This window comes from Rattus norvegicus, chromosome 1 (assembly GCF_021556685.1).
Source record: "Rattus norvegicus strain SHRSP/BbbUtx chromosome 1, alternate assembly SHRSP_T2T, whole genome shotgun sequence".
In the NCBI taxonomy this organism is placed as follows: domain Eukaryota; kingdom Metazoa; phylum Chordata; class Mammalia; order Rodentia; family Muridae; genus Rattus; species Rattus norvegicus.
This window is the reverse complement of record NC_141534.1, coordinates 77702233-77774321: the sequence shown is the minus strand read 5'-3', so window position 1 is coordinate 77774321 and position 72089 is coordinate 77702233. Positions and strand designations below refer to the sequence as shown.

At 38.7% G+C, this 72089-nt stretch overlaps 4 pseudogenes; 1 reads left to right on the top strand and 3 right to left on the bottom strand.

Annotated features, from left to right (window-relative positions):
- Window positions 1–26444: 26444 nt before the first annotated feature.
- On the top strand, window positions 26445–27921 carry Dcun1d3-ps1 (defective in cullin neddylation 1 domain containing 3, pseudogene 1; annotated as a pseudogene).
- Window positions 32815–60286, bottom strand: Vom2r-ps45 (vomeronasal 2 receptor, pseudogene 45; annotated as a pseudogene).
- Window positions 54501–55246, bottom strand: Psme3-ps1 (proteasome activator subunit 3, pseudogene 1; annotated as a pseudogene).
- Vom2r-ps44 (vomeronasal 2 receptor, pseudogene 44) lies at window positions 64328–64471 on the bottom strand (annotated as a pseudogene).

Genomic DNA, 72089 nt, shown 5'->3' with positions numbered 1-72089 from the left:
TGTATAATTACTAAGTATAAAAAATAAAAGAATAAACAGAAACCCTTTGAAGGTATGTAAGCTGAAAAATTGTTATGTGGACTGAAGCAAGACAAAAATAAACAGATATTAAATACTTCCTATAATTCTTTGAAAATAATGTAAAACATACCCAAATGTATGGGGCAAAATGAAAGCTGGGACCAGAGGAATCTTCATTACACTAAGTGCCTACAACAAGTTAACACCACAATTAAAATCTTTAGAACAAAAAGATCTCAGGAAACATAAGAGGAGTAAATTATAAGAAATAATCAACATTGAGAGGGATGAAAAATAAAATAGAAACAAAGGAAGGAACCCAAAGAATCAAAGACAATGAAGTGTTTCTTCTTTAAAAAAAAAGACTTAAGACAGACACAACATTAGCAAAGCTAAATAAAAGTCCATGAGAAAATCTAAATTAATAAAATCAGAACTGAAGGGGGGCATCACAAGAAACACCAAATAACCAAGGTTAGTAAAGGCATTCATTAAAATTCTGCATTCAATTAAATTGGAAAATCGAAGAGAAATATTTAATATTCTTAGTAGTTATTACTTAGAAAATTTTGTTCAAAAACAAAGTGACATTTCAAATAAACCTGTAATCCTGGTGGAAACAGAAACATTCATTGAGACCTCACAATCTGATTTCAACTGTCTACAGAGATTGAATGATAAAAATGTATAGCATTGGTATAGGAGCAGACAGGCTGATCAGTGGATTTATATTATGATCCCAAAATAGTACTCCATAGTTGCAGGCTATTGATTTTAACAAAGAATCCAAAATAATTCCAGAAACAAAGCTGTGTGTCTTCTCGAACTGGTGCTGGTTTAACTGGATGTCTATATGTGGAAGAATTCAAGTAGACCCACATGTTTCACTCTGCGGAAAACTCGTCTAAGTTGATTAAACTAAATCTTACATTTAAAATACCTCAAGTCTCATGCCCCTAAAGGATTACAAAACCATGTCACAGGGTGACTGCTGATGGGAATGAATCACTTCTTGGAAATACTTGTTCACATCATTAAGCCAGAAAAATGCTTTACCAGAGCAGTGAGCATCTCAGAGTGAAAGGTTAGAAGTGGGTAGTGACCCTTCACTCTAGTGGTGTTAGGAACTGAGCAAGTGCTGGGCAGGAAATCAGACAAAGCTTGTACTGTAGAGAACATATACTGAGGGACAATTATTAGGCTACAACTAGATTTTTCCCTCCTACAGTCAGGTTTTACAAATATTTACAGCAATTGTTTTATAGATGGCTTGAAAATGCATTTGTGGGGTTGAATGTTCTGTCAATGGATGAAGGTTTGTTATATTATCAGAAGGACATGGGTTGTGACACCAGGTCTATATGACCTGCCATCATTACACATTCCTGGAAATGTCAGTACTGGAACACAGTCTTTAGAAAAGACTGGTCTTGGGCACATAATCTTCCTCCTTGCCTTCTTAGTCCAGGATTAATGACGTGTGCCACTGCTTTAGAATGGAAACTGTTTTCTGTATGACTAGATTTTATTGCTTAATACAATTTTCTCTTGCTATCTCTTTTTGCTTCAAGTAACATCCCTTTTTCCTAGGTCGTATTTGTAAAATAAAATCCTAGCATACAGGTATGTATCAAATTTTGTTGGATACTTGTCTTGTTTTGATTTTATATTAGAATTGGTTGAACAAATTAATTTACGAATGTTTTGTGCTTTGTGGAGTAAATGAAAGCTTTGTTGGAAGCCTAGACAACTCTCCAGAACATGGGAAATCATAGAGCTTAGAAGAGAATCTGTTTCAGCTTCTTTACTAAAGCAACATGGTTCCTCACTACCTTGTAAATATTTATCCTTATACACATAGAAACTACATCTCTCACACCTGAGAGAAGTATGGGCTGAGGCAGGTGGGTGCTGTTACTAAGAATCAAACTGAACAAACTTCAGAGAATAAAAGACCTTGTGATGCATATCCCTATCTGATTCCTCTACAACACACGGCATCTTAGGCTTAGGGATGAAAGTGGAAGAAAGCTTGTAAATGTTGCAAGAGCCAGAGGTACAGAAAGTGTGCTCTGAAAATACTCTCCAAAACATGGTAGAGAGATGGCATCCATGAGGTCTCATACATTTGGCTTCCTAAACGAAGATAGAAAAAGCGTGATATTGATAGGCATACTAGCCTGGGTGTGTTGTATTTCATGAGGACTCAACCATATGCATAGAACTACAGACAGCCAAGGCATGCAGGAATTGGGAGAAATAATCTATTTGAGGCAAGAGATTTCTAGTAGGTAATCTAACACCAAAAGTTAAACTGTAAAATATTGTATGTATAAGTTTTGCTGTATGGACAATGAAGATTCTATTCATATATTTACAACATTCATAAATGAACATTATGAATATGAGAGTTTTGAGGAGTAAACATGGGAAGGATTGAAGTATTGAATGAAAAGGGAAAATGATGTAATTATATTAAAAATTCTAAAGAATACTTCCTAACATTTAAAAAGTTACAAAAGTTCAATTTTCCAGAATATCTTCATGCATTCATTATATGAATTTATTAGTTTATACTAAGAGTTCAAATGATCTCCATTGTTTCACATCACAGCAAGATTGTCATTGAGTAGAGCATTGTTCAACGTCCATGTATATGTGGGCGTTCTTCCCTTATTGTTTTGAAGACAAACTTTAGACCGAGGTGGTAAGAGAGGATGCATGGGATAATTTCTATCTTTCTGCATCTGTTGAGGCCTGTTTTTTGCCCAATTATATGGTCAGTTTTGGAGAAAGTCCCATGAAGTGGGAGAAGGTATATCCTTTTGTTTTAGGATAGAACGTTCTATAAATATCTGTTAAGTACATTTGATTCATAACTTCTGTTAGTCTGTCTACATCTCTGTTCAATTTCTGTTTCCATTATCTGTCCATTGATGAGAGTGGGGTGTTGAAATCTCCTATTATTATTGTGTGAGGTGCAATGTGTGCTTTGAGCTTTAGTAAGGTTTCTTTTATGTTCGTAGGTGCCCTTTTATTTGGAGCATAGATATTTAGGATTGAGAGTTCATCTTGGTGGATTTTTTCCTTTGATGAATATGAAGTGTCCTTCCTTATCTTTGTTGATGACTTTTGGTTGAGAATCGATTTTATTCGCTATTAGAATGGCTACTTCAGTTTGCTGCTTCAGACCATTTGCTTGGAAATTGTTTTCCATCCTTTTACTCTGAGGTAGTGTCTGTCTTTGTCTCTGAGGTGTTTCCTGTAGCAAAATACTGGATCCTCATTACATTTACAGTTTGTTAATCTGTGTCTTTTTATTGGGGAATTGAGTCCATTGATGTTGAGAGATTTTAAGGAATAGTGATTGTTGCTTTCTATTATCTTCATATTTGGAAGTTAGATTATGTTTGTGTACTTGTCTTCTCTTTGTTTTGTTGCAAAACGATTAGTTTCTTGCTTTTTCTAGGGTGTAGCTTGCCTCATTATGTTGGGCTTTACCATTTATTATCCTTTGTAGGGCTGAATTTGTAGAAAGATATTGTGTAAATTTTGTCATGGAATATCTTGGTTTCTCCATCTATGTTAATTGAGAGTTTTGCTGGATACAGTAACCTGGGCTGGCATTTGTGTTCTCTTAGGGTCTGTATGACATCTGTCCAGGATCTTCTGGCTTTCGTAGTCTCTGGCGAAAAGTCTGGTGTGATTCTGGTAGGTCTGCCTTTGTATGTTACTTGACCTTTTTCCCTTACTGCTTTTAATATTCTTTCTTTCTTTTGTGCATTTGGTGTTTTGACTATTATGTGACGGAAGGAGTTTCTTTTCTATTTGGAGTTTCCAATCTATTTGGAGATCTGTAGGCTTCTTGTATGCTTATGGGTATCTCTTTCTTTAGGTTAGGGAAGTTTTCTTCTATGATTTTGTTGAAGATATTTACTGGTCCTTTGACCTGGGAGTCTTCACTCTCTTCTATACCTATTATTATTCTTAGGTTTGATCTTCTCATTGAGTCCTGGATTTCCTGTATGTTTTGGACCAGTAGCTTTTTCCGTTTTACATTATCTTTGACAGTTTTGTCGATGATTTCAATGGAATCTTCTCCTTCTGAGATTCTCTCTTCTATCTCTTGTATTCTGTTGGTGATGCTTGTATCTATGGCTTCTTGTCTCTTCCTTTGGTTTTCTATATCCAGGGTTGTTTCCCTGTGTTCTTTCTTCATTGCTTCTATTTCCATTTTTTAATTCCTTCAACTGTTTGATTGTGTTTTCCTGGAATTATTTCAGGGATTTTTGTGATTCCTCTCTACAGGCTTCTACTTGTTTATGTTTTCCTTCATTTCTCTAATGGAGTTCTTCATGTCTTTCTTGAAGTCCTCCAGCATTATGATCAAATATGATTTTAAATCTAGATCTTGATTTTCTGGTGTGTTTGGATATTCAGTGTTTGCTTTGGTGGGAGAATTGGGCTCCGATGATGCCATGTAGTCTTGGTTTCTGTTGCTTGGGTTCCTGCACTTGCCTCTCGCCATCAGATTGTCTCTGGTGTTACTTTGTTCTGCTATTTCTGACAGTGGCTAGACTGTCCCATAGGCCTGTGTGTCAGGAGTGCTGTAGACCTCTTTTCCTGTTTTCTTTCAGCCAGTTATGGGAACAGAGTGTTCTGCTTTGGGGCGTGTAGTTTTTCCTGCCTACTGGTCTTCAGCTGTTCCTGTGGGCCTGTGTCCTGAGTTCACCAGGCAGGTCGCTTGTAGTAGAAAAGCTGTGGTCCCACGGCTCAAGTTTGCTTGTGGGGTGTTGATTTTGAGCTCTCCATGAGGGCGGCCACCAGGAGGGCCTGCGCCACCTTTTTTGGAGCCCCCGTGCACCGGGGTCCCAGATGGTGTTAGGTGTTTTCCTCTGGAGTCAGAAATGTGGGCAGAATGTAGTCTCTTCTGGCTTCCCTGGCGTGTCTGCCTCTCTGAACGTTTAGCTCTCCCTCCCATGGGGTTTGGGTGCAGAGGTCTGTTGATCCGGTCCCTTCAGGTCCCGGAGGTGTCTGGAGCCATAATACCTGTTTTGTAATATATTCTCCTTGAGTATTATAAGGTATCTCAATAATATGGGTAACATGTACTTGTCAAATATTAGTAGGCTGTAACCTTCTTGGGTTAAATCTAAAATTGGGAAAGCAAAAAAAATGGGGCAGACTGGGCACATTGACTGACTATTTGGGCTGTTTGTTCTTTAGTTACTCTATTGTGAAAACCTTTATCATATACAGTACTGATATATAACCATCAGTATATATAACTATGGGTACTTCTGCCTGAAAAGCTTTAGGGCAGAGGCTATGTACACCTGACATAATAGGACTATTGGCCATCCCCTGAGGGAACACAACCCAATGATAGTGAGGAGAAGGCTCCTGAAAATTTATGGAAGGAATGTTAAAAGCAAGTCTCTCACAATCTTTAGGTTCTAGTGGAATAGTAAAGAAACAATCTTTTATGTCAATAACTCATATGTCAATTTTTTTGTTATAGATACAGGAGAAGGGAGACCAGGCTGAGTAGGTCTCTTGGTATCATAGGTTTGTTAATTTCTCTTAAATCTTGTAATAATCTCCACTTTCTAGACTCTTTTAATCACAAAAATGGGTGTATTTCAAGGGGAAGTGTAAGGAACCATACGACCAGCTTGTAATTGTTCCTCTGATATTTGATGAGCTGTCTCCAATTTTTCCTTGGACAGAGGCCACTGTGGAATCCATACCTGATCATTTAACTTCAAGATGATGGGCAAATGTTAACGTAAGTAGGGTTATTAACAGTGATGCTTAGGATAAATTTCTCAAGCCTGTTTTATCATGAGGATATTTATTTATTTTTAACTCTTTACTTACACTATGAGGTTTGTCTTGTAAATTTTTGTCGAATCTTCTCCCTGAGATGAAGCCTTGTTTCTTCATCATGTTTTGTATAGGCTAAGTTGTGAGGGAAAGGGTCCAGACCCAGGTCCCCCAAATCAAGTCAGTTTTGTTCCAGCAAGCTCCAATAATCCATTGCAAAACTTAGTAGATCAACCCCAGCAATTTCTTGACTGAACTTCTGTTTCACCTCCCACACAATATTGACCCCGGATATGGGGGCTCAGATTCTTAATACTGGAATCTATGGTCCTCTGCCGTCTAAATATTTGGGTTAATTATAGGAAGAAGTTGCATGACCATGAAAGGGCTGCAGATTTATCCTGGAGTACAGGACAAAGAAAAGTTATGGCCAAAGCTATAGGCAATGTTACAACCATTCCCCAGCATAAGAGGAGAGCACAATCAATATTGCTTCCCTTAATTAAAACTGATAATAAAATTTAACATTCCAAAAGAGGAGATAGGGGTTTTATATCATCAAACACTTGTTGGGTACAGGAGATTACTGCTCAGAAAACTTCCCTCAATCTTTGGCTAGATCGAAAGTTATTTACAGGATTAATTGATACAGGAGCTGATGTGACAATTATTAAACATGAAGGTTGGCTCTCCAGTTGGCCTACTGTAGGCACATTAACTAATTTGAGGGGGGTTGTTCAGAGTAGCAACCCAAGACAAAGTTCAAAATACCTTACTGGGAGCGACAAGGAAAATAATTCATGCCTTATTAAGCCTTTTGTAATTTCTCATTTGCCTGTGAATTTATATGGGAGGAAATTGCTTTCCCAAATGAAAGTTATAGTATGTACCCCTAGTGAGGTGATTGCCACACAGAAGTTGGCCAGGGATATGGCCCCGGTAAAGGTGGGAAAGCAAGAAAATGGTGTGCTACAACCTATCTCAGCCAGAGTTCAGAAGGATAAAAAAGGATTGGGACATATTTTATTTTGACCATTGACATGCCTGCACCCCAAGGATATGCTGATCCAATTGTCTGGACGTCTGATGAGCTCCTATGGGTCTATCAATCTCTGAAAAATTAGCAGTAGCACAATTGTTAGTACAGGAACAATTGGAAGCAGGACATTTTCAAGAGAGTAACTCTCTGTGGAATACTCCTAACTTTGTTATTAAGAAAAAATCGGAGAAATGGATGCTGTTACAAGATTTAAGAACTGTAATGCAACCATAGTACTCATGGGTGCCCTCCAACCTGGAATGCCTTCTCCCAAGGCTATAACTCTGGGTTATTTTAAGGTAATAATTGATTTAAAACATTGCTTTATTACAATTCTTTATATCCTGATGATCAGAAAAGGTTTGGCTTTAATCTACCATCTATAAATTTAAAAGAACCTATGAGGTGCTATCAGTGGTGAGGCTTACCTCAAGGAATGATAAATAGTCCTGCCCTATGCCAAAAATATGTCGCTATGGCCCAAAACAAACAATCAGAAATACTTGGAAAACCATGTATATTGTCCATTACATGGGTGGTATTTTAATAGCATGATAATGAGGTGGACAAATGTTACAATGCCGTTCACAGCCAAAACAAGCACTAACAGCTTCAGGACTTCAGATAGCTCCAGAAAACTTTTAGTTACAAGAACCCTATACTTATTTTTTATTCCAAATGAATAGTCCAAAGATAATTGCTCAAAAATCTACCATTCTCAAGGATCAATTCTACACTCTTAATGATTTCCAAAAATTGTTGGGTGATATTAATTGGCTTTGACCTTATTTAAAACTTGCCACCAGAGAATTAACATCCTTGTTTGATGTATTAAAAGGCGATCCTAACCCTAAATCACCCAAAACAATTTCTCAATCAGCACTTTTGGTGATATAAAAGGTTGAGGATGCCATTGCCAAACAATTTGTTAGTCATATTAATTATAAGCAACCTTTAGTGCTTATCATATTTAATACTACCATGACACCCACTGGCCTTTTTAGGCAGAGTAAGCCTATTATGTGGATTCATTTACCTTCCTCCCTGAAAAAGATTTTATTAACTTATTATGAAGCTATAGCAGGTTTAATTATTTTAGGAAGAGAAAATGCTAAAAAATATTTTGGAATTGAGCCAGCAAAAATTATTCAGCCTTACAACTGACCTCAGGTTAATTGGCTTTTACAAAACACAGATACTTGGCCAATTGCCTGTGCCTCATTTACAGGGGATTTAGATAATCATTATCAACCTGATAGGCTAACTCAATTCTGGAAGTTACATGTTACTATATTTCCCCAAATTATTAGTAAACAACCTTTAAATCCAGCTTTACTGGATGGATCCTCTAACAGACTTGCAACCTATACTTTTAAAGATAAAATAGTTAAATTTCAGACTCAAAATTCCTCTGCCCAATTGGTTGAATTAGAAGCCATTATTGCAGTCCTTTCCTCATTTCCTGGTGTGTCCTTGAATGTTTATACTCATAGTACTTATTTAGCCCATTCTATACCTGTGCTAGAAACTGTGGGACAGATTTGATATGTCTCATAAACAGCCACCTGGTTTTTTTTTTTTTTTGGTTCTTTTTTCGTAGCTGGGGACCGAACCCAGGGCCTTGCGCTTCTTAGGCAAGCGCTCTACCACTGAGCTAAATCCCCAACCCCCAGCCACCTGGTTTTTATGTTGTCAAAAACTTGTTCAAAAATAGGCCAAGAAGTTTTTCTTGGCCCATATTTGGGCCCATTCTGGTCTGCCAGTACCTTTGACATGAGGCAATGAAGTGGCAGATGGGGCCACCAAGTTAATAGCCACTGTTTCCCCCCCACACCTGAAAATAGTCAAAGGGCACAGACTGCTCATTCCTTACATCATTTAAACGCTGGATCATTAGAATACCCTTGGCAGGGAATAGGGAGGCAAAGATTAAAACAGAGTCAGGACCACCAACACTGCTCACCCCTGCCCACATCCCTGGCCCAAGAGGAAACTGTATAAGGCCTCTGGGCTCCCGTGGGAGAGGGCCCAGGAGCGGCAGGACCCCTGCCTGAGACACGCCAGAACCTGAAGGAAACAGACCGGATAAACAGTTCTCTGCACCCAAATCCCGTGGGAGGGAGAGCTAAACCTTCAGAGAGGCAGACAAGCCTGGGAAACCAGAAGAGACTGCTCTCTGCACACACATCTCGGACGCCAGAGGAAAAAGCCAAAGACCATCTGGAACCCTGGTGCACTGAAGCTCCCGGAAGGGGCGGCACAGGTCTTCCTGGTTGCTGCCGCTGCAGAGAGCCGTGGGCAGCACCCCACGAGCGAACTTGAGCCTTGGGACCACAGGTAAGACCAACTTTTCTGCTGCAAGAAAGCTGCCTGGTGAGCTTGGGACACACGGAAGCAGAATTCCTCTAGGACCGGGCACGTTCTGTGTTTACCGGAAGTCCCACACCCGTGGATCCCGGCCCGCAGCAGCTCTCTGCTCCCAGACCCTGTGAGAGAGAGACCCAACCGCCTGGTCAGGTGGGCACTCCTGAGGCTGCAGAGCGGAAGAGACCACCAACACTGCTCACCCCTGCCCACATCCCTGGCCCAAGAGGAAACTGTATAAGGCCTCTGGGCTCCCGTGGGGCAGGGCCCAGGAGCGGCAGGACCCCTGCCTGAGACACCACCGGAACCTAAAGGAAACAGACCGGATAAACAGTTCTCTGCACCCAAATCCCGTGGGAGGGAGAGCTAAACATTCAGAGAGGCAGACAAGCCTGGGAAACCAGAAGAGACTGCTCTCTGTACATACATCTCGGACGCCAGAGGAAAACACCAAAGACCATCTGGAACCCTGGTGCACTGAAGCTCCCGGAAGGGGCAGCACAGGTATTCCTGGTTGCTGCTGCCGCAGAGAGCCCGTGGGCAGCACCCCACGAGCGAACTTGAGCCTCAGGACCACAGGTAAGACCAACTTTTCTGCTGCAAGAAAGCTGCCTGGTGAACTCAAGACACAGGCCCACAGGAACAGCTGAAGACCTGTAGAGAGGAAAAACTACACGCCCGAAAGCAGAACACTCTGTCCCCATAACTGACTGAAAGAGAGGAAAACAGGTCTACAGTACTCCTGACACACAGGCTTATAGGACAGTCTAGCCACTGTCAGAAATAGCAGAAAAAAGTAACACTAGAGATAATCTGATGGCGAGAGGCAAGTGCAAGAACCCAAGCAACAGAAACCAAGACTACTTGGCATCATCGGAGCCCAATTCTCCCACCAAAACAAACATGGAATATCCAAACACACCAGAAAAGCAAGATCTAGTTTCAAAATCATATTTGATCATGATGCTGGAGGACTTCAAGAAAGACGTGAAGAACTCCCTTAGGGAAACACAGGAAAACATTAATAAACAAGTAGAAGCCTACAGAGAGGAATCGCAAAAATCCCTGAAAGAATTCCAGGAAAACACAATCAAACAGATGAAGGAATTAAAAATGGAAATAGAAGCAATCAAGAAAGAACACATGGAAACAACCCTGGATATAGAAAACCAAAAGAAGAGACAAGGAGCTGTAGATACAAGCTTCACCAACAGAATACAAGAGATGGAAGAGAGAATCTCAGGAGCAGAAGATTCCATAGAAATCATTGACTCAACTGTCAAAGATAATGAAAAGCGGAAAAAGCTACTGGTCCAAAACATACAGGAAATCCAGGACTCAATGAGAAGATCAAACCTAAGGATAATAGGTATAGAAGAGAGTGAAGACTCCCAGCTCAAAGGACCAGTAAATATCTTCAACAAAATCATAGAAGAAAACTTCCCTAATCTAAAAAAAGAGATACCCATAGGCACACAAGAAACCTACAGAACTCCAAATAGATTAGGCCAGAAAAGAAACACCTCCCGTCACATAATAGTCAAAACACCAAACGCACAAAATAAAGAAAGAATATTAAAAGCAGTAAGGGAAAAAGGTCAAGTAACATATAAAGGCAGACCTATCAGAATCACACCAGAATTCTCGCCAGAAACTATGAAGGCCAGAAGATCCTGGACTGATGTCATACAGACCGTAAGAGAACACAAATGCCAGCCCAGGTTACTGTATCCTGCAAAACTCTAAATTAACATAGATGGAGAAACCAAGATATTCCATGACAAAACCAAATTTACACAATATCTTTCTACAAATCCAGCACTACAAAGGATAATAAATGGTAAAGCCCAACATAGGGAGGCAAGCTATAACCTAAAAGAAGCAAGAAACTAATCGTCTTGGCAACAAAACAAAGAGAATGAAAGCTCACAAACATAACCTCACATCCAAATATGAATATAACGGGAAGCAATAATCACTATTCCTTAATATCTCTCAACATCAATGGCCTCAACTCCCCAATAAAAAGACATAGATTAATAAACTGGATACGCAACGAGGACCCTGCATTCTGCTGCCTACAGGAAACACACCTCAGAGACAAAGACAGACACTACCTCAGAGTGAAAGGCTGGAAAACAATTTTCCAAGCAAATGGTCAGAAGAAGCAAGCGGAGTAGCCATTCTAATATCAAATAAAATCAATTTTCAATTAAAGGTCATCAAAAAAGATAAGGAAGGACACTTCATATTCATCAAAGGAAAAATCCACCAAGATGAACTCTCAATCCTAAATATCTATGCCCCAAACACAAGGGCACCTACATACGTAAAAGAAACCTTACTAAAGCTCAAAACACACATTGCACCTCACACAATAATAGTGGGAGATTTCAACACCCCACTCTCATCAATGGACAGATCATGGAAACAGAAATTGAACAGAGATGTAGACAGACTAAGAGAAGTCATGAGCCAAATGGACTTAACGGATATTTATAGAACATTCTATCCTAAAACAAAAGGATATACCTTCTTCTCAGCTCCTCATGGTACTTTCTCCAAAATTGACCATATAATTGGTCAAAAAACGGGCCTCAACAGGTACAGAAAGATAGAAATAATCCCATGTGTGCTATCGGACCACCACGGCCTAAAACTGGTCTTCAATAACAATCAAGGAAGAATGCCCACATATACTTGGAAATTGAACAATGCTCTACTCAATGATAACCTGGTCAAGGAAGAAATAAAGAAAGAAATTAAAAACTTTTTAGAATTTAATGAAAATGAAGGTACAACATATCCAAACTTATGGGACACAATGAAAGCTGTGCTAAGAGGAAAACTCATAGCGCTGAGTGCCTGCAGAAAGAAACAGGAAAGAGCATATGTCAGCAGCTTGACAGCACACCTAAAAGCTCTAGAACAAAAAGAAGCACATACACCCAGGAGGAGTAGAAGACAGGAAATAATCAAACTCAGAGCTGAAATCAACCAAGTAGAAACAAAAAGGACCATAGAAAGAATCAACAGAACCAAAAGTTGGTTCTTTGAGAAAATCAACAAGATAGATAAACCCTTACCAGACCAACGAGAGGACACAGAGAGTGCGTACAAATTAACAAAATCAGAAATGAAAAGGGAGACATAACAACAGATTCAGAGGAAATTCAAAAAATCATCAGATCTTAGTATAAAAGCCTATATTCAACAAAACTTGAAAATCTGCAGGAAATGGACAATTTCCTAGACAGATACCAGGTACCGAAGTTAAATCAGGAACAGATACACCAGTTAAACAACCCCATAACTCCTAAGGAAATAGAAGCAGTCATTAAGGTCTCCCAAACAAAAAGAGCCCAGGTCCAGACGGGTTTAGTGCAGAATTCTACCAAACCTTCAGAGAAGACCTCATACCAATATTATCCAAACTATTCCACAAAATTGAAGTAGATGGATCACTACCGAATACCTTCTACGAAGCCACAATTACTCTTATACCTAAACCACAGAAAGACACAGCAAAGAAAGAGAACTTCAGACCAATTTCCCTTATGAATATCGACGCAAAAATACTCAACAAAATTCTGGCAAACCGATTCCAAGAGCACATCAAAACAATCATCCACCATGACCAAGTAGGCTTCATCCCAGGCATGCAGGGATGGTTTAATATACGGAAAACCATCAACGTGATCCATTATATAAACAAACTGAAAGAACAAAACCACATGATCATTTCATTAGACGCTGAGAAAGCATTTGACAAAATTCAACACCCCTTCATGATAAAAGTCCTGGAAAGAATAGGAATTCAAGGCCCATACCTGAACATAGTAAAAGCCATATACAGCAAACCAGTTGCTAACATTAAACTAAATGGAGAGAAACTCGAAGCAATCCCACTAAAATCAGGGACTAGACAAGGCTGCCCACTCTCTCCCCACTTATTCAATATAGTTCTTGAAGTTCTAGCCAGAGCAATCAGACAACAAAAGGAGGTCAAGAGATACAGATCGGAAAAGAAGAAGTCAAAACATCACTGTTTGCAGATGATATGATAGTATATTTAAGTGATCCCAAAAGTTCCACCAGAGAACTACTAAAGCTGATAAACAACTTCAGCAAAGTGGCTGGGTATAAAATTAACTCAAATAAATCAGTAGCCTTCCTCTACACAAAAGAGAAACAAGCTGAGAAAGAAATTAGGGAAACGACACCCTTCATAATAGACCCAAATAATATAAAGTACCTCGGTGTGACTTTAACCAAGCAAGTAAAAGATCTGTACAATAAGAACTTCAAGACACTGAAGAAGGAAATTGAAGAAGACCTCAGAAGATGGAAAGATCTCCCATGCTCATGGATTGGCAGGATTAATATAGTAAAAATGGCCATTTTACCAAAAGCAATCTACAGATTCAATGCAATCCCCATCAAAATAACAATCCAATTCTTCAAAGAGTTAGACAGAACAATTTGCAAACTCATCTGGAATAACAAAAAACCCAGGATAGCTAAAGCTATCCTCAACAATAAAAGGACTTCGGGGGGAATCACTCTCCCTGAACTCAAGCAGTATTACAGAGCAATAGTGATAAAAACTGCATGGTATTGGTACAGAGACAGACAGATTGACCAATGGAATAGAATTGAAGACCCAGAAATGAACCCACACACCTATGGTCACTTGATTTTTGACAAAGGAGCCAAAACCATCCAATGGAAAAAAGATAGCATTTTCAGCAAATGGTGCTGGTTCAACTGGAGGTCAACATGTAGAAGAATGCAGATCGATCCATGCTTATCACCCTGTACAAAGCTTAAGTACAAGTGGATCAAGGACTTCCACATCAAACCAGACACACTCAAACTAATAGAAGAAAAACTAGGGAAGCATCTGGAACACATAGGCACTGGAAAAAATTTCCTGAACAAAACACCAATGGCTTATGCTCTAAGATCAAGAATCGACAAATGGGATCTCATAAAACTGCAAAGCTTCTGTAAGGCAAAGGACACTGTGGTTAGGACAAAACGGCAACCAACAGATTGGGAAAAGATCTTTACCAATCCTACAACAGATAGAGGCCTTATATCCAAAATATACAAAGAACTCAAGAAGTTAGACCGCAGGGAAACAAATAACCCTATTAAAAAATGGGGTTCAGAGCTAAACAAAGAATTCACAGCTGAGGAATGCCGAATGGCTGCGAAACACCTAAAGAAATGTTCAACATCTTTAGTCATAAGGGAAATGCAAATCAAAACAACCCTGAGATTTCACCTCACACCAGTGAGAATGGCTAAGATCAAAAACTCAGGTGACAGCAGATGCTGGCGAGGATGTGGAGAAAGAGGAACACTCCTCCATTGTTGGTGGGATTGCAGACTGGTAAAACCATTCTGGAAATCAGTCTGGAGATTCCTCAGAAAATTGGACATTGAACTGCCTGAGGATCCAGCTATACCCCTCTTGGGCATATACCCAAAAGATGCTTCAACATATAAAAGAGACACGTGCTCCACTATGTTCATCACAGCCTTATTTATAATAGCCAGAAGCTGGAAAGAACCCAGATGCCCTTCAACAGAGGAATGGATACAGAAAATGTGGTACATCTACACAATGGAATATTACTCTGCTATCAAAAACAATGAGTTTATGAAATTCGTAGGCAAATGGTTGGAACTGGAAAATATCATCCTGAGTGAGCTAACCCAATCACAGAAAGACATACATGGTATGCACTCATTGATAAGTGGCTATTAGCCCAAATGCTTGAATTACCCTAGATCCCTAGAACAAACGAAACTCGAGTCGGATGATCAAAATGTGAATGCTTCACTCCTTCCTTAAATGAGGAAAAAGAATACCCTTGGCAGGGAAGGGAGAGGCAAAGATTAAAACAGAGACTGAAGGAACACCCATTCAGAGCCTGCCCCACATGTGGCCCATACATATACAGCCACCCAATTAGACAAGATGGATGAAGCAAAGAAGTGCAGACCGACAGGAGCCGGATGTAGATAGCTCCTGAGAGACACAGCCAGAATACAGCAAATACAGAGGCAAATGCCAGCAACAAACCACTGAACTGAGAATAGGTCCCCCGTTGAAGGAATCAGAGAAAGAACTGGAAGAGCTTGAAGGGGCTCGAGACCCCAAAAGTACAACAATGTCAAGCAACCAGAGCTTCCAGGGACTAAGCCACTACCTAAAGACTATACATGGACTGACCCTGGACTCTGACCGCATAGGTAGCAATGAATATCCTAGTAAGAGCACCAGTGGAAGGGGAAGCCCTGGGTCCTGCTAAGACTGAACCCCCAGTGAACTAGACTATGGGGGGAGGGCGGCAATGCGGGGAGGGTTGGGAGGGGAACACCCATAAGGAAGGGGAGGGGGGAGGGGGATGTTTGCCCGGAAACCGGGAAAGGGAATAACACTTGAAATGTATATAAGAAATACTCAAGTTAATAAAAAAAAAACAAACAAACAACCAGAGTCAGAAGGAACACCCATTCAGGACCTGTCCCACATGTGGCCCATACATATACAGCCATCCAATTAGACAAGATGGATGAAGCAAAGAAGTGCAGGCCAACAGGAACCAGATGTAGATCTCTCCTGAGAGACACAGCAAGAATACAGCAAATACATAGGCGAATGCCAGCAGCAAACCACTGAACTGAGAACAGGACCCCCGTTGAAGGAATCAGAGAAAGGACTGAAAGAGCTTGAACGGTTTCGAGACCCCATATGAACAACAATGCCAACCAACCAGAGCTTCCAGGGACTAAGCCACTACCTAAAGACTATACATGGAGTGATCCTGGAATCTGACCTCATAGGTAGCAATGAATAGCCCAGTAAGAGCACCAGTGGAAGGGGAAGCCCTTGGTCCTGCCGAGACTGAACCCTGAGTGAACGTAATTGTTGGGGGGAGGGCAGTAATGGGGGGAGGATGGGGAGGGGAACACCAATATAGAGGGGGAGGGGTTAGGGGGATGTTTGCCCTGAAACCGGGAAAGGGAATAACATTCGAAATGTAAATAAGAAACACTCAAGTTAATAAAAAAAAGAAAAAAAAGATTGATGTTTAATATTACCAGAGAACAAGCCAGACAGATAATCAAACAATGTCCTTCCTGTGTGAATCACCTCCCAACTCCACACTTGGGAGTCAATCTCAAAGGCTTGGTACCATATATGATCTGGCCAACGGATGCCACACAGTAATCAGAATTTGGTAATTTACAATGTATTCATGTTTGTATAGATACCTATAGTGACTTCATTGTTGCTACCCTATAAACTGGTGAAGCCACCAAACATGTTATTTCCCACCTACTACATTGCTTTTTCGAATACAAATACAAATACAAATATAATACTAATACGAACCACACTTCATGCAGAAATCCAAAAACAAGAAAAACTTAAATGCACAACTTGCATCCCTGTCTTCACAACATCCTTTTTCCTGGCTCTTTCTTCTCAGAGAAGGCCTCATGATTGTCAACGTTACAGGTCTCGCCAATGTTTCTGCATGCTTCCTTTTTGCTGAGCTAGGACATTCTCCTTTGACAGCAATCCCATATCCCACCTCATTTAAAGGCTCTAGTAATAATGTAAAGGCTTTCTTTCCATCTCCGCTATATCATTATTTTTGGCTCTTGATTGGGAACACTTTAGCTTTTGTTATTCTAATGCTAGCACTAGGTTGTGTAATTTGACTATTGTCCCAAATACAGATCTTTTTGCCCCTGAGGGGATCTTTTCCTGGTGTAATGGTACTCTTTCCAAAAATCTTTCAGCTCCTGTAAACAAGAAGTTGCTGTGCCTTCCTGTTACCTTAGTACAGCAGTTAACCTTTTGAGCACCCCCTCTTCCAGCCACCGAATATCTAGGTTGGGCTGTCCTGCCATCCTGAAGGATGAAACTGTTGGTCTTCTTACCTGGTGGCTGGCTTCTCCCTTTCTATGTCCATTGTGGCCGCTGGCTTGGCAGGAGGAGCTTTAGGACATTCCCTTCTCACAATGGTGAAGCATTCTGGACAGTTTCAATTACCAATACAGGCCTCAGCAGAATCTCTGGCTTCCCTACAAGGACAGATGAATTCCTTTGCTCAGGCCGCCTTACAGAACTGATGAGGCTTAGATCTCTTGACTGTAGAAAAGGGGAGAACAGGCCTGTTCCTGGGAGAAGAATGCTATTTCTATATCAACAAATCTGTCTTGGTGGAAACGCAAGGTAATAAATTACATAAGCTCAGTGTTGAATTGCAGAGACAGAATATTTCCTCTGCCACCAATAATTCTTAGAGATCATCTGTTTTCTCTTTTGATGCCCTTTGTGGGACCCCTGGTTAGTATTTTGCTTTTGGTTACACTGGGACCCGTGATTTTCACAAGTTCATGGCTTTTATTAAACAACAAATCGAATCCATTCAGGCTAGGCCTATACAGGTCCATTATCATCGCCTTGAGATGAATGATCTAGGTTTGTCTACTGCTACAACCATCTCCCCTGTGAGCTGAACTGGGCAGTCAATGATGGATAAAAGAGCAACATTCTGTGACCATTTGTGGACTAAGACAGGAGGGCTCCCGTAAGCTGCTGCCTTATCCAAAGACGGGCCTAGAGAAGAATGTCTTGCTCCAACCTAAGACGGGCCCAGTTCCTGAGGGGCTGTCACCTGGCTTGATATAATAAAAAGGGGGGACCTGTTTGGGGCCACCCAGCCTGCTTATGCCTTTCTTTGCCTGAGATAGGTGTTTTCCACTTCATGGGCCCTTCTTTCTAAGTAACATATGTGGGGTTTACCACCAGCCAATAATATTCATAATTCCCTGGTAGTTTCCTTCTAAACTAGAATGAGTTTAGTCTATTGTTATTTAGAAGCTTCAGGAAATTGAAACTTATTGTAGGTTGGAAGTTTGGGGGAAACTGGAACTTATGCCATTGGTTTCTGATGTGACGTGTGTTATTGTTTCCCTGACTACCAGTTTGTGTGGTGGGATTTTTCTGCTTATTAGCAAGTGCTTTTTGCTTTATTAAATGAGATTTGGTCAGAATACTGTCTTGTCTCCATTTATCATGCTTCTTGTCACATACATTTCCACTCCCCTCTCCATGGTCTCCTTTGATGTTCCTGAGGGCGGGGACCAATAAGGACACATGCTCCACTATGTTTGGAGCAGCCTTTTTCATAATAGCCAGAAGCTGAAAGAACCCAGATATCCTTTAACAGAGGAATGGATACAGAAAATGTGGTACATTTATACAATGGAGGGCTACTCAGCTATTTAAAAACAATGACTTCATGATTTAGGGAAATGGATGGAACTAGAAAACCACCAACCAAAGACTACACAAGGCAATGCAAGTCTCCAGCCACATATGTAGCAGATGATGACCTTGTCTGGCATCAATTTGTGGAGTGGCCCTTGGTCCTGGGAAGGATTGATGCCCCAGTATAGGGGGGTGCCAGGGCCAGGAGGCAGGTGGGAGTGGGTTGGTGAGTGGGTGCAGAAGCACCTTCATGGACTCAGGAGGTTGGGTGGGGGGGTATGGGGTTTCCAGAGGGGAAACTAGGAAAGAGGATAATACTAGAAATGTAGATTAAATATCAAAAGAAAATTTTAAAAATGAAAATATCATCCTGAGTGAGGTAACCCAAACACAAATGAAAACTCATGGTATGTACCCACAGATGAGTGGGTATTAGGTTTAAAGATCAGAATGCCAGAGATACAATTCACAGCCCACATTAAGCTTAGGAAGAAGACCAAAATGTGGATGCTTCAGTCCTTAGAAGGGTAACAAAATTACTCATGGGAGGAAATATTGAGACAAAATGTGAAGCAGAGACTGAAGGAAAGGACTTTCAGAGACTGCCCACCTCGGGATCCATCCCATATACATCCATCAAACCCAGACAATATTGTGGATTCCAAGATGTGCATGCTGACAGATACTTGATATAGTGGGTATATCATCGGTATCCATGTTTTGAATGACCACTTTTTATCCTCTGTTTTGTACTCAGTCTTATGTTTAAATCACAGTATCTCTTATTCACAGGATAGTCTCAAACTCACCACATGTATTATTAACTACTCCTCTTCCTGTTTTCTTGTGTTTTCCTTGTGTTTGTTTTTGTTTCTGTTTTTTATAAAACAAGGTCTCCTACTGAAGTGTTGGAAGAACTGAACCCTCTGTTTTGACCAGGCTGGATTAAAACTCACTGATATCAGCCTCCTTCTACCAACTAAATGCTAGGATTAAACGTGTGTGCTGTGATTGGCTCCCTTTATTTTGGAAGTTCATATTTATAACTCCTTTTTTCTTTTGATTTGCTAAGATTTTTAATGACCATTTTTTAAAAGTATGGAAGATCTCTATCCTTTTCTAATTTTTGCTAATTTCTTTTGAGGTCTGGTATCAGCAAGCCTTCTTTGCTTGGAGTCAATATGTAGGCTAGGCTGGCCACAACCAAACTTGTTTTAGCCTTACTCTGTGTCTGAAAGTTTTTTAAAGATAGGCACCACCCAACATGCATGCCCTCATTTCTGAATTTAATGGAAGTCCTTTGTGTATTCTTTCATGTTCCACAATAGAAAATTTTATTATGTCAAGACATGATTCTTGAGTTTCATCAGTTTTTGTTTGTTTTGTTCTTTTTTGAGTCTGGATGGATTATAAGCTTTTTAAAGATATCTTTCTGCAAAACTTTTTGACAAAAAATACAATTCTATCTTTGAGTTTATTCATGTGATGTACCACATTGGACTGATCTTCATATGTTGAAACATGCTTTTCTCAGATGAATGAAGTCACTTTGTACATAGGATAAAAATCTCCACTAAATTCATCTGGTCCTGAGCTATTTTTTTTAGTTGGGAGATTTTAATGAGTGCTTCTATTTCTTTAGGGGGTATGGGACTGTTTAGATGATTTATGTGATCCTCATTTAATTTCGGTACCTGTATCTGCTGGAAAAATGACCATTTCCTCAACATTTTCCAGTTCTGTTGAGTATATGCTTTTGTAGTAGGATCAGATGATTTTTGGAATTTCCTCAGTTTCTGTTCTGTCTCTCTTTTGTTTCTGATTTTCTTAATTTGTATACTTTCCCTGTGCCCTCTAGTTAGTCTGGCTAAGGGTTTATTTACCATATTGATTTATTCAAAGATCCTAGGTCCTCGTTTTGTTGATTCTTTGTATAGTTCTTTTTGTTTCTACTTGGTTGAATTCAACCTTGAGTTTGATTATTGCCTGACTTCTATCCCTCTTGGGTGTCTTTGCTTTTTTTTTAAATAGAGGTTTCAGTTGTGTTGTAAAGTTGCCAGTGCTTGCTTTCTTTAGTGTCTTCTTGGAGGCACTCAAGCTACCAGTTTTCCTCTTAGCACTGTTTTCATTGTGCCCCATAACTTTGGGTATATTGTTCCTTCATTTTCATTGAATTCTAAAAAAGTCTTTAATTTATTCATTTCTCCTTTGATCAAGTTATCAGTAAGTAGATAATTGTTCAGTAGTTTTCATATGTATGTGGGTTCTCTGTTTTGTTTTGTTTTGTTTTGTTTTGTTTTGTTGTTATTGAAGCCAGCCTGAGTCTGTGGTGATCTGATAGGATGCATGGGATTATTTCGGTCTCTTTTATCTGTTTTGTGACCAATTATATGTTCAATTTTCAAGAAGGTACTGTAAGCTCCTGAGGAGAAGGTATATTCTTTTGTTTACAAATATATGTTCTATAGATAACTGTGAATTCATTTTGTTTCATAACCTGTTATTTTCACTGTGTCTCTGTTCAGTTTTTGTTTACATGATCTTTCCATTGCTTTGATAGGGTGTTTAAATCTCACACTAATATTGTGTGTGGTGCAATATATGCTTTGAGCTTTAGAAAGGTTTCTTTTATGAATGTAGATGTCCATTCGTTTGCAGCATAGTTATTTAGAATTGGGAGTTCATCTTGGGGGATTTTTCCTTTGATGTGTATGAAGTTCCCTTCCTTATCCTTTTTGATAACTTTTGGTAGAAAGTCAATTTTATTCAAATTATAATGGCTACTTATAATTCTTTCTTGGAACCATTTGCATGGAAATTTTTTTTCTAGCCTTTTACTCTGAGTTAGTGTCTGTCTTTGTCAAGGAGGTGCATTTCCTGTAAGCAGCAACATGCTGGGTCCTGTTTACATATAGTCTGGTAGTCTAGGTCTTTTTATTGTGGATTTCAGTCCATTGATGTTAAGAGATGTTAATAAGTAGTGTTTTTGTTCCCTGTTATTTTAGTTGTTAAAGGTAGAATTATGTTTCTGTGCCTATCTTCCTTTGGGTATGTTACAAGATTACTTTATTTTCTTACTGTGTAGTTTCTCTCATTATGTTGGAGATTTCCTTCTATTATCACTTGTAATGCTGGATTTGTGGAAAGATATTGTCTATATTTGCTTTTGTTATGGAATATTTTGCTTTCTCCACCTAAGGAAATTGAGAGTTTTGCTGGGTACAGGAGCCTGGGCTCGCCATTGCCTTCTCTTAGGGTCTGAATGACATCTGTCCAGCTTTTATGGTCTCTGTTGAAAAGTCTGGTGTAATTCTGATAGGTGTGCCTTTATATGTTATTTGATCTTTGTCTGTTACTGCTTTTAATATTCTTTCTTTGTTTTGTCCATTTGGTATTTTGACTATTACGTGACAAGAGACATTTCTATTTGGAATTCTCTAGGCTTCTATATATTCATGGGCAACTCTTTCTTTAGGTTAGGGATATTTTCCTTTATACTTTTTTGAAAATATTTACTGACCCTTTAATTTGGGAATCTTTGCTCTCTTCTATAGCTATTATTCTTAGTTTTGTTCTTCTCATTGTGTCTTGGATCTCCTGGATGTTTTGGGTTTAGAGCTTTTTGCATTTTCCATTTTCTTTGACTGTTGTGTCAATGATTTCTATGTTATCTTCTGCACCTGAGATTCTCTTTTCTATCTGTTTTATTCTGATGGTGACCCTTGCATCTGTGATTCTTGATATATTTTCTAGGTTTTCTATCTCCAGTGTTTTCTCCCTTTTTTGTATCTTCATTGTTTCTATTTCCATTTTTAGATCCTGCATGGTTTTTCTTTTTTAGTTTGGACTTGTTCTCCTGTATTTTTATAAGTGAGTTAATCATCTCCTTCTTAAAGTCCTCTATAATTATCATGAGATATGATTTTAACTCCAAATCTTGCTTTTAAGTTGTGATGGGGAATCCAGAACTTGCTGTAGTGGGAGAACTGGGTTCTGATGATGCCAAGATGCCTTGGTTTCTGCTGTTTATGTTCCTGAGCTTGCCTCTTGTGATCTGGTAATCTCTACTGCCTGCCCTAGCTGTCTCTGATTAGAGGATCTCCTTTTGTGATACTGGTTGCCCCAGAACTCCTCAGAGTCCAGGTGTCTTTGTTATCCTATGATTATGGTATCCTGGGATCCTGGGATCCTGAATGTGTCAAAGTTCCTGGGAGTCAAACTGACCTTGAGATATTGAAATCCTTGTGTGACCAAGCTCCTGAGGTCTTGTTGTGTCAGAACTTCTGGGAGTAAAACTGTCTTTTGGTGTCACAGGAGTGGGTGGGCAGAGGCCAGAGCCTTGAGTTTGATCTGGGAACAGATACAAGCTGGAATGAACTGTTTCTGGGTGGGTAGGTGCTTGTTTCCCCTGGTTCCTATGTATGTTCCAGTTATGCTAGGTGTTGGGGAAGACATTATGATCTCAACTATGACCTTGAGTATGACAGAGCTCAGTGCTCCTGGGTGTGTGCAATCTCCTAAGAGGAAAGATTCCTCAGTGATCCTATGATCCTGTGTTTCTTTGATCCTGTGTTCCTGGGTGTGTTAGAACATCTGAGTGATGAGCTTCCTCTGTTTATTTTGGGGATTTGTGTGGAAAAAAGTGCCCAAGGACTGCACGGGGCAAAAGTTCAGACTAGAATTGACCCATACCACTTGCTGGGTTGGGGTCCCTGCATTCCTTGATCCTGGGGGACATAGTTACTCTGGGTGTTGGGGCAGATGTTGTGCCCTCCTCACCTGTGTTCCTGGGTGAGCTTAGACACCTGGGAAATGGGTTTCCTCTGGGTGTTGTCATATTCATAATATTTTCCTTGCAATTTATTTTTATATTGAGAATTAATCTATGCCTCAATTCTCTTCAGGTGATTTAAATTTCACAATATACTGTGATTATCTTATAGGCCCACAATCATTCAAAATGGTGAGAGTCATAAACATTGGTCCCTCCAGCTAAAACTCAATATCTGTATCATACTTTTCATCCCAGGACTCCAGAATCATCCTGGAAGAAGAGTCAGAAGGTGGGTAAAACCATAGGTTGTATATGACTCTACAGAAGCAGACTTTTTCCAGACATAATAATGAATTGCTCCTCATAAATTCATTAGTTTTAACAATATGCATAAAATATTCCGAAAATCAACCGAGAAAAATCTTAGTGGAATGGAGAATTTCAGGAAATTACACAACTATCATAACATCTAGAGTCTACCACAGCTACCCATGCTTCAATTTATGCCTCCACACTAGTAATAATACATTTCAGTTCATTAAGGAGAATAAGTGGGGGTTTTTTGCTTGGTTTTTGTTTATTTGTTTGGTTTTCTTCTTTGAACTTATGAAACTTGGAGGGAATTTTGGTAGTGGACAATCATTTGGAAAAGCAATAATAGAAGTCAAACTTCAGTAAAACACATTTGGAAATATAAGATATTCTAAGAAATATTAAGTATTAATCATTTTAACTAGTTTTAATTAAAAGAAGGTACTTTGGTTTTGTTGGAAATAATCGTTAAAACTTTATTCCCATGAGATGTTGAGACTTCTCCCACTTTCATACTCACATTTCTCAAAGCTTTTAGCCTCTTCACAGGTCACCTTGTCAGCTCTCAGAGATAATGAAAACTTATGCCCACTCAAAACACAGTATCTTTGTAAAATTTACAGCAATGTTTTATCTATTCTTATTTATCACCTGGTAGATATCCACAAATATTTTGGAACCCCAAATATGTCATTGGCAGTGTAGATAACATTGAAATTGGAATCAAGTAGGAACACAAATTTGACATCTCTTTGACTACAACTGAGAAATTAGTACTCAGATATGTACTTACTGTTTTGTGCCTAATATACATATGAAAAGATAAAAAACTATTGCAAAACACTTCTAAAATATTTCCTTAACTGTGGACTTTGGAATGCTCTAGATTCTGTTCATCCCAATGTGCATTAAAGAAATTCAGTCACCACAGATCTGCTATAGAAAGACAGCACACTCATGTATATTTGTGTTCCTCTGTTGTCATAAGAAATGTTTAGTGTGTGTGTGTGTGCAGTTTATACATGTGTAATATCACTAAGTTTTCAAGAGTTAAAGTATAGGACACAGAATAAATGACTTTACATGAAGGAAATAATGCAGAGAATTGAACACAAATGGAAAATGGTGTGGGATACAAATTATGAAATGATGATGAATAAAGACTACTGGCTAGGATAGGAATTTGAAATTTTCAGGTTTTTATTAAACCTATTTCCAAACACAAACCTGGAGACTAGAAATTGGGAACTAGACTCATTCTGCTATAATTCATTGCAGACATTGACAGGATAGGGGACTTAGAATTTCTGCTCATTGTGGGAATCTCTGTAGATCAAGAAGTTGTGAGTGATCAGTGCCATGGACATCATAAAAGTGCTGTAACCTACTCACTTAGTACAAATATTGTTTTAAATAATGTCTATTTTTATGAAAAAATCCAGAAACACTTCACTGAAACAGAAGCAGATAGTTGTATTCAATAAATGGACTGAAGTTAGGGACCCACGAGGTTGAATTATGAAAAGGGTGAAAGATATCGAAGATGAGGGTGACCACATAGGAAGACCAACAGTTTCACCAAACTTGGATCCTTGATATCCCACAGACCCCATGCCATCAACCAGGTAACATACACTTGCTGGTATGTGACTCCAGACATTTAAACATTAGAGGACTGCCTGGTCTAGTCATAGAGAGAGAAGATGCACTTAACGCTCAAGAGCCTTGAGGTGTCAGGAAGTGGAGAGCTCTGGTAGGGTGCATAGTAGGAGCAGGGAATATCCTCAATGATAAGGGGAGGGGGAGATATGTGATATGGAACATCAGAGAGAGGTTGGACCACATGGAGGGAAATGAAATCTGGACTTTAAAAAAAGGATAAATAAATTTAAAAAATTTTTGAAAATAAAGAAAAAAGAGAAACATTATTGCAACATCTTGGAATATTTGGAGATAGTGATGATGTGCTTCCAGTGTTTTACTTATTTTTATATAAAAATGCATTTATGAGAAACTGCCACTCAGTTTTACAGAGTGGTTGTACTAACTTATATGTTCTACAACAGTGAAGGAGTGCTCCTTTTTCTCTGTGTCCTTGCAAGCATCTGCTGTCACCTGAGGCTTTGATTCTAACCATTTACTTGGTGTGAAATGGAATCTAAAGATTGCTTGATTTTCATTTCTCTGATGTCTAAGGATGTTGTCGATCATTACTTTAGGTGCATCTTGGCCATTCAATATTCCTCAGTTGAGAATTCTTTGTTTAGATCTATACCTCATTTTTAATAGAATTATTTCATGCTCTGGAACACAACTCTTGAGTTCTTTGTATTTATTAGTTATTAATCCACTATGGGATATAGGATTTGTAAAGATCCTGCCCCAATGTGTATGTTGCTGGTTTGTCCTTTGCTTACAGAAGTCTTGTAATTTTATGAAGTCCCATTTGTCTATTTTTTATCTTAGAGCATAAGCCATTGGTGTTATGCTCAGGGAATTTTCCTCTGTGCCTATGTGTTGCAGGCTCTTAAGCAACATCATACCTGGGTACATACCCAATAGATGCTCCAAAGTATATCAACTACACATTTTCCACTATTTTCATAGCAGCCTTATCTATAATAGCCAGAAGCTGAAAAGAGCTCATATTGTCCTTCAACAGAGGAATAGATACAGAAAATATGGTACATTTACACAATGTACTAAGCTTTTGAAATCAATGGTTTCATGAAATTCTTAAGCAAATGGATGGAACTAGAAAATATCATCTTGGCGGGGCTTCGGGGCGGCCGCCGCCGGTGGGCTGCAGATGAGGAGGAGGCGGCGGCCGCGGTGGCAGAAAAGGCGGCGGCGGCGGGGGTAGGGAGCCTGGAAACGCAAGCGGGGATGGTAGGTAGTTTGGACCCGCCGGGCCGCTGTCGTTTCCAGAAAGGGTTTGACTGGAGGAACCTCTGGAGCAGCTGTTGGCTGGCTCCTCTAACTGATGGCATGTTGAAGTACATGGACCAGTGGCAGCGAAGGAATCTGATCCAGAGTGGGCCACTCTAGAAGGCCAGGCTACAATCACCATGGGCCAGTGTGTCACCAAATGCAAGAATCCTTCATCAACCTTGGGCAGCAAGAATGGAGACCGGGACCCCAGCAGCAAGTCACACAGCAGGGGGGGGGGGGTAGCCACCGTGAGGAACAGGTGCCACCTTGTGGCAAACCAGCTGGGGATATTCTTGTCAATGGGACCAAGAAAGCAGAGGCTGCCACCTAGGCCTGCCAGCTGCCAACTTCTTCTGGAGATGCAGGGAGGGAGTCCAAGACCAATGCTGAGGAGTCTTCCTTGCAGAGGTTGGAAGAACTGTTCAGGCGCTATAAGGATGAGCGGGAGGATGCAATTTTGGAGGAAGGCATGGAGCGCTTTTGCAATGACCTATGTGTTGATCCTACGGAGTTTCGAGTGCTGCTCTTGGCCTGGAAGTTCCAGGCTGCTACCATGTGCAAATTCACCAGGAAGGAGTTTTTGGACGGCTGTAAAGCAATAAGTGCAGACAGCATTGATGGGATCTGTGCACGTTTCCCTAGCCTCTTAACAGAAGCCAAACAAGAAGATAAATTCAAGGATCTCTACCGGTTTACATTTCAGTTTGGCCTGGACTCTGAAGAAGGGCAGCGCTCACTGCATCGTGAAATAGCCATTGCCCTGTGGAAATTAGTATTTACACAGAACAATCCTCCAGTATTGGACCAGTGGCTAAATTTCCTAACAGAGAACCCTTCGGGAATCAAGGGCATCTCCCGGGACACTTGGAACATGTTTCTTAACTTCACTCAGGTGATTGGCCCCGACCTCAGCAACTACAGTGAAGATGAGGCCTGGCCGAGTCTCTTTGATACCTTTGTGGAGTGGGAAATGGAGAGAAGGAAAAGAGAAGTGGAAGGGAGAGGTGCACTCAGCTCAGGGCCCGAGGGCTTGTGTCCAGAAGAGCAGACTTAGCTGCTCTGTTCCAGGAGCAGCACTGAGGATCTGCCTGCTGCCCTGCAGCCAAGTGAGGAATTGGACCTTTCTGGAAATTACCGAAGATCCGGATATTTTCTACTTTCACCTTTCTCTGCCTTGTATTTGAAAGGGCTCTAAAATGCTGTATCATGTTTTAGGCACTTTCTTCATTTTTTTTTTGGGTTATTTTGGTTATTTCTTTTTGGGGGTGGGAAATCCCCCCAAAATATTTGAACCTGGCTACATGTTGTGTACCTTTTTTTGAAGCCTTCAGATAGAATAAGCCTGCCATTTCTTGCACAACTTTATTAGATTTGTTTTGTTTTTGTGGGGGAGGGTGTAGACCCGGGTTGGGGAGTGGGACTGTTAGGTTGAATTAACATTACAAAATGATACAGTGCCAGATCTCAGTTTTGCATATTATTTTTCAGGGCAGGTCTGTACTGTGTGTAGTGCTGTTTACATGGTTGAATTTAGGTTGTAATAATTATTTTAAAAGATTTACACAGATATGAATATAGCAGTGTTTACTGTTAGCCACATTGCATTAATTTCCAGACAGTTTGGAGCTCTTGGAGAGCCAAGGCCAAGGCCCGTCAAGAGCATTTGCAGTCTGACACCCCACCCCATCCCTTTACGCTAATTTATCCAAAGCCCTATCTCCCTCACTTCCTGCTCATTCCTTCTCTAACCTATATTGCATTTCATGTTTAACTTATCCATCAACATGCTGTACCTGTCAGTCAAGTGAGCAGTTTTGTTTTGTTCGAACACATTGTACTGAAAACCACTTAAGCATTGAATGCAGAGAAAGCAGTGCTACCTCAGTTTTGCTGGAAGTAGACTTCTTTGATATTTTCTTTGATGTTTTTGTATTTTCATGTCATAAGTGGAAATACTTCTTTTTCCCCCTTTTCATTTGCCTTGGAGCCAAAGTTTCCGTTGTTGTGGGTGGTGAGAAAAGTGTGCCTGCCTGCCTGCCTGCCAGCTGACCAGACAGAAAGCTGTGGCATGGGGCTCTGCTCCAGACTGCTTTTCTTTAGTTTTTGTTGAGTATCACTAGCTTACTTGTCTGGCAAGTGCAGAAGCCTGAGGCTGGCCTGAACTCTGCCAAACAAATTATCCACGTGTATTGAATCATTAAATGTGTGCCCTCTCCCTCTTTGCTGCGCCCATGTTGTCACTTAACCCCAGGAGTTATTTATTGTCTTTTGTTAGTGTCAGGCTCACCTGGGGTGACGTGATGGCTGTTTAGGTTTACACGGCCCTCTGCTTTTTCCCTACTCCCAGACATGTATATATACATATATAAGATATGTATATATTTTACCTTATAAAATATATATATATAGACATATATGTATCTATATCCCTGCGTTTGTCTGCTAAAACTGGCCATGAAAGAGGGAGCTGCCTTCAATCTGTAGTTTAAGAAGATGCCAGGGAGCATCATAAATGGAGGCTGTTGTATATTAATTTAGATTTTTTTCACTAAAAAGAACATGAATGAATTTGCTCGCAGGAAGGAGGAACCAGTTTTCTAGACCCCATGCTCACTCTACAAGGCCAGCTTTGGTCAAGCTGCCCCTGGGGCCTGAAGAGCTGACTATCTCCTGCCTGTTCCATTAGAGGACCATCTTGATAATTTCCCCTTAAAAATATCCTCAAAAATGTACTGGAAGGTGGGTGGCAGGAGCTTGTACAGTTCAGCTTCCAACATTTCGGAACAGATTTAAAAGGGAATCTTTTAATAAATAAAAGCTACAAAAATATTTATACTCTTGATACAATGAAAAAGTGTCTATTAAATATTTGGAATTTTCTTCCTTGATTAGTCTGCCCCAAATCCTGGGTATGTTTCTCAACCTGGGTAAGAATTGCATGCTTTGAGTTCTTCATGAGTCTTATAGCTCTGGGCACTTATCTCTATAAAGATGATTATTTTAGGAGATGACAGTCATATTTCCTGAAGTTGGTATTGACACAGGGAACATTTTTGTAAGCCTCACAATTGTCCTTTCTTGAGGGATGAGATGATGAAAATCAGCCACAGACTTAAGATAGTGCTGGAAGGCACAAGTGGCTATTGGGCCAGATGTACCCCTTTCTTCTAGCTGAAATAAGAGGACATCCTTGAGTTAGAATCTAGGAGCCCAGCAGTTTCTGAGGGCACAGCTACATGCCTTTGGATAAAAGCTCACCAAACCAGGTAGTTGTTCCTAATTCAGGATTAGAAGAAGTCCAATGAGGGAAAAAGCGGAGTTAGGTAAGTAAGACTTTCTGTCCTAGATAAGAAAGGGTGGGTGTATGGCGGGGAAGTGCCAAGAGAGGGAGTCTGCCAAGGGCCCCATGGACTCAAGGAACTAGATTCCTTCCCAACTGGGTAGATTTTTTTTAACTGCCCAGTTTCTCCAACCCCAATGCCTGCACCCCAACCCCCAGCCATTTAGAAATTGTGATTATATTTTTAATCATCTGTTGCTGAGAAAGCAGAGAAAGGAACAGTCAGGGAGGGACTCTGGGTTCTCTGTGCAGTAGTTTTGTTTTACTGAGAGACTCTCAGTGAGGTGTACAGTTTGTAGTTAACACTTCTGGGATACAGAAAAGCCTCTGTTCACTCAACCTCAGACAGGCTTGCTGAGAACTGGGTGGATGAGCAGTGGCTGGGAGCCAAATTGCCCCTCAGGTAAGCTAGCTTTGTGACTTGGGTGATGGGTGATGTGGGGAGGTGCGATATGTGGGTGCCATTTTGAAATTCTGCAATGTTTAAGCATTACTACACAGAATATGTTGAAAATTGCTTACTTTGGGCAAGTGACTTTTTGAGTTTCTATGGTATTTCTTTAGTAACTTATTAGCAAGCTGGTATGAGATAAAAAGTTACTTTACTGAAAAAAAAAAGAAAATATCATCTTGAGTGAGGTAACCCTGGCACAAGAGAACATACGAGGGATGCACTCGCTTATAAGTGGATTTAAGCCCAAATGCCTGGAATTCCCAAGGTAAAATTCCTAGACCATTTGAAAATCAAGAAAAAGGAAGACCAAAATGTGGATGCATCAGTCTTTCTTAGTAGGTAGAACAAAACACTCAAGGGGGGAATAGAAGGACAAGTGTGGCACAGACACTATAGGAAAGTGCAACCAGAGACTGCCCCACGAAGGGATCCATTCTATATGCAGCCACCAAACCCAGTCACTATTGCTGATGCCAAGAAATGCCTGCTGATAGGAGCATGATATTGATGTCTCCTGAGAGGTTCTGCCAGAGTCTTACTCTTACAGATAAATAGGATGCTTGCACTTAACCATCAAACTGAGCAGAGGAACTACAGTGAAGGAGTTTGAGAAAGGGATGAAAGAGCTGAAGAGCTTTGCAACCTGCAGGAAGAACAACAATATCAGCCATCCAGATACCTCAGAGTTCCCAGGGAATAAAGCACCAGCCAAAGAGTACACATGGAGGGACTCATTGGATCCAGCTGCATATGTAGCAGAGGAAGACAATGGCTTGCATCAGTTGGAGGAGAAGTCCTTGGTCCTGTCTTTTCCCCAGTATAGGGAAATGACAGGTTGTTGAGGAGGGAATAGGTGAGTGGGAGGAGGCTCATCCTCCTAGAAGCAGTGTGAGGGGAATGGGTGAGGGGATGACCTGGAAAGGGCATAACATTTGTAATGTAAATATGTAAAATATCCAAAAAAGATGCATTTATGTAACATGATTATTAGTTAATATTTTTATGGGCCTGGAAATTTGGGTCAACTGTGCCGAGAATGTAGTACCCATGCTGAATATCTGAGTTCTGTTCCTCTACTGATGTCAGGTTTTTTGCAACTATCTCTGTGTCTAATGCCAGGGTCACTGGATGCCTCTCAAATGTAACTGCACTTGTATATACCTCCAAGCACTTGTGTGCCTACTGAACCAACATACACATATGTAAAATAATAAAAACTCTTTGGTTAAAATTTTTGTTGTATTTATTGTTTTAAAAAGTGTTTACTCTTATTTGTTTTATTAGAAATAATTTTATAACTATTTGTATAACAATTTCAGTATCTAATATTTAAAATGTAAGAATTTCAGAAGACACCTTCATGTGTCAGGCTGTGTCATGTTATTATATAGACCTGGTGATGGCCTCAGTTCATCACATTTAGTGTTAATAGATTTAAATGCTTAGCGATGATACTGGCCACACATGTCTTATAAAAACATTAATTTAGTTATAAATGTTTGCAGGCTAAAACTACCAGTTTTCCATTTATATGTAGCCAACACTAAACAAATAATACTCTTTTGAGTAATATTGGTTTTTTAGTTGACAACACAATCTGCATAATTGTGCCTAAGTGTGTAATAACATTTTAACCCATTATATTGCAGCACAATAAGTGTGTATGTATAAAAATATGAAATACAGGATTCCTCACATTCTATACATCATGTATCAAAAATTATCCAAAAATTCTTACATATCAAGTCCTATGAATTTTGAAAGTGGGGGTTTCTAGTTCATGATTAAAGTGTTCTGTATCTTCTTTAGCAGTTTTTTTATGTGACAAGTGATCATTTATCCTCTTCATTAATCTAACAGAGGGCTTGAATCTTAAATCACAGCATCCAACAAGTATTGTCCAGTTGAGCTTTTGACATTAGCTTTTCACCACTGGATCCTGAACTGACATGCTGACCAGAAAATATAGGGTTACATAAATAAATGTAAAAAATAAGTAAATATTAAAATTCTGATTGTAATATAATACACGTAATTTTGTAGATCAGCTATTATAAAAATTTGTTAGGAATTCCCATAAATCAATGTTTGAATAATAAATCTTTCTTTGCCAAGGTGGCATTTTCCATGATTTTTCAATGAGTAAAATATGGATGCTAATGTAGAATTTATTCCTTAAAGGGACATTATTAATGAACATATTTCTAGGAAGACTAACTTAGGCAAATGATAATTTTGTCAATGCTGATGTATTTTAGACCCATTCAACATCTGATTGAGGGAGAAGAATTCACAATTGTGAATGATTTAGTGCAGCTGCAAACACAAAATTTTCTTTTCTGAATTTATATTTTCAAGGAAGCAGCATAATTAAATCATATGTCTCCCAACTCAATATTACAGAATTTTCTGAGTACAGAACCTCAATCAGAAATGTACACTAAAAGGCAGTTTCTGAGAAAAATTAGGTAAATTCCAATATCAGTAGTTTTACCTATCATTTCTATAATTACAACTAATATCAGGTTGATATTATCTACAAACATATTTTATTTTAAGTTATTTTATTTATTTTTGGTTGTTAGTCTTTTATTTACAGTCCAGTCATTATACTCCAACCAGCACCTGCCTCCTGACTCTTCTTCATCCCATACCCCTCCCCAACTCCAAGATAATATCCCCAACTTTCAAAACCCCCAACCTCCCCTTAGCCTGGGGCCTCAAGTCTCTAGGGGGTTAGGTTGTCTTCTCCCACTGAGGCCAGCCAATGTAGTCCTATGCTTGATATGTGTCAGGGGCCTCAAATCAACTGCCTAGCAAGTGATTCAGTGTCAGCAAGATCTTGGTTGTCCTTGTTAGGTGAGACTGCTGGTCTTCCTATGGGTCACCCTTCTACTCAGCCAGCTTCTTCCAACTATTCCCTAATTCATCCATAGGGGTCCCTGACTTCTGTGTATTATATGATATAATATTTTTGTGTTTCAGAAAGAAAAAGAACATTTCCACCTTAGTCTATTGGCCAATAGCTTAAAGAATAGCTGAAAATCAGTATTCTGTCATGTATGTGTTGTTACTGGAAATTAGAAAATGAGTTCTGATTTGCCATGAGAGCAAAATTATGAATAAAATTGTAATAATAATTTGAGAATTTTAGTTCTCCCACAGGAAACTAAGCTAGTGAATATGTACAAGATTTTATGGACAATGTATTCAAGATTGGTAGATATGATATTTCTAGACATCACTAGGGGTACCAGTGAGAGTGATTCTAAAACTAGATACATGCACTGTAACACAATATTTGATGGGTATATACCATGTTTACATTTGATAGAAATTCTGAAATAATTTGTTCAGAAATATGATTTCTCCCTGATCTTTTGGATAGCATTTCTCTCTGGTCTCATTAAAATGATGTAAATCTTGGGTGCAAAGATGCATCCAAGCATCCCTGCACTGGATGCCAAAATGGAGAATATCTCCACAGCAACCATGATCTTGCCCTTGGTGCTGTGGTAGACAGGGAGGAAGGTGACCCAGACACTGCAGAACACCAGCATGCTGAAGGTCAAGAACTTGGCTTCATTGAATGTGTCTGGCAGATTCTTTGCCAAGAAAGCCACAGTGAAGCTTGCAAGTGCCAAGCAGGCCAAGTATCCCAGGACACAGTAGAATGCAGTTACTGAGCCTTTGTTGCACACAATGATGATGTGGCCATACTCAGTGTGTTCATCAGTATCAACAAAGGGAGGAGAAACTGCTAGCCAGATTGCACACAGAATACATTGAAACAGGGAACATATGGGGATAATGTAGTTGAGTGTACCCAATACTAGGAAGTTTCTCAACCTTCTTCCTGGGTTTGTGACTTTGAAAGCCAGAACCACAGTGATTGTTTTTGCCAAAATTGTAGAAATAGCCACAGTGAATACAATTCCAAATGTGATTTGCTGTAAGATGCAGGTTGCTCTGTTAGGATGGCCAATGAAGAAAAATGAGCAGAGAAAACAGAACAAGAGAGACGTGATTAATAGGTAGCTGAGGATTCTGTTATTGGCCTTCACAATAGGAGTGTCATGGTGCTTCACAAAGACCCTAAGTACAACAGCTGTTAATGCAGAGAAAAAGAAGGCTATGAAGGCAAGAGTCATCCCCAAGGGGGTCTTTGTAGCTTAGAAACATCACATTTTTCTGAATGCATTTGTCCCGCTTTGTATTGGCATATTGGTATTCTGGACAATTCACACACTGATCCATATCTGATGTCCAAAGGAAAGTTTAGTTAGTGCTGCATTTGAAATTTTCTTGACAATGTATTTGAAGTAAGGGTCTTGAAACAATCTTTGTATTGCTGCCTTTGATGCTGAGAATTTAAGTTTAAGGACACTGCTGCCCAGAATTGCTTTTAATTCATAATGTTAATAAGATTTAAGAGAAAAGAAAAATCTTTTCTTTGTCTATTTAACTTTGTTGAATATATCAGTTGTTATCAGAAACAATGATTACCTAAACTACTTTTTGTTTCTTTGTTAATACCAAGTATAATTATTGAATTCAGAGAAGATAAATTTAGAAACCACACTGAGGTTGGGTATATTTTATAAATACAGAACCCTACACACACTCTTCTTTGAGAATTGACTGTTTTATGAATATGTTCCCTATGAAACCTTGAGACTCTGACATCTACTGGAACAAGGCCTGTAACAGGTACTGGAGAATTACACTAGCTTGAAATTTTTAACAGAGAAACAACACTAAATTGAACAGTTAGGATGTGTATGATGTCTATATATTTATATGCATGTGTTCATGTAAAAGTAAGAATTGCATTTTTGAATTTAAGTGCTTTCTGTCCTAAGTCATAAGAATTTGTAGAATGAAAGGAAGTATAAAATGTTTGAAGAGTAGAAAATATTAAAGAAATAAGCCCTCAGATTTATCTCATCTGGCAATAAGTAAACAAAAGGTCTGATTATTGTTCATGGGGGGCAGTAATATTAACAATGATGGAAAAACTGTAGATACTTTGTAGAAAGAAGTCTTTCACTTTGGTTCCTTCTATTTTGGAATGCTGACCAAATTTCATTCTTGACTCATCTCCCTTCCTATGGGACTTTGTGTCTGTGAATGTACTCAAGGATGGCATCAGTATTGACAAATCGAATGAGCAATATAAAGGAGGAATCCTTGAGCAAGTACAAGACAGTATGTATTAACCAATAGTACCCTATTTCTATGTTTTAACTTCCATCATGAACTGTGTTTGTAATTGCACTTAGTTTTTAATGTCATTTCAAAGAATGTTGATGTGCTTCCTTGGTTTTTCTGAATTCATTTTGTGAAAGCAGTGCTAAGAGGAAAAATCATAGCTCTGAGTGCTTCCAAATAGAAATAGGAAAGAGCATATATTAGCAGCTTGATACCAAACGTAAAAGCTATAGAACAAAAAGAAGCAAATATACCAAAGAAGAGAAAAAGGCAAGAAATAATCAAACTAAGGGCTCAAAAATGAAAAGTGAGACATAACAACAGGATCTGAGGAAATTCAAAAAATCATCAGATCCTACTACAAAGCCTATATTCAACAAAACTGGAAAATCTGGAGGAAATGGACAAATTTCTAGACAAATACCAGATCCCAAATTTAAATCAGGAGCTAATAAACCATCTCAATAACCCCATAACTCATGAGCAGATATTAAAAGTCTCCCAACAAAAGAGAGCCCAGGATCAGATGTGTTTAGTGCAAAATTGTATCAGACCTTCATAGAAGACCTCCTACAAATACTGTCCAAAGTATTCCACAAAATAGAAACAGACAGAGCACTACCCAATTCCTTTTATGAAGCCACGATTATGCTTATACTTAATCCACACAGGCCCAAAAACAAAAGAGAACTTCAGACCAATTTCTCTTGTACATATGGATGCAAAAATACTCAATTAAATTATTGGAAACCGAATCCAAGAACACAGCAAAATGCTCATCCATCAAGATCAAGTAGGTTTCATCCCAGGAATGCAGGGATGGTTCAATATATGGAAATCCATCAATGTAATCCACTATATAAATGAACTCAAAGAAAAAAAATATGATCATTTCATTAGATGTTGAGAAAGCATTTGACAAAATTTGACACACCTTCAACATAAAAGTCCTGGAAAAATCAAGATTTCAAGGCCCAAACCTAAACATAGTGAAAGCAATATACAGTAAACCAGTAGCTAACATTAAACTAAATAGAGAGAAACTTGAAACAATCCCACTAAAATCAGAAACTAGACAAGGCTGCCCACTCTCTCCCTACTCATTCAATATAGTAGGCAAAATCCTAGCCAGAACAATCAGACAACCAAAAGTCAAAAGGATACAAATTGGAAAGGAAGAAGTCAAAATAACAGTATTTGCAGGTGATATGATAGTATACTTAAGTGATCCCAAAAGTTCAGCAAGGAAACTACTAAATCTGATAAACAACTTCAGCAAAGTGGCTGGGTATAAAATTAACTCAAACAAATCAGTAGCCTTCCTCTACTCAAAGGATAGACAGGCTGAGAAAGAAATTAGGGAAATTACACCCTTCACGATAATTCCATATAATATAAAATGCCTTCATGTGACTATAGCCAAGCAAGTAAAAGATCTGTATGGCAAGAACTTCAAGTCTCTGAAGAAAGGAATTAAAGAAGATCTCAGATGATAGAAAGATCTCCCATGCTCATGAATTGGCAGGATTAATATAGTAAAAAATGGGCATTTTGCCAAGAGCAATTTACACATTCAATGCAATACCCATCAAAATTCCAATTCCATTCTTCATAGAGTTAGAAAGAGGAATTTGCAAATTCATCCAGAATAACAAAAAAAAAAACAGGAAAGGGAAAACTACACTCAACAACAAAAGAACTTCTGGGGGAATCAGCATCCCTGACCTCAAGCAGTATTACAGAGCAATAGTAATAAAAGTGTATGGTATTGATACAGAGACAGGCCAATACATCAGTGAAATGGAATTGAAGACCCAGAAATGAGCCCACATAGCTATGGTCATTTGATCTTTGACAAAGGAGCTACAACCATCCAGTGGAAAAGAGAAAGCATTTTCTTTTTTTTTTTTCCCAAAATACTATGTTCTTTATTCTGTAATCAGAAAAGTTTGTATCTTGCACTTTCTCCCAGAGAAATAATATAACCACAAGACTCAAAATCACACCCATTATGAAAATTAAAACAATTTTTAAACATTTATTTATTTCACATATATGAGTACACACACTGTAGCTGTGTTCAAATACATCAGAAGAGGGCATCAGATCTCATTACAGATGGTTGTGAGCCACCATGTGGTTGGTGGGAATTGAACTCAGGACCTCTGGAAGAGCAGTCAGTGCTCTAAACTGCTGAGCCATCTCTCTAGCCCCCTAAAACATTTTTTTAAAAAGATGTAAGCTAAACAATAGTGTACAAGCCTGTTTAGGCTTTTCTAATCTGTCATATAAGGAAAAGATTGAAATCAAGTGGGAAGGACAAAAATAAGAATCACTTGATTTTGGCTGGTGCTGGCACACACCTTTGAGCCCAGCACTAAGGAGGCAGAGGCAAGTGAGTCTGTGTGAGTTAGAGGTCAGACTGGTCTGCAGAGCAAGTCCCAGAACAGCCAAGGCTATACAGAAAGCCTGTCTAACCTTCCCCAAATCATTCAATACCCCTAGACTATAAATTCATACTCTGAAGCTTATGAGATTTATGTGGAAATCTGAGGTTATTTCTATAGAGTCAAGACAAGAAGAAAAGGCACACTTGCAGTTGGTGCCATCTTGGTTTGCTGCTGTACGTTAACACGGTTGTCATTTTGTAGGTCTTGTTTATGGAACTGTATTGTTGAGATTCCATTGTCAGAGGAGAAAGCATTTTCAATGAATGGTGCTGGTTCAACTGGAGGTCAGCAGGTAGAATAATGCAAATTGATCCATTCTTATTGCTCTGTGCAAAGCTTAAGTCCAAGTGGATCAAGGACACCCACATCAAATCAGATACACTCAAACTAATAGAAGAAAATGTAGTGAAGAGTCTAGATCACCTGTGCATTGGGGAAATTTTCCTGAACAAAACACCAGTGGCTTATGCTCTAAGATCAAGAATCAACAAATGAGGCCTCATAAAACTGCAAAATTTCTGTAAGGCATAGGACATTATCATTAGGACAAATTGGCAACCAACAGATTGGGAAAAGATCTTTACAAATCCTACATCTGATAGAGGCCTAATATCCAACATATACACAGAACTCCAGATGTAAGACTCCAGGTAGCCAAATAACAGTATTAAAAATGGGGTACAGAGCTAAGCAAAGAATTCTCAGCAGAAGAATATCGAGTGGCTGAGAATTACCTAAAGAAATGCTCAACATCCTTAGTCTTCAGGGAAATGCAAAAACAACCCTGAGAGTCTACCTCACACTAGTCAAAAAAGCTGAGATCAAACAATCAAGTGACAACAGATGCTGGTGAAGATGGAGGAAAAAAGGAACACTCCTCCAATATTGGTGGGATGGATAACTGTCACAACCACTCTATGCCTTATTTATAATAGCCAGAAGCTGGAAAGATCCAACATGGCCTTCAACAGAGGAATGGATACAGAAAATGTGGTACATCTACACAGTGAAATGCTACTCTATCAAAACCAATGACTTCATAAAATTCATAGGGTAATGGATTGAACTAGAAATTATCATCCTGAATGAGAGAACCCAATCACAGAACAACATACACAGTATGCACTCAGTGATAAGTGAGTATTAGCCCAAAATGTCTGATTACTCAAGATACAGACCACAGACCACATGAAGCTGAAGAAGGATGACCAAAGCGCAGATGCTTCACTCCTTCTTCAAAGGGTTACAAAAATATTTATAGGAGTGGAAGTGGAAGCAAAGATTGGAACAGAGACTGAGGGAATGGCCATTCACAACCTGCCCTACATGGGGATAAAGCCACCAAAACTAGATACGATTTATGAAGCTAAGAATTGCACTCTGACAGGAACCTGATGTGGATGTCTTCTGAGAGACACAGCCAGCGCATGTCAAGTACAGAGACGAATGAGAGCAGTAAACTATTGAACTGAGAATGGGATCCCCGTTGGAGGAATTTGAGAAAGGATTCAAAGAGCTGAAGGGGCTTGCAACCCCATAAGAAAAATAATGCCAAACAACCAGAGCTCCCGAGCACTAAACCACTATCCAAAAGAAATGGATGTAACCATGGCTCCAGCTGTATATGGCTTTTTGGGCACCAAAGGAAGGAGAAGCCCTTGATCTTGCCAAGGTTTTATATGCAGTGTATGGGAATGTCGGGGGAGGGGTTGGCATGAAGTGGGGGATGGGGAGGGGAACACCCTTATAGAAGAAGGGGGAGGAGATATGAGGCTTATGGACAGGAAACCTGGAAAGTGAACAACACTTAAAATGTAAATAAAATATATCCAATAAAAAAACCCTTGCACAATATGTTCTGTGATAGTAATTGCACTTAATTTTTATGTCATTTCAAAGAATGTTGATGTGCTTCCTTGGTTTTCAGAATTCTTGTCTAGAATAAGGCATGTGTGGAGAGGTATGTTTTGATAAGTTGCCTAAAAGCCTAAGAATTTGAATAAGCTATAAATAGTATATTTTCCTCTCCCATGGAACCTGAGTTCACTTCCCAGCACCCATGTCAGATATTTCACAAGAGCATGTGAATGTAACTATAGGGGTATTATTTCCTTGTATGTACCTTAACCTATGTTACACATCCTACACAGATGAGCTACTAATGTAATAAAAATATTTTATGGAATTTTTGTGGAACACATTGATGTAAATATTAATACTTATTTTTTACGTCGAAAGGAATTTCAGTACACTTATAAAAATCTTTTCTAGCACAGTGCATAGTGGGTCGCATGCCTTCAAAAGACATCTTCCGAGTACGTTGCTTGGTTGTACTACATGCATCACGGGAATAAACTCAGATTGTTCTTCTTAGCAACAAATGATTTAAATGATTTAAATTAGCATCCAATCTTATCGCTTACTTCTTAGATTCATATCCATCTTGCTTTGACCATGGCCATCAGAATATTATACTACTTATCAGTTTCTCATGAATTTGCAACTACATTCATATTATATATTAATTTTTGAGAGAGCATGGATTTTGTGCCTACCAGTCTCATGAACTAGTCCAATAGATTTGATATTATATTCAGTTCTTCATGTTCTATATCTATATGGTGTGCATAATCATATGTATGTCAGAAGTATTAATGGAATATGACAAGATTAAATTTTTTAAAAAGTGACTAAAGTCCCACACCCGCGGATCCCGGCCCGCAGCAGCTCTCTGCTCCCAGACCCGGTGAGAGAGACACCCAACCACCTGGTCAGGTGGGCACTCCTGAGGCTGCAGAGTGGAAGAGACCACCAACACTGCTCACCACTGCCCACATCCCTGGCCCAAGAGGAAACTGTATAAGGCCTCTGGGCTCCCGTGGGGGAGGGCCCAGGAGCGGCAGGACCCCTGCCTGAGACACCGCCGGAACCTGATAGAAACAGAGCGGATAAACAGTTCTCTGCACCCAAATCCTGTGGGAGGGAGAGCTAAACCTTCAGAGAGGCAGACAAGCCTGGGAAACCAGAAGAGACTGCTCCCTGCACACACATCTCAGACACCAGAGGAAAAAGCCAAAGACCATCTGGAACCCTGGTGCACTGAAGCTCCCGGAAGGGGCGGCACAGGTCTTCCTGGTGCTGACGCTGCAGAGAGCCCCTGGGCAGCACGCCACGAGCGAACTTGAGCCTCGGGACCACAGGTAAGACCAAATTTTCTGCTGCAAGAAAGCTGCCTGGTGAACTCAAGACACAGGCCCACAGGAACAGCTGAAGACCTGTAGAGAGGAAAAACTACACGCCCGAAAGCAGAACACTCTGTCCCCATAACTGACTGAAAGAGAGGAAAACAGGTCTACAGCACTCCTGACACACAGGCTTATAGGACAGTCTAGCCACTGTCAGAAATAGCAGAACAAAGTAACACTAGAGATAATCTGATGGCGAGAGGCAAGCGCAGGAACCCAAGCAACAGAAACCAAGACTACATGGCACCATCGGAGCCCAATTCTCCCATCAAAACAAACATGGAATATCCAAACACACCAGAAAAGCAAGATCTAGTTCCAAAATCATTTTTGATCATGATGCTGGAGGACTTCAAGAAAGACGTGAAGAACTCCCTTAGAGAACAAGTAGAAGCCTACAGAGAGGAATCCCAAAAATGCCTGAAAGAATCGCAAAAATCCCTGAAACATAAATAAACAAGTAGAAGCCCATAGAGAGGAGACACAAAAATCCCTGAAAGAATTCCAGGAAAACACAATCAAACAGTTGAAGGAATTAAAAATGGAAATAGAAGCAATCAAGAAAGAACACATGGAAACAACCCTGGATATAGAAAACCAAAAGAAGAGAAAAGGAGCTGTAGATACGAGCTTCACCAACAGAATACAAGAGATGGAAGAGAAAATCTCGGGAGCAGAAGATTCCATAGAAATCATTGACTCAACTGTCAAAGATAATGTAAAGCGGAAAAAGCTACTGGTCCAAAACATACAGGAAATCCAGGACTCAATGAGAAGATCAAACCTAAGGATAATAGGCATAGAAGAGAGTGAAGACTCCCAGCTCAAAGGACCAGTAAATATCTTCAACAAAATCATAGAAGAAAACTTCCCTAACCTAAAAAAAGAGATACCCATAGGCATACAAGAAGCCTACAGAACTCCAAATAGATTGGACCAGAAAAGAAACACCTCCCGTCACATAATTGTCAAAACACCAAACGCACAAAATAAAGAAAGAATATTAAAAGCAGTAAGGGAAAAAGGTCAAGTAACATATAAAGGGAGACCTATCAGAATCACACCAGACTTCTCGCCAGAAACTATGAAGGCCAGAAGATCCTGGACTGATGTCATACAGACCCTAAGAGAACACAAATGCCAGCCCAGGTTACTGTATCCAGCAAAACTCTCAATGAACATTGATGGAGAAACCAAGATATTCCATGACAAAACCAAATTTACACAATATCTTTCTACAAATCCAGCACTACAAAGGATAATAAATGGTAAAGCCCAACATAAGGAGGCAAGCTATATCCTAGAAGAAGCAAGAAACTAATCGTCTTGGCAACAAAACAAAGAGAATGAAAGCACACAAACATAACCTCACATCCAAATATGAATATAACGGGAAGCAATAATCACTATTCCTTAATATCTCTCAATATCAATGGCCTCAACTCCCCAATAAAAAGACATAGATTAACAAACTGGATACGCAACGAGGACCCTGCATTCTGCTGCCTACAGGAAACACACCTCAGAGACAAAGACAGACACTACCTCAGAGTGAAAGGCTGGAAAACAACTTTCCAAGCAAATGGTCAGAAGAAGCAAGCTGGAGTAGCCATTCTAATATCAAATAAAATCAATTTCCAACTAAAAGTCATCAAAAAAGATAAGGAAGGACACTTCATATTCATCAAAGGAAAAATCCACCAAGATGAACTCTCAATCCTAAATATCTATGCCCCAAATACAAGGGCACCTACATACGTAAAAGAAACCTTACTAAAGCTCAAAACACACATTGCACCTCACACAATAATAGTGGGAGATTTCAACACCCCACTCGCATCAATGGACAGATCATGGAAACAGAAATTAAACAGTGATGTCGACAAACTAAGAGAAGTCATGAGCCAAATGGACTTAATGGATATTTATAGAACATTCTATCCTAAAGCAAAAGGATATACCTTCTTCTCAGCTCCTCATGGTACTTTCTCCAAAATTGACCATATAATTGGTCAAAAAACAGGCCTCAACAGGTACAGAAAGATAGAAATAATCCCATGCGTGCTATCGGACCACCACGGCCTAAAACTGGTCTTCAATAACAGTAAGGGAAGAATGCCCACATAGACGTGGAAATTGAACAATGCTCTACTCAATGATAACCTGGTCAAGGAAGAAATACAGAAAGAAATTAAAAACTTTTTAGAATTTAATGAAAATGAAGATACAACATACCCAAATTTATGGGACACAATGAAAGCTGTGCTAAGAGGAAAACTCATAGCGCTGAGTGCCTGCAGAAAGAAACAGGAAAGAGCATATGTCAGCAGCTTGACAGCACACCTAAAAGCTCTAGAACAAAAAGAAGCAAATACACCCAGGAGGAGTAGAAGGCAGGAAATAATCAAACTCAGAGCTGAAATCAACCAAGTAGAAACAAAAAGGACCATAGAAAGAATCAACAGAACCAAAAGTTGGTTCTTTGAGAAAATCAACAAGATAGATAAACCCTTAGCCAGACTAACGAGAGGACACAGAGAGTGCGTCCAAATTAACAAAATCAGAAATGAAAAGGGAGACATAACTACAGATTCAGAGGAAATTCAAAAAATCATCAGATCTCACTATAAAAACCTATATTCAACAAAATTTGAAAATCTTCAGGAAATGGACAATTTCCTAGACAGATACCAGGTATCGAAGTTAAATCAGGAACAGATAAACCAGTTAAACAACCCCATAACTCCTAAGGAAATAGAAGCAGTCATTAAAGGTCTCCCAACCAAAAAGAGCCCAGGTCCAGACGGGTTTAGTGCAGAATTCTATCAAACCTTCATAGAAGACCTCATACCAATATTATCCAAACTATTCCACAAAATTGAAACAGATGGAGCCCTACTGAATTCCTTCTACGAAGCCACAATTACTCTTATACCTAAACCACACAAAGACACAACAAAGAAAGAGAACTTCAGACCAATTTCCCTTATGAATATCGACGCAAAAATACTCAATAAAATTCTGGCAAACCGAATTCAAGAGCACATCAAAACAATCATCCACCATGATCAAGTAGGCTTCATCCCAGGCATGCAGGGATGGTTTAATATATGGAAAACCATCAACGTGATCCATTATATAAACAAACTGAAAGAACAGAACCACATGATCATTTCATTAGATGCTGAGAAAGCATTTGACAAAATTCAACACCCCTTCATGATAAAAGTCCTGGAAAGAATAGGAATTCAAGGCCCATACCTAAACATAGTAAAAGCCATATACAGCAAACCAGTTGCTAACATTAAACTAAATGGAGAGAAACTTGAAGCAATCCCACTAAAATCAGGGACTAGACAAGGCTGCCCACTCTCTCCCTACTTATTCAATATAGTTCTTGAAGTTCTAGCCAGAGCAATCAGACAACAAAAGGAGGTCAAGGGGATACAGATCGGAAAAGAAGAGGTCAAAATATCACTATTTGCAGATGACATGATAGTATATTTAAGTGATCCCAAAAGTTCCACCAGAGAATTACTAAAGCTGATAAACAACTTCAGCAAAGTGGCTGGGTATAAAATTAACTCAAATAAATCAGTTGCCTTCCTCTATACAAAAGAGAAACAAGCCGAGAAAGAAATTAGGGAAACGCCACCCTTCATAATAGACCCAAATAATATAATGTACCTCGGTGTGACTTTAACCAAGCAAGTAAAAGATCTGTACAATAAGAATTTCAAGACACTGAGGAAAGAAATTGAAGAAGACCTCAGAAGATGGAAAGATCTCCCATGCTCATGGATTGGCAGGATTAATATAGTAAAAATGGCCATTTTACCAAAAGCAATCTACAGATTCAATGCAATCCCCATCAAAATACCAATCCAATTCTTCAAAGAGTTAGACAGAACAATTTGCAAATTCATCTGGAATAACAAAAAACCCAGGATAGCTAAAGCTATCCTCAACAATAAAAGGACTTCAGGGGGACTCACTATCCCTGAATTCAAGCAGTATTACAGAGCAATAGTGATAAAAACTGCATGGTATTGGTACAGAGACAGACAGATAGACCAGTGGAATAGAATTGAAGACCCAGAAATGAACCCACACACCTATGGTCACTTGATTTTTGACAAAGGAGCCAAAACCATCCAATGGAAAAAAGAAAGCATTTTCAGCAAATGGTGCTGGTTCAACTGGAGGGCAACATGTAGAAGAATGCAGATCGATCCATGCTTATCACCCTGTACAAAGCTTAAGTCCAAGTGGTTCAAGGACCTCCACATCAAACCAGACACACTAAAACTAATAGAAGAAAAACTAGGGAAGCATCTGGAACACATAGGCACTGGAAAAAATTTCCTGAACAAAACACCAATGGCTTATGCTCTAAGATCAAGAATAGACAAATGGGATCTCATAAAACTGCAAAGCTTCTGTAAGGCAAAGGACACTGTGGTTAGGACAAAACGGCAACCAACAGATTGGGAAAAGATCTTTACCAATCCTACAACAGATAGAGGCCTTATATCCAAAATATACAAAGAACTCAAGAAGTTAGACCGCAGGGAAACAAATAACCCTATTAAAAATGGGGTTCAGAGCTAAACAAAGAATTCACAGCTGAGGAATGCCGGATGGCTGAGAAACACCTAAAGAAATGTTCAACATCTTTAGTCATAAGGGAAATGCAAATCAAAACAACCCTGAGATTTCACCTCACACCAGTGAGAATGGCTAAGATCAAAAACTCAGGTGACAGCAGATGCTGGCGAGGATGTGGAGAAAGAGGAACACTCCTCCATTGTTGGTGGGATTGCAGACTGGTAAAACCATTCTGGAAATCAGTCTGGAGGTTCCTCAGAAAATTGGACATTGAACTGCCTGAGGATCCAGCTATACCTCTCTTGGGCATATACCCAAAAGATGCCTCAACATATAAAAGAGACACGTGCTCCACTATGTTCATCACAGCCTTATTTATAATAGCCAGAAAATGGAAAGAACCCAGATGCCCTTCAACAGAGAAATGGATACAGAAAATGTGGTACATCTACACAATGGAATATTACTCAGCTATCAAAAACAACGAGTTTATGAAATTCGTAGGCAAATGGTTGGAACTGGAAAATATCATCCTGAGTGAGCTAACCCACTCACAGAAAGACATACATGGTATGCACTCATTGATAAGTGGCTATTAGCCCAAATGCTTGAATTACCCTAGATCCCTAGAACAAACGAAACTCAAGACGGATGATCAAACTGTGAATGCTTCACTCCTTCTTTAAATGAGCAAAAAGAATACCCTTGGCAGGGAAGGGAGAGGCAAAGATTAAAACAGAGACTGAAGGAACACCCATTCAGAGCCTGCCCCACATGTGGCCCATACATATACAGCCACCCAATTAAGCAAGATGGATGAAGCAAAGAAGTGCAGACCGACAGGAGCCGGATGTAGATCACTCCTGAGAGACACAGCCAGAATACAGCAAATACAGAGGCGAATGCCAGCAGCAAACCACTGAACTGAGAATAGGTCCCCTGTTGAAGGAATCAGAGAAAGAACTGGAAGAGCTTGAAGGGGCTCGAGATCCCAAAAGTACAACAATGCCAAGCAACCAGAGCTTCCAGGGACTAAGCCACTACCTAAAGACTATACATGGACTGACCCTGGACTCTGACCCCATAGGTAGCAATGAATATCCTAGTAAGAGCACCAGTGGAAGGGGAAGCTCTGGGTCCTGCTAAGACTGAACCCCCAGTGAACTAGTCTATGGGGGGAGGGCGGCAATGGGGGGAGGGTTGGGAGGGGAACACCCATAAGGAAGGGGAGGGGGGATCGGGATGTTTGCCCGGAAACCGGGAAAGGGAATAACATTCGAAATGTATATAAGAAATACTCAAGTTAATAAAAAAAAAAGTGACTAAAGTCTAATGTACATGTGGTTTTACAACAGATGAATTTTTCGAAAAATCTTGTGGGGAATTTCCTCAAATTGCATTTTTATTTTCTAAAGTATTTCTTTGTCAAATTGCAACCTGACATGAATTTGCAATGAATCAATATGTGGTCCTTGGCACAAGGAATATGCATGTGTGTGTGTGTGTGTGTGTGTGTGTGTGTGTGTGTGTGTGTGTGTGTTCATTTGTTTTTGTCAGGATTTTGTTAATTTTTTATATCTAACTAGCAAATTATAAAAGTGATATGTTTTATATTTTCAATTGCCATTTAGTTGAATTTATCATGCCAGTGTGGCAGACAAAGAATATATATTCTCAGGATTTATCAGAGCAGGAAACACTCACTTGTCTCATTAGAAATTGCATTTTCAGGGCAGGGACTGCAAACAAAACAGCAGGCTGCCATTCCCTCCTTCCAGAATCTTCTGTATCCAGGACTACAATCTTCAGTGCACACAGAGGATGGCATCTGAGAAAAATTTAGATACATTCTCACATGAGATTTTACTATTTCTTTTATGTTTTATGTTAGCACATAAAGATTTCAACCATCTTATTTATCTACACCAACTGATTGGCATTCCAATTTTTCTATTGTGACCAGCTATGAATATTGGAAATACATTGAAGAAATGTTGGATTGTTTCTGAAAGTCTAGTAATACAAGGGAAATAAAAGATAGCGCTGTGCAAAAACTACAGAGATTGCAACCTGATGTTTTTAGGTAATTATTTTCAATTTGGCTCTAAGTACTATGAAAAAACAGAGGAAACTTGAATTGAGATATGTTCTCAGCCCACACTAGACTGTCCTCATATGTTTGAAGCATTTTCTTAATTGTTAATTGATATAGGAGTGCCTATATCACTGTGGGCATTAGAGCCAGTAAGTATGATTCTTTTAAGATCCATGCTTCAGTTCCAGGCTCCATCATCCCACACTTGTCTTTCTATGACTAAATGCCCTAAGTCCAATCACCCCTTGTCCCTCACTTTGCTTATGATCAAAGTTTAATTCAAGCAACAGAGAAGCAAATTAGTATTGAATACACTTGAAACAGGAAATATATGTCCTAAAAACATATATAGAAAATATGATCTCTAATAAATTAGTATTACAATGCATGAAATATTGTATATAAAAATAGTGGAATAAGCTGACACTGGTTTAATGTGGTTGGGAGTAAAAAATTAATGTGTCATGACCTTGAATATGGAGTGTTCATAGGGTCAAAATGCTCTACAGTGGCTGCGAATTCTGGAAAATGCTGGGTAAATTAGGTGGTTTAAAATTAATTCAAGTTTTGGAGAATTCTTTCGATGTTTTTGATATTAATGAAACAGGGCTTTACCATAAAGTATTGGTAGATTAATACTCCAAATGAAGGTCAGCACATATTTTCCTTTTTTCCCCATCACTTTATTCAAATTTATGTTAATATTTTGCAATATTTTAAGGATTATTTTGAATTTAAATAAGGAAAATGGGCTTATGTTTGTCCTTTATGTTAATTTATTTTAAGGTAGTGTCTCCATATCACATTTGGCTCATTTGGACACACAATATCTGGCAGAGAGGCAAGACATTCTCAGACCTCCACCTTTAAAGTGTGTGGATAAAAACATGAAGCAACAATCCTTGGCATTATTTCTGACTTTCATGGATAATAATTTTCCATATAATGATAAAACATGTCACATAGACATGTTTTCTTCCTCTTCTATCACTTGTTTAGTTTCTTTAACTCTACATGAGTGTTGGGCTTGGTTAAGAGGCAATTCTGAATATTTTTGAAGAATAATTCTTTGAACCATGGATTAAATCTTTGAGGAAATTCTGTCTGATATCAGAGAATGATCTTCCTCTTTTGTGTTGTGTTGTTTTTGGTAGTGTTATAGTCAAGAATGATTCCAGACATATCCATCCAAGTGTTATTCTCTAATTTCCTTTTTCCCTCTTATTGCCTAGTATAATGTTTTCCTCTATTTATTTTATAAAAATGTTCTCTTCTTGTATGTGATTGAGTCTCCCATATTATGCAGTCAAACAAGGCATGTCTTAAAAATAAATGAGCCTTGTTGTCTTTGATATCATTTAGAGAATGTAAACAAAAATATTCAATTATAACTGAAAATTACTTGTTACTTTTGTCAGCTTTCTGTTATTGCTCTATTTGAAGTGTATTAAAAGTCATTTTTTTTGTCTGCTTTTCTAGTGCTGTCTATATGTTCCTTTCATTTTTTGTTCATCTTACTTAAAGAGTCAAAGAGTTTTTCAAGTTTATTTAAAAGTGATTTTTCTATGAATATGAATTTCTGTAATTGTGTTCATTAATGAACCTGATAAGTGACTTTCTATTATACCAATTTTGGGTATAATAACAGGTGTTAGCAATTATGACTCTTAGTGTTTCATATCTGTAATATTAATCTCACTCTTATTTATATCTCTTCCACAGGTTTAAGGGAAGGGAGGAGATTACTGTGAAATAACAACAATAATATGAAGAAAATATTGTACAAGTTAAAGAAAAGAATATCAAACTTTGGTAAAGAACAGTTTATATTTATTAAATTTCAGAAATGTTTCTGATATGACAAAGGTATATTTTATGCAGGTGTGAAAAATTACCAACCAACCAGAGCTCCTTGGGACTAAATCACTACCCAAAGGCTATATATGGAGAGACCTGGGGCTCCAACTGCATGTGTAGCAGAGGCTAGCCTTGTTGGTCACCAGTGGAAGTGGAACTTGGTCCTGACAAGGTTGGGCCCCCAGTACAAGGGACTGTCAGGAGGGCAGTGGTAAGGGGGCAGGTGGATGGGAGGGACACACTTATGTCAGGGAGGAGGGAATAGTGGGCTTATGGACAGGAAATGAGGAAAGGGAATAACATTTGAAATGTAAATAAAGAAATATATCCAATAAAAACATGAAAAAAGAAACATTATATAGAAGAATAAAAATTGGTTCCTGATGTGGCAAAATATTTCACTATAATATGCTGCAGTGAATCCACCTGACAGTGTATTAAAAAACAGTAAGTTAGTACACACCCACCTTTCTACTTCCTGTAGCCAACTCAATCATGTCTACATATAGGTGAAAGTGCCTGCCATGTGGAAAATATGGGCTGAACTTTCCTATCTTCACCTTAAAACCAATGTGCTGAGAAAAATTCCAAGTGTGAAAAATGTTATAGTCTTCTTGCAGTATTTCTCTCTCTTTCATAATCACTCTGTCCCCAAGAGGATTAGTGAAGTGGGTCTTTCTGAGAAAGGAGTTTATCTAAAATGAAAGCAGTGCACTATAATGTATAAACAATTCCTTCAAGGCATAAAAGGAATTCCAATTTCATGGTAAAGGCAACATTGTTGCTCACTTCTATACTCAGAGAGATAAATGTGCATGTACAAAGCAGCACAAATATGAACACTGATACACAGAAAGGGTAAAACTTATACATGTACACAGGGAGAAAGATACATTCACACATATAAACAAATTTCTATAGATGGAACTGAATATAAACACTTTTTTGTGTTTGATTTCTCTCAGTAATCCAAGTAAGTTACCCACAGCCTACACTGGGAGCAGGATTACAGGAGAACACTAATGAAAACCTTTCCTGAAAATGATTTCCATATAACTGACATATATATATATATATATATATATATATATATATATATATATATTCATCTACTCATGGAGAATATTCATGAGGAAGTACTGTTTATATCCATCCAATATCAGAAGGATATGCTGATGGGTATTCAGACACTCTGTATGGAACCACAAATTTTCATTGATAAGGTTTGCCTTCTTTTTACACTGTCTTTTATAACAGTCACTAGATTTCCTTTTCTTTAGGAAAAATGTTCAGAAGCCTATTTATTTTGGAAAATACTTCCTGTTGTATTAATTGTGGGCATATGAGAGTCTCTAAATGGCTGTGCAATTGACGACACCAAACATCATCCAATAAAAGAAACTCTACCTTAAAGCAGTGAGAACTGGCTCCTTTCCCATTGTCTATTGCCTGATTATCAACCAGGTGCAGATTCATCTCATGGAGTGCATGGGCCATGGCATTTACAGCATTATATATATCCCGACTTCCATCACTAAAGACCATGTCAAATGTCTGCTCCATTAACCATTCCAATGAGGCACTGGATGAATAGTTCTTCAATATTTTACAGTTAGATGCTGAGGCTTCATAGTTAAAATATTTCCACTCTGGCATTACTAGATGCAAATCAGTGATTCTAAGATGGTACCATGTCTGTACAAAATTTTTAAAGCCTGAAATCTCCCCATGGCTGTGTAGAAAAGTAAGAGTCCCATAGAATGTGTCATGAGTTAAATCTCTCTTACTGGTAGGGAAATTCATTTCTTTTGTGGTGACCCATATTCTCTGGATAACTGGAGATTCCCACATTCTGAAGCTCAACTCAATAATACTCTCTGTTTTCCCATAAATGATAATAACGTTTGTGGATGACATCACAATTTGGTTGTAGTACATTTCAGTTTTATGATAAAATGAAATCTCATCGATTGCCAGCATGCTCACAAATGCAAAGCAAATTTCCTTGATTTTGCTCTCTTTTTTCAACTCAGAGAGAAATTGATTGCCTTGATCATCATCTGAGATGACAAGGCCGACCCAGTTCCACTTGAAATAAAGTAAGAAGGAGACCATTGCCAAAGCTAGGGATGTGTCCTTTGGGTTCATCTGATAGAGATATGGAAATTGTTCATTATCACTGAAGGTGGAATGGAAAGGTCCATAGGTAAGCTGAAGGAACTATAACACAGAGAGCAGCATGAGGTGTAGTGAACTTAACAATCTTGTAATCGTATTTACCTCCAAACAGTTCATTACCTGTGCCTTTTCACCTCATCTCTGATTCAAATGAACAAATTTGGAATCCTGGAACATCCACTTCTAATGGGATCCCTAGCAAGCATAGTTCTTTGACATAGATATAACAAAATGTTAGAATTATTGACTTTCTGTCTTTCAGTTTTATTCTGGATATCTGTGTTTTCACTGTTTGGAGGGAGTATACTATTTTTACAACTTGGAATCTTTGACTAATTTTTTTAGTGGCATTTGTGCCTTGATCCAGAAACACTTTTTCTAAGATTTAACAGGAATGTCCTATGCATAATACGCTTTAGTTTTTAGGGAAAAATATTCTTATCTTGCCCTACTTGAACGTACTCCTTGTATACTAGATGATATGATTCACATAAAATTGCCAGAGACCTCCGTTTTAGGATAAGAGTCCAAAATACACTTGGAATTTCTGCCTCTGTGCCTCCTCCAGAAACAGATCATCAGAACAAAGTAAATTTAAAAATATAAACAAGATTTGGCAGCCTAAAATGTTAGCAACAGATCAGATTTAAAAAAAAATCATACTATTAAATACTCAGGCAATTTAGGGGCAAAATAAATAGGACTCATAATTTTATCTCTTGAGGAAAATATGCAGAAACAAATTTAGATTGGATGGAGTTATCTCCTCCATATAAAGTATCTTCTAATGCTGGAATAATAATCCTGTGTAAAAATATGAAAGAACCAGGTATCAGAACACCACAATGACTCTTTCCACTATGTTCATAGCAGCCTTATTTATAATAGCCAGAGGCTGGAAAGAACCCACATGCCCTTCATCAGAGAAATGGAGACAGAAAATGTGGTACATCTACACAATGGAGTAATACACCACTATCAAAAACAATGACTTCATGAAATTCAAATGGATGAAACTAGAAAATATCATCCTGAGTGAGGTAACCCAATCATTAGAAAACACACATGGTATGCACTCATTGATAAGTGGGGATATTAGCCCAAATGCTCAAATTATCCAAGATGCAATGCACGGACCACATGAAACTCAAGAAGGATGACCAAAACTTGGATGCTTCACTCCTTCTTAAAAGGGGAACAAAAATATCCATAGGAGGGGAAAAGGAGGCAAAGTTTAGAGCACAGACTGAAGGAACGGCCATTCAGAGCCTGTACCACCTGTGCCCCATGTGTGTGTATATATATATATATATATATATGTATATATATATATATATGTATATATATATATATATATATATATATATATATATATATATATATATACCGGCACCAAAACTAGATAAAATGGATGAAACTAAGAATTGCATCCTGACAGGAAGAGGATGTAGATCTCTCCCGAGAGACACAATAAGAACATGTCAAATACAAAGGCAAATGCTAACAGCCAACAACTGAACTGAGAATGGGACCCCCATTGGAGGAATTAGAGAAAGGACCAAAAGAGATGAAGGGGCTTGCAATCCCATAAAAACAGCAATGCCAATCAACCAGAGCTTCTAGGTACTAAACCACTACACAAAGACTATACATGGACTGACCCTGGGCTCCAACTGAGTATGTAGCAATGAATAGACTTAGTGGGGACCAATGGAAGGGGAAGCCTTTGGTCATGCCAAGGTTGGACCCACAGTGTACGGGATTGATGTGGGAGGCGATATGGGAACACCCTTATGGAAATGGAGGAGAGGTGTTTAGAGGGCTGATGGACAGGACCTGGGAAAGGGAAAACATTTGAAATGTAAATAAGAAGTACTCAATTTAATAAAAATGGGGTAGGGGGAGTTGCGTTATAGACAAGATGTTTGTAGAATATAATTCTGTTCCATCGCAGTTTTTCACTGATGACAAAACTTATAATAGCACCATGATTATAAATATAACTAGGTTATTTCACAGCTTAACACTGATAATCTAAATTTATGACCGTGATGATGATAACACATATCTGGGGACTGAAATGTTGTGTTCTATGTTTTGAACAGCAAGAAACAATCTCTGCTTACTGAGATTTGTTTAAATAAAGAAATTCTCTGACTGCCAGTCAGTCAAGCTACAAGATTCTCTCTACCACCATGCCAACAAATTCTTCATTGCTTTCTATATTCCTCCTTTGTGGAATCTGTGGAGTTCTGGGGGTGGCGCCTTGCAGAAGGTCTATAATGTCTATGCTTAGTAAGTACCCTGGAACTACATAGCTTGACATGCACATAAATCCAATCCCATTCATTAACTTTCTTAATATCTATCAAAGTCTTCCAAAGGGACATGATGGTAATAATTCTTGGCCCTTTTCTAGCCATTTTCTCCTTCACAATAGTCATATAAATACCAAAGCAATGTAGGCTATGAGGTAGACCTATCCTTGTCCACTCTACAGTGTCTCTGCATTACTGCTCCAGGATCATTTGACCATCTCAAATTTTTTTCAGGATCATGTCATGCACAATGCCATATTGGTTCCCCAGTGCTGAGATGATAGGCAGAGAATAATGTACTCTTTCTCATCAATTTCTGTGACAGTGTGGTGACAGTCCTCTACATGGGGATATTTAGTTATTTTAGAAAGCAATTTTTCTTGTAATATAGTATATGTCAAAATTTAGTCCTGATAAGACAGCTTCACTCTTGACAATTGATAGCTATGCAACTGTTTCCTCCTGAATTTGCACTCTGAAATTGTTCCCTTCTTCTATTCTTGGAATAAAGAGATGAATCCACATTTTGACCATGTGATGCTTCAAGATCAGCAGCTGAAACTAGGGTGTTTCTGAATAATGTCCACAAGTTTCTGGTTGTTTGTCAACATCCCATTGGTCATCACAAACATCTTGGTTCCCTGGAAGGCCCCTTTACATTCATTCATTCTGCACTTCTTGCTAGTGGGACTGTCCAGTACATCATGGCTATTGGTGAGGAGAATGGGTTCAAGAACTGCAATCATATTTTCTGAGTGAATTTGACTTAGGTCATGGATATTTAGTATTGGTTCCTTCAGGTTCTAATATCTTTGGGATAAAAAAATTGACACCATGTCTTCTGCCTCACTTATGATCTTCTCCCTTAAAAAAAATCAAACTTGAGCTTCACTCCCTGATTCACCTTCAGCAACTACACCATGGCCGGGGCAGGCCATGCCTGCCCCACTGGGTACTGGATGAGCTGTTGGCTTCAGAAAGAGCCTCGGAGGAACCTGAGGAATCTCCCCCTCTCCTCAGAACCTAGGAATCGGGTATGCTCCTTGGCTTGCTCATTACTTTCTAGTTCTCTCCCTCTATGTCAGCTGGCCACCTGCCTGCCTGCTGCCTGATAGCGCTCTCTCTCTCTCTCTCTCTCTCTCTCTCTCTCTCTCTCTCTCTCTCTCTCTCATTTCCCTATTCATGCCTCTCTGCTACTAGAGTCTAATGAAAGTCTCATCTAGTTCTATAATGCGTTTACTTCTTTTTCTCAGGGATCAGGAACACTTTTATCTCCTACCCAAATATACTCCACCCAGCCTGTCATAATTTCTGGAAAACTCCGTTTGTGCACCATATTGGCACAAGAATAATTGTGGGCTTCTGTTTTTACTTCCCTTCTCACACTCTTTCCATGCTTTAGGTTTTGTGTTTTCTACATTTTGATGACTAGTTGGTTAAAAGCTGGAGGAACTATAGGGAAAATGTTTAGGTGTCTTTTAGCAACAGGGGGAGTGGAGATGGAAGGGATATCTTTTACTGTCATAGGCTAGTGTCTCTTGTATGTGTCAGATTTTGGATCCTCCCTGCCTGCCCTGGTGATGCCTTAGAGCTTGACACCTACATCCTTCCCACCTTGACCCTGACCATGACAAAATGATATCTTAGGCCTTTAGCTGCATGCCTACAGCTTCTTTGGGTGTTTATATAGCTGGGGTATTCACATAAACATGTGTACACATGAACATTCACATAGGGATATGCATATGTGCTTCCTGCTCCATTATGCAACACACTTTCTTTGTTGCACCACCAACCCCTCAAACCTCTGTTACATACAACACCTCAGCAGGTTATAGTTGCCTTAGTTGTTTCTCAGTTATGCTTTCTGTTTGATTGCTCCTCTGCCCCTTCTTCCTTGGATGAAATGTAAAAATTTTTACCAAGTCAAGATGAGAAATTATTAAAATTACAGTTAATTTGACCTCCTTCTAGTGCTGTAAAAAAACTGTGGTTTATAATAACTCACACTAGGAGATAAGAAGATGTTCAAGTGTATCCAGAAACTATAAGATGTTATCCAATGCGGTCCTGTAAGTAGAAATGTACACATAGTCTCTTCATTACAGAAATAATTAGGGATAGGCCTAAAATATATTTCATTAAATAAATAGGGTGTAGGTAATGTAGTTTGTCCATCGCAAAGGCCCAAAGGGTATTTTATGATCAAAGACATATTTGGTAAAAGATCAGGATTCCTGTTGATTTCATCAATTGAAAAGGCCAATGCCAAAGCATATTTGTGGTTTTTTGTTGTTTTTCTGTAAAAGAGTAGAGTGTTTATTATTGCCAGATATCTATACATGATCATTCGATCTCAGTAAAAGCACCATACTGTACTGGAAATTTGTGCATCTAAACACTAAAGATGGAACCTAATTGCTTTGTGGTGAGATTGGGTGGACATGAGAACCTAGAAAACAGCAAACACTTTATAATTTCTTACACTGTGTCTCCCATACATAAAAAAGAATATGATCCTTTCCAAAGACATATTTATATATTTATTTTTCAGTGCTTGATCAGGATGTATAGAGAATACCACAGATATGAACAAATTAGTAATTCTGATCATGTCTTCATTTTGAAATTATTGAGCAATATAAAAACACATGTGTTATGAGAGCCATTGAGTTCATGATATTTTCTTGTGAAATTAACTGAATTAGTGAAGGAAGTGAAAATATGATTTATCAGTAAATAATATTCTTTCTGCAGCATTTGGTTCCTATACTTACAATCACTTTATTTACTGGCCAATATTCTTAACATGTCACCTCACATCTATCCAGAGCCTGTTAATTTTTTCTTTCAATCTTTTGCTGAAAGAAAATCTTTTCTAAAATTTTACATTTAAATAACTTTAACTATCAAACATGTATTTGGTAAAGGATAGATGCCTATACATATGTTTGTATGTATTTGAGCAAGAATTATTTAAGTTATCAGAGGACAATATTTCCAAATGTTTTATAAGATATTTGGCTGTAGATTATCTTTGTTTCAAATGTGCAGGAATGAAGTTGTGGTTAGTACTCAGTACAGAGACTATGGATTTGTCCCACCACCTAATCATCATTCACCTACTTTCTATTTACAAATGAATGTGATATATTCACTCTGGGTACTTCTCATCATTATATATTATTTCTAGGAAACATCTTTGATAACCTTTCCAATTACTTTAAAACAACACGAGCATCCTACCAGCAGCTAGGAAAATAAGGAAATTAATGTGCTATTTTGCATGCTCCAGTATTATATGTTTATAAAATAGAAGAGATTCTTCTGTAAATTGTATAGAATATGTTCATGCTTTGTAATAAATGTAGGCCACATGATAGTGAGATTAATACTATATTGTATTTATGTTCATGTAATGATCATGAAATTCATAGGCAAATGTATAGATCTACAAAATATCAGCCTGAGTGAGGTAAACCAAACACCAAAACAGACACACCTGTTTTTCACTCATTGATAAGTTTATATTAGCTCAAAACCTCGGGATACCCAAGACAAAATCCACAGACCACATGAAGCTCAAAAGAAAGACAACCAAAGTGTGGATGCTTCTGCCTTTTTTAGAATGGGGAACAAAACTATTCACAGGAGGATATATGGAGACAACTTTGGAGCAGAGACTGAAGGAAAGGCCATCCTGAGAATGCCCCACCTGGGAAAATAGCACTCATACAGCCAATAAACCCAGACAATGCTGATACCAAGAAGTGTATGCTGACATGAGCCTTATATAGCTGTCTCTTGTGAGGCTCTGCCAGAACATGGCAAATACAGAGGCAGATGCTCTCATAAAGCCATTGATCTGAGAACAGGGTCCCCATTGGAGGAGTTAGAGAAAGAATTGAGGGATCTGAACTGGTTTACAACCCCACAAGAACCACAATACCAACCAACCAGAGCACTAAGGGACTAATCCACCATCCAAAGAGTACACATGGACAGACACATGCCTACAGCTGTTTATGTAGCAAAGGAAGATATTGTTGGGCATCAATGGGATGAGAAGCCCTTGGTTCAGCCAGGGTTCAATGCACCAGTGTAGTTGCTTGAGTGAGGGAACTCCCTTTTAGAAGCAGGGTAGTGGAGATGGAAAATGGGCTTTATGGACAGGGACCCAGGAAACAATGTAAAATTTGACATATAAATTTTTTAAAAATCCTAAAAAAGGATAATATCTCCTGTCACATTCTTGCAATTTAATATAAACTGATTAGTAAATACTAAACATGTACCTATATATTTAATAATTAAATTTAAGGTAAATACAATCAGCCTTACACCAAAAATTTTACTCCTGTGTTCGTTTCCTTCTATACTCTATAAAATAGGCCATTTTAGAATATTCTTTATTGCCACACAAAGAAAAAAATCTCAATTAAAAATTTTAGTAATACACAAGAGAAATTTGAGAGTAGCTTTTGTGTAATGCTCAAACTCCTTGTACAACTAAACTTAAACAAATATCTGTTACTTAAGCTTTCTGTGTAGCTTAGCATTTTAAGGGCTCTGTTTTAAAATTATATTCAATCCACAAAACAGATATTAATACCATGGATGTGATCCTATGTTTGTTGAAATTACTGAAAAATGTACCACACGATATAAATATCATATAAAGGGTTAGAGATTAACAAAGTTAGACATGAAAAGAGAAGACACATTTATTAAATAATGACAGAAAACCCTAATAGACAATCCTATTCCATTGTTCTAAAATGTTCCACTGTCCTACACCACAACTCTTACCCATGTCTGTGACAAGGGACATAAACAGTCGCCATTGTTATTGATAGCCTTATTATTCAAAGAATGCAGACATATAATTTAATTCCATATGTTAAAAAGGTTTTACTCTAAAGAGAGAGGGTCAAATGGAACTTAATAAAATATAAAAACCAGTGATTGTACATGATCAATGTGAAGCACTAAGCTACAGCACTTTTAGATTTTATCTTTAAAAACACTTGGATGCATTGCCCACTAATGACATAAATATATATCCAGGCATTCATATGAAGTATGAATTTCTGAGTGTAAAAATCTCTTTCCAAACATGATGAAGCATTAGAAGGCAAAAAATAACCACATGCAATGATTTTGATAGAGTAAGTTTGCATGTATGTGAAGTCCTTGGCAATTATGTGCCCCAGGAATATTACTGGAACCAGCATACTCTCTAGGAGCAACACACTGATGGAAGGACTGTCAGTAGAGTTCATTTTTCTGAACATAGTTGGGATTAAACACACTGAATTATTACAAGACCTATTTCAATAAGTCATCACTGCCTAGAGTCCAACATATACTGTTCTTAGGAGGGTTCTAAGTAAAGAGTCAGTGTAGAGAGTCCTTTATTCCTCACCTTCCAGGCTTTAAATCAGAGGTCACCTGGAAGAAAAACAAAACCTTCTCTGGATTAATTAAAAGGAGAAATTAGGATAGAATCTGTCAAAGATTTAAGCTTGCTTCTTGGTGTTCAGATTAGAAACAAGACAGAAGACTCAAGGATTTGCTTAATCTTCATCCTCAGAGCACTTAAGAAATATTGACATTGTCATTTACATGGAAAATACAAATACACTTACAGGATATTCAGAGTCTGGTTGAAATAATCGTTTTCCGTAGGCATCTGAACTGCTTCAAGGATGAAGGAACAAGTTATGCTCAAGTCTTTATCCTTAACTTCATTCAAATTTACTCTCCAAAAGCACTTGGGATCAATGAAATTTGCCATGAGCAGTGGAATGTTAAGGAAGAAGAAGAAGACTTCCATCAAAATGAACATTTTTTCCTGCCTTAAACATGGGCAATATGAATATGATGTGGCATGCATATCAGCATATCAAATTTCTACCATCTTTTATTTCTCTTGGCAAAGGAGAGGTTTGTTGCATTCTCATGATTCATTTTTTTCCTGATTGTTCTGAATCCCTGGAGGAATCTTAAACAGTCTCTTCCCTGGGGCTCTGCAACTGGTGTCCACAGTCAATATAATAAACAAGGAGCAGTAAATACTTAGGAGGATAATTCTTTCTCAGGCTCCATGATATCATTCGTAAATGCATGAAGAAAGCCCTTTTGTTCAAATTTTGTCCTTGGAAAGTTTCAATAAGGTGTTTATGTGGACCCAATTTGAAATGAAGTCAGTGGATTGTATCAGAAAGTTTGCAGTGAGATATCAAGTAATGGTATAATCAGAGCCACTCGGGACACACAAGACATTGTATTACAAAGTCCAAGTCAGAAAGCCAGTGTCATGTTTATACTCAAAGAAATCCAAAAACCATGTACAATGTGGATCCTTTCACATCAGTGATATGAACAGAATATCTAAACAAGGTCTCTGCCTCCATTTTCTTTAGCATCAATAATCAGACCAAATCCTAAATATATTTAATCCAGCACTATCTGAAATTAGTCCGTTTCACAGATTCACAGTTAAATTACATGATGAAGATTGAGTTTTAAAGGTCAACAAGATCTAGAGAAAATGCCACTCTGTGTGCATGCTTTATTTTTTTTCTTTTTAATGATTAATTTATTTATTTACATTTCAAGTTTCAATCCCCTTCTCAGTGTCTCCTTCATAAACCTCTTATCTTCTCTTACTCACCATTTTCCTACGATGGTGCTCCGCCACCCACCCACCCACGCACTTCTGCCACAGCTGCTTAGCATTCCCCTACCCTGCATCATCGAGCCTACATAGGACCAGGAAACCCACCTTCTAGTGTTGCTAGATAAGGCAGTCTTCTGCTACAAAACCAGCTGGAGCCATGGATTCCCTCATTTGTACTCTTTGGTTGGTTGGTAGTTCTGTGACTCTACCTTCCAAACATTCAATACTAATGAGAACATAATGTAATCTTAATATTTGAATCTGAAATCATGGTCATCCTCTCTGATGTTCAGTTTTTCTCAATTTAGTATTTTGTGCTAACCCACCTATTCTACATTATCTTAATTTTCCTACATTTTTAGTTGCATTGTCATCTTTGTTTATATCATTTTTAATTGCAGTAGTGCCTGTGAGGAAGTATTTTTTAGAATTTTTTTTCTCAGTATCTTAGAAGTAACTAGTGACTGTGAAGCAACGGTGTTCTAATGTGTAAATTTTTCTTTTTTTGTCCATCTTTATTAACTTGAGTATTTCTTATTTACATTTCAGTTGTTATTCCCCTTCCCAGTTTCCGGGCCAACATCCCCCTGACCCCTCCCACTCCCCTTCTATATTGGCCTTCCCCTCCCCATCCTCTCCCCATTACCACCCTCTCCCCACAATCACGTTCACTGGAGGTTCAGTTTTGGCAGGACCAAGGGCTTCCCCTTCCACTGGTGCTCTTACTAGGCTATTCATTGCTACCTATGAGGTGGAAGCCCAGGGTCAGTCCATGTATAGTCTTTGGGTAGGCTCAAGGAAATTCTATGATGGTGAATATGGTTGAACTTGTATGTTTGTACTGCCTCCTGTTCAACTATGCCCCTTGTTCCCTTGGTACCTGACAATATAATGTATGGAAAATGACAGGTCATCAGCTTACCTTCCACCCTAATTTGCTTTGAAATTTCATCATGCACTAATTTCAAAATCTCAGATGTCAATCAAGAACAATGGGCAACTCAGCTTCTAATGTCCAAATGTCACCATGTAGATCATTAACACAAGGGAGTCCTGGTATAACAAGACAGAAAAATATGCAGTAACCTTGCTGCAAACAATGATAACGTGGGTCTGATCAAAGGATGAATCAATATCAACAGAAAGAATTGATAATTATGATAAGGGAATTAATTGGATAGACTTGGGTACCAATAAAACCAGTGTGTGCAAGGAGCCAAAACCATGCAATGGAAAAAAGATAGCATTTTCAGCAAATGGTGCTGGTTCAACTGGAGGTCAACATGTAGAAGAATGCAGATCGATCCATGCTTATCACCCTGTACAAAGCTTAAGTCCAAGTGGATCAAGGACCTCCACATCAAACCAGACACACTCAAACTAATAGAAGAAAAACTAGGGAAGCATCTGGAACACATGGGCACTGGAAAAAATTTCCTGAACAAAACACCAATGGCTTATGCTCTAAGATCAAGAATCGACAAATGGGATCTCATAAAACTGCAAAGCTTCTGTAAGGCAAAGGATGCTGTGGTTAGGACAAAACGGCAACCAACAGATTGGGAAAAGATCTTTACCAATCCTACAACAGATAGAGGCCTTATATCCAAAATATACAAAGAACTCAAGAAGTTAGCCGCAGGGAGATTAAAAAATGGGGCTCAGAGCTAAACAAAGAATTCACAGCTGAGGAATGCCGAATGGCTGCGAAACACCTAAAGAAATGTTCAACATCTTTAGTCATAAGGGAAATGCAAATCAAAACAACCCTGAGATTTCACCTCACACCAGTGAGAATGGCTAAGATCAAAAACTCAGATGACAGCAGATGCTGGAGAGGATGTGGAGAAAGAGGAACACTCCTCCATTGTTGGTGGGATTGCAGACTGATACAACCATTCTGGAAATCAGTCCGGAGGTTCCTCAGAAAATTGGACATTGAACGGCCTGAGGATCCAGCTATACCTCTCTTGGGCATATACCCAAAACATGCCCCAACATATAAAAAAGACACGTGCTCCACTATGTTCATCACAGCCTTATTTATAATAGCCAGAAGCTGGAAAGAACCCAGATGCCCTTCAACAGAGGAATGGATACAGAAAATGTGGTACATCTACACAATGGAATATTACTCAGCTATCAAAAACAATGACTTTACGAAATTCGTACCCAAATGGTTGGAACTGGAAAATATCATCCTGAGTGAGCTGACCCAATCACAGAAAGACACACATGGTATGCACTCATTGATAAGTGGCTATTAGCCCAAATGCTTGAATTACCCTAGATGCCTAGAACAAATGAAACTCAAGACAGATGATCAAAATGTGAATGCTTCACTCCTTCTTTAAAAGGGGAACAAGAATACCCTTGGCAGGGAATAGAGAGGCAAAGATTAAAACAGAGACTGAAGGAACACCTTCAGAGCCTGCCCCACATGTAGCCCATACATATACAGCCACCCAATTAGACAAGATGGATGAAGCAAAGAAGTGCAGACCGACAGGAGCCGGATGTAGATCGTTCCTGAGAGACACAGCCAGAATACAGCAAATACAGAGGCGAATGCCAGCATCAAACCACTGAACTGAGAATAGGACCCCCGTTGAAGGAATCAGAGAAAGAACTGGAAGAGCTTGAAGGGGCTCGAGACCCCATATGTACAACAATAACAAGCAACTAGAGCTTCCAGGGACTAAGCCACTACCTAAAGACTATACATGGACTGACCCTGGACTCTGACCTCATAGGTAGCAATGAATATCCTAGTAAGAGCACCAGTGGAAGGGGAAGCCCTGGGTCCTGCTAAGACTGAACCCCCAGTGAACTAGACTGTTGGGGGGAGGGCGGCAATGGGGGGAGGATGGGGAGGGGAACACCCATAAGGAAGGGGAGGGGAGAGGGGGATGTTTGCCCGGAAAAGGGAATAACACTCGAAATGTATATAAGAAATACTCAAGTTAATAATAAAAAAAAAAAGGTGTGCATCACCAAAAAAAAAAAAAAAAAAAAAAAACCAGTGTGTGCTTTATTTTTCTTCCAGTAGCTATATTTTAAATGCCCCATAGCAATTGTTTTGTCCAGCACAATCTAAACAGCAACAGGAACTATAACCCAAAATCAGATTCACTGTAGGCTCCAGCAGCCTGCTTCTGAATGTTGAACTAATAGGAAGGAACAGAGAAAACAAAATTTTATTTATATGAGAAAGATGTAGCTTAAGATATACTTGCTAGAATTCACAAGTGCCACACTATTATTCTCAAAAAGATCTCAATACCCAATTTGTGAATGTAAGAAACCACAAGGCAATTATAGCAGAGCCCTCTCCAAAGAATATTCATAACTGAGAAAGATATCAGTTTTGTGAATGAATGTTTCTGCTCTGTTTGCATACTTGTCTTCTGGACACTTCACATCCATATCCATTTCTGATGGAGAAAGGAAAGTATTATTCACACATGTTCAGCTGATTTATTGACAGTCCATGCTTCCTAAGGGTATTGAAGAAGCCTTCAGATATAAATATAATTAACACACACAAATATATATAAAACCATACATATATAACACATATGTGCATATGTATATCATACATATTTACAGATGACCATCTGTCATCCAAGTATGTAATAGAAGGACATTGCTGCACAGCAAGGATTTGGTGTCATAATACTCATTATTTTTACAAAGAGTCAAATAAATCCATCATTTCTTTGTCTATTCCACTATAGTTTGATGAGAATATCATTTATTATGTTTTAGAAATCACAGATTATAATACATTATGAATAGATTGATAATGAAACCAACTATATTGGTAATTTCACAGGAGCTAATATCAAGCTGAGTATATTTTAAGGTTAAAGATGACATGAATTCATTACCTCCCAAGGTTTTACTCCCTTTTTTATATAAAACTGTCTCTATGAGAGATGGAAACTCTGTCTTCTAGTGGAGCAAGACATCAAATAGGTTTCATTCTTTAAATTCACCTGCCCAAACACACTGACTTTTAAAGCAGTAATAAGGCAATCAATCTGTAGTGTGTGTGTGTGTGTGTGTGTGTGTGTGTGTGTGTGTGTGCAGAATATAAAATATAATAAAAATGTTCATAAATTTTGGAGTTATTCTGTTTCAAATGTGTGTAAAGGGTGTATAAGTATGAGAACTAAGTTTTGTAAAATTATGTTAAGGTTTGAAAATTGCAAAATATTTTAAAATACTATGCCATCAATTGGGTCCTCATCTGACACTAGACATTGATCTCTTGACACTTTTTCATTAGAAACAGTAAATATATCAGTAAATGGAGAAATTCCTATATTCTATTGAATTAGGATAAGCCATCGACTTTCTCATTCCTTAATTGCCCTGTGTGTCAGACCTATTCTTTATTGTCAGGTAGTATTGTGAAGATGATATTCATAAATTACCATGTCATGGAGAAGCAACAACTATCAAGTGAGAGGTAAAATAGAATGTTCATGTTGAATAATCTTACCCTATTCATTAGATATAATCCCAAGTGTAACAATTCTAACAAATCTTATTGCAATTGAACTGAATCTTTGGAAATTTGCTGAGATGTTGCCATGATCCCAAAATTTTATTTATTTTTAACTATAAAATTGCATTTATAGAAAATGATAACTAGCTAATGCTTTTATGGTGCTTGCCATTTGTGTCAAATGCACAGATAATGGACTGTCCATGCTGAATATCTGAGATCTGTTCCTATACCCATGTAAGGGGTTTCACAGCTTTCTTTTTGTGTCTTACTCCTGTCTTACTCCTGAATGCCTCTCACTCGCATCTGTGTTTCAGTAACCTCTCCAATCCAAATAAGCCCATGCAAAGAAAACACAACTCAATTAATATGAATACAAGATCTCGCTTAGATTGGGCAGATTTACCACTAGGCAAATTTATTCCCCAGGCTATGATATCCCTTATAACTTGCAATTATTCTGGGCAACATGCTTAAGGTCCACCTACCTTCTGCTTCCTCTCCCATCAATCCCCTCTCTTTCTTCATTCTTTGGATCCACCTACCCTTCCCTTGTCCATGCACTGGCTCTTGCCTTTATTTTACAAGTTAAAATGTGGAGAAGGTTCTGATGAAGTCAACTGAGTCATGAGTAAGTGACCTGGCAGCCCTTCTTGGGGCAGCAGAATTAGCATCAAAATACAGAGAACTCCAGGGCAACCCACAACATATCTGCACTTGTATATTCATAGAAGCACATGTGCAATTACTGCACAAACATACACATAAGCAAAATAATAAATACAATTTTTGTTAAAATGTTATTGTGTTTATTGTTCTGAATAGGGTTTATTTGTATTTGTTTTATTAGAAATAGTTTTTATAACACTTTCTTTAATAATGTTCTGAGTTTGTTTCATTTGACAATGTATAGAGCTCAGAAGACAACTAGTAGGATTCAGCTATCTCATGTTACTAAATATTCCTGCAGATGGACTCAGTTCATACTTAGTGTTAAGGAATTTAACAGTTTAGCCGTACAAACTGGACACAAATATACTTCAACGACTTTCATTTCATGAAGACCTCACATTCTGAAGGGCTCACAATAATTCTGCTATACTCATGGCAACTGGTAATGGCCCCCTTCACCCACCCAAACAAAAACAACACAGCAGCTGGGGACTTCAAGGAGACCAGTGAGGACTCTGGATACATCATCCCTGAGTAACACCTTAACTGCAATCCCCATCTGTCATGTGCATTACGCCAGTACAGGTTACCATCTTGTCTGCTTATCTGAAGAATCAACAGTTTGCAGAGTGCCCAGGAGTCTTGTTTCATTCAGGAAAACTGTTCATGCAGTCTGAAGGTCTCCAAGGATTTTTTTTGCACACAGGGCAATAGAACCCAGAATCTGAAGAACTCCAAGGAGATCTGTTGCACATAGAACAACAAATCAGATACTATATTCTGATGGCTTCCCAGGAGAGCTGCTGCAGCCAAGAAAAATATTACTTCTGTGCATGCTCCTTTGAAGACCCAGCAGTATAAAGGCCACAAGGTGGTCTGCTTCACCCAGGGATATAGGACTTCCAGGAAACCTGCATCAACCCAGGGATACATGTGGTAAGCTACAGACACAGACACCCAGGCCAGCTAACACCAGAGATAAGAAGATGTTTAGAGGCAAGCACGTGACCATAAACAACAGAAGAGAAAATACTTTGGCATCATTAGAACCCAGTTCACCCACCACAGCAAGCTCTGGATACTCCAACACTTCTGAAAATCAAGTTGTTGACTTACAGTCCTATCTTCTGAAGATAATAGGGTCCTTTAAGGAGGATATGAATAACTCACTGAAAGAAATGCAAGAAATCATGGAAAACAGGTCAAAGTTCCTAAAGAAAAAATAAATAATTTCCTTAGAGGAAAAAATACAATAAATTGGTGAAGGAATTATGCAAAGCAGTCCAAAACCTAAAAGTAGAGGTAGAAAAACAAAAGAAAACACAAATGGAGGCAACGCTGGAAATAGAAAGCTTAGGAAGAGGTTAGGGAATACAGATGTAAGTGTCCACAGCAGAATACTAGTGATGGAAGAGAGATTCTTGAATGTAGAAATACCTTAGAAAATATTGATAAAATAGTAAAAGAAAATTCAAAACATAAAAGTTCCTAACCTAAATATTCCAGGAAATGTAAAACACAATGAAAAGAACAAATCAAACTTGAAATGTCTCTAACAAAATCATAGAGAAAACTTCCCAAACCTGAAGAAAGAGATGGCCATAAATGTACAAGAACCTTATCGAAAACCAAGTAGATTGGAACAGACAAGAAATTTTTCTCGTCACATGTAGGTTGATATCATTATGCAGGTAAAGGTAAAGTTACAGAATAGAATGAGGCCTGTCATTGGACAAGAAGGAATGATGGGAGGGAGAAAACTTTTAGAAGAGGAAAACAGACTGGAGCTAGAGGTGAGAGAAGAGGGAAAAGCAACATGGAAGCAGATGTAAATGATCCTCACTGTGGATCCTTACATAGATACATGCTGTAATGTATATTCTTAAGGGATGGACATGTACAGAATTTTGTGGGTCTACATGATCAAACTGTATCTTATCTAGGTGGGTGATTTATATCCTTATCAATTGGTTGCAAGTTAATTGTGTGGATGTATTGTACATTGAGCTATTAACACATAAATCTGGGTCTTGGGTTCCCGTTTGCTGAGTAATAATTTCACTGGGTAGTTCAGAATATGAACAGAGTTTTTGAAAGGAAGTCAGGCTAGGATATAAAATACTTGGAGCTGGGGCCACACTAGCCCTGCCTGCTGAGTACAAGGTGAGTCTCGGGCATGGTAACAACTGCCAAGAGGACAGTATGTGAAAGCAGTAACAGAGAAACAGAAAGATCGAGTGGATCCTGCATGGAATGGGAACTCGTTGGAGCCAGGTTGAGCACCTTTTTAAGGTTTACTGCAACAGTCGTAAAATAATCAAAACAATAAATATACAGAATAAAGAAAGAATATTAAAAGCAGAAAGGGGAAAAGACAAAGTATCATATAAGGGCATACCTATAAGAATTATATCAGAATTCTCAACAGAAAAACTCAATAAAGGGATATTCTCAATTCTAAACATCTATGCCCCAAATTAAAGAAAACCCTTTAGTTTCTCTCATGAAAAGAAACTTTTCTAAAGCTTATAAAATACACTGAACTGTACACACAGTAATAAGGAGAGATTTCAATACTTCACTCTCACCAGTGCACAGGACATTGAAACAGAAACTAAGCAGAGACACAGTGAGAATAATAGAGGTTATGAACCAAATGGATTGAACAGATATATAGAGAACATTTCTTCCTAAAACCAAAAAACACCTCTTTTTCTCAGCATCTCATGGAACCTTCTCTAAAATCAACCATGTAATCTGTCACAACAGAAGCCTCACCTGATAAAGATGATTGAAATAATCCCATGCATCCTATCAGATCACCACAGACTGAGGTTAGATTTCAATAATAAACAAACACCAGAACTACAATCCAATGGAAACGGAACAACTCTCTTCTCATTAATAACTTCGTAGGCAAAAAATAAAGAAAGAAATTAAAGACTTCATGGAATTCAATGAAAATGATGACACAACAAACTCAAACATTTTTCTATATTAACTTGAGTATTTCTGACTCCAGAGGAAAACACCTAAAGCCATCTGGGACCCCAGTGCACAGGGGCTCCCGGAAAAGGCGCGCAGGCCCTCCTGGTGGATGCCCTCACAGAGAGCTCAAAAGCAACATGCCACAAGCAAACTTGAGCCGCAGGACCACAGGTAAGACCAATTTTTCTGCTCCAAGCGACCTGCCTCGTGGACTCAGGACACGGGCCCACAGCAACAGCTGAAGACCAGTACACAGGAAAGACTACCCATCTGAAAGCAGAACATTCTGTTCCCATAACACAGGTCTACAGCACACCTGACACACAGGCATATAGGACAGTCCAAACACCCCAGAAAAGCAAGATCTAGACTTAAAATCACATTTGATCATGATGCTGGAGGACATCAAGAAAGACATGAAGAACTCCCTTAGACAAATGCAGGAAAACATAAATAAACAAGTAGAAGCCTATAGAGAAGAATCACAAAAATCCCTAAAAGAATTCCAGGAAAACACAATCAAACAGGTGAAGGAATAAAAATGGAAATAGAAGCAATCAAGAAAGAACAAAGGGAAACAACACTGGATATAGAAAACCAAAGGAAGAAACAAGAAGCATAGCTTCAAGCATCACCAACAGAATTCAAGAGATAGAAGAGAGAATCTCAGGAGCAGAAGATTCCATAGAAATCATCGACACAACTGTCAAAGATAATGTAAAACGGAAAATGCTACTGATCCAAAATATACAGGAAATCCAGGGCTAAATGAGAAGATCAAACCTAAGGATACAAGGTATAGAAGAGAGTGAAGACTCCCAGGTCAAAGGACCAGTAAATATCTTCTACAAAATCATAGAAGAAAACTTCCCTAACCTAAAGAAAGAGATGCCCATAAACATACAAGAAGCCTACAGAACTCCAAAGAGATTGGACCAGAAAAGAAACTCCTCCTGTCACATAACAGTCAAAACACCAAATGCACAAAATAAAGAAAGAATATTAAAAACAGTAAGGGAAAAAGATCAAGTAACATATAAAGGCAGACCTATCAGAATCACACCAGACTTCTCGCCAGAAACTATGAAGGCCAGAAGATCCTGGACTGATGTCATACAGACCCTAAGAGAACACAAATGCCAGCCCAGGTTACTGTATCCTGCAAAACTCTCAATTAACATAGATGGAGAAACCAAGATATTCCATGACAAAACCAAATTTACACAATATCTTAATACAAATCCAGTGCTAAAAAGGATAATAAATGGTAAAGCCCAACATAAGGAGGCAAGCTACATCCTAGAAAAAGCAAGAAACAAATCACATTGGCAACAAAACAAAGAGAAGAAAAGAACTCAATCATAATTTCACATCCAAATATGAATATAACAGGAAACAATAAGCACTATTCCTTAATATCTCTCAACATCAATGGTCTCAACTCCCCAATAAAAAGACATAGATTAACAAACTGGATACGCAATGAGGACCCTGCATTCTGCTGCCTACAAGAAACACACCTCAGAGACAAAGACAGACACTACCTCAGAATGAAAGACTGAAAAACCACTTTCCAAGCAAATGGTCGGAAGAAGGAAGCTGGAGTAGCCATTCTAATATCAAATAAAATCAATTTTCAACTAAAAGTTATCAAGAAAGATAAGGAAGGACACTTTATATTCATCACAGGAAAAATCCACCCAGATGAACTCTCAATCCTAAATATCTATGCTCCAAATACAAGGGCACCTACATACATAAAAGAAACCTTACTGAAGCTCAAGACACACATTGAACCTCACACAATAATAGTAGGAGATTTCAACACCCCACCCTCATCAATGGATAGAACATGGAAACAGAAATTAAATGGAGACATAGATGGACTAAGAGAAGTCATGAACCAAATGGACTTAACAGACATTTATAGAACATTCTATCCTAAAGGAAAAGGATATACATTCTTCTCAGCACCACATGGTACTTTCTCCAAAATTGACCACATAATTGGTCAAAAAACATGCCTCAACAGATACAGAAAGATAGAAATGACCCCATGCATCCTATCAGACCACCACGGGCTAAAGCTGCCCTTGAATAACAATAAGAAAAGAACACCCACATATAAATGGAAGGTGAACAATATTCTACTCAATGATAACCTCGTCAAGGAAGAAAAAAGGAAAGAAATTAAAGGCTTCTAAAAATTTAATGAAAATGAAGGTACAACATACCCAAACTTATGGGACACAATGAAAGCTGTGCTAAGAGGAAAACTCACAGCTCTGAGTGCCTGCAGAAAGAAATAGGAGAGAGCATATGTCAGCAGCTTGACAGCACACCTAAAAGCTCTAGAACAGAAAGAAGCAATGCACACAGGAGGAGTAGAAGGCAGGAAGTAATCAAACTCAGTGCTGAAATCAACCAAGTAGAAACAAAAAGGACCATAGAAAGAATCAACAGAACCAAAAGTTGGTTCTTTGAAAAAATCAACAAGATAGATAAACACTTAACCAAAGTAATGTGAGGACACAGAGAGTGTGTCCAAATTAACAAAATAAGAAATGAAAAGGGAGACATAACCATAGAATCAGAGGAAATTCAAAAAATCATCAGATCCTACTACAAAAGCCTATATTCAACAAAACATGAAAATCTGCAGGAAATGGACAATTTTCTAGACAGATACGAGGTTCCGAAGTTAAATCAGGAATAGATGAACCATTTAAAGAACCCCATATCTCCTACTGAAGTAGAAGCAGTCATTAAAGGTCTCCCAACCAAAAAGAGCCCACATCCAGACAGATTCATTGCATAATTCTATCAGACCTTCACAGAAGACCTCATACCAATACTATCCAAACTGTTCCACAAAATTGAAACAGATGGATCACTCCCAAATTCCTTCTA